At 35.9% G+C, this 72,089-nt stretch overlaps 1 long non-coding RNA gene across 1 annotated transcript; it reads left to right on the top strand.

Moving 5' to 3' along the window:
• The first annotated feature begins 23,005 nt into the window (after positions 1-23,005).
• On the top strand, positions 23,006-58,054 carry LOC140498298 (uncharacterized). Its single transcript, XR_011965060.1, has 4 exons — positions 23,006-23,122; positions 44,451-44,538; positions 48,805-48,850; positions 57,422-58,054. It is a non-coding gene; the product is annotated as an uncharacterized lncRNA (long non-coding RNA).
• The last annotated feature ends 14,035 nt before the right edge of the window (positions 58,055-72,089 follow it).

Genomic DNA, 72,089 nt, shown 5'->3' with positions numbered 1-72,089 from the left:
CACTACTCTCCTGTGTGTGTTTTCCCTCTATTAGAATGTAAGCTCCTTGAGGGCACAAACTATCATTTTTTCATTTGTGACACCAGTACTTAACACAGTAACAGTGGCACACAGAATATGATTAATACATATATATTTAAATTTATTGTATTTTTAATTTTTGATTAAAACAAGCATTTCCAAAACATAGAGTAATGATTGCATATGAAACTGTAAATCTATTTTGGTCAATTTACTTTTCCTTTGAAAGATATATATATATATATTAAAGTTATCATATAAATTTCTTTTTTCTTCCCTTCCCCCCACCCATCCTAGAGATGGCTACCAACACAAACAGACAGGTATATATAAATACATATATTTTTATTCATTCATATAGGAGAATGCTTTTCAAGTCAGTATCAAATCACTATTGTCTTTTTCAGACAATATTTTCTGGGTATGACTGAATTTTAAGTTTCCTTGTCTTTTTGATGATGTTTGCATCAGTCAAAATGTGCTAAGGATGGTAACAGTCATGTTAATCCTTTTTTTCTGATTTGTTATTGACTTTTACAGTGGTTCAGTTTTAATCATCTAATTTCACATGGGCAGCTGATTATGAAATTAGTTCTATATTGATAACCAATAATTTCTTTTACTTTGTTAAAAGAATAAATTTCATTTTTTCATGATATTTAATATTTACAGGATCATGAATCTTCCAGCTTTATTCTTGAAGTAAATATACATAGTACACCATAAATATTCACACACCATATATATATATACACATATATATGTGTATACATATATACACACATGCATATATGTATTCAAATTTTATACATTTATTGTATTTAACTTTAAGCATTTACCTTTTTCATTCACTTCTAGATGCCAAGGCATATTTTTCTATATGATTTTCTACATTGCTCTCTGCTTATAATACCTTTGAGAGTGCTATTTATTAACAGAAAAATTGACTTAGTTTGGAGAATATTTTAAGTTTTTCATAGGATTTCTCTACTTTTTATCCTTTACAAGTTTTAGTGTATAAGCTGTAATTATCTTCATGATGATCTATTTGTTTATATTCACTGTGATCAACTAAGAGGTGAGCCCATCCAAAGGATTTTCTTTTTACATTTGCATGCACAACAAAACCAATCCTTTCCTTCCTCTCTTCAAGGAGATTCCATGGGTCATCCATCCATTTGCTGTGATTCCTTTATCTTATTTGGTTTGATTTATAGTAAAAGTGTCAATATAGATTGGTTCACTTTTCCTATTAGTGTTTTCACTCATTTGTTGCGGCATAGAGTACCAAGAACTAAACAACTTTCAGATCATTTAATGTTGGTTATTGTTAATATCTTCATCCTCCTTTTCTGCCAATCTGCTATTATCATTGTGAAAGATGACCATAAACAGCTGAGGTCATTTTCATTTTGTAATTGTATCAGTTTTATGTATTGTTAGAGTACAAAAAAAGAGGAAGAGTTGGTAGGAGATGAGAAGTAGGAGGAAGAAGAAGAAAAGAAGGAAGAGGAGGAGGAATAGAAAATGAGAAAGGGAGGAAGGAAAATGGTAGGATGGAAGGGAAGAAGAAAGAAAGAAAATCATCAACTTGTAAGAAGGAAGGAAGGAAGGAAGGAAGGAAGGAAGGAAGGAAGGAAGGAAGGAAGGAAGGAAGGAAGGAAGGAAGGAAGGAAGGAAAGCATTAACTTGTAGTCACCTTTGTTGACCATTTCACATTCACCCAAGTTGGCTTTCAGACAGTAGACAGCTTCTGCTATCATTGAACATTACATCTTTTATAATTAAGATCCAGAAATAATCCCCAAACTCATTATTATAGTAAACAACTTTAACTCTTTGTCTCTTTCTTTAAGACAAATCCCAATTGTCGATCAAATAATTACAAAGAAATATGTTATTGCAACAAATATGTTATTAAGATGAGCAGGATGAACACATTTAGATTTCCTTTCCTACTTCTCCATGGACTTTGCATTATATATAAAAATAAACCAAAAGTCACACAGGAAAATAGAAGTGGAGAGGGAATGGATGATGGTAACCAAGAATTTATGTCCGTAATCCATAGTTTCAATAATCAATTTCAGAAGTTCTATATGGAGCCCACATTAAGCCTGGTGTCAGTTCAATTGGTTAGGAGGTCCTAATGGAACAGAGACAATCTACTATTGTGCAGTCATTTTTGGAAGATGTGGTTCATTCCCCAGAGTCCCTAAACAGAGGCTGTATATGCCTCAAGTGACAAGAAGAAGGTGGTCATCATAGAAGCTAATTTGCTTTTATGATTCTTTACTTCTATGAAGCAAAATTGCTTTACTGTGTTTAAGTATTCTGAGTCAAAGAACCTTTCGAAGTGTGTTTGGTATACCTCTACATTACAGAAAAATCCAGAGCTGACAACTCAAAAAACACACATACTAGCAACACTACTTTTAGAAAATCAAAGTCCCTTCCCTTTTTTTTATTTCCAGATCAACCATAGCTCAGTATGAACATTAGCAAAAAAGTGTTCAAGTGGGAGCCAAGCAAGCTGACTTTAATAACCTATATAATATTTTAGGTACAGTTTATATTCCACTTCTATTTTGAGATCTACATGTAATAGTGAAAAAAGACAATAAATTCTTGTCTCTCATTTATAAAATGTGGTTCTTGATACCTTCTATTTACCTGAAAGATATATTGAAAGGACACATAACATTATTTCTGTGAAATATATTCAGCTTCTCTGAATAAAGGAGCTACTTAATTTTTAAAAAACCATTATTTTTATTGCCAAGAATAATTAATAAGTGGCCTCATTCAGCACATCCAGTGCCTGTTGTAAAACACACACACACACACACACACACACACACACACACACACACACTAATTTTGCTTTATTAAAGTCCTCCAAACAATTTAATTTCTTAAGAGTAAAATCATATTTCTTAAGAATACATTTTTTTAAAAAGAATAAAATGTCTAAGCTGATGATGGAGACATTTATATGACTGATGGCTTGCTGAGCAAGGTTAGCTAGGAATTCAATAGGTACTTTCTGTGCCTTATCAGCTAGATTCAAACTCATGTCAATTCTTGAGTCATCTTTCATTTAGAAAACAGCATGTTATCCAGATGAATTCTTTACATTGCTAAGACAAGCAGGAGATTGGTTTGTGGGCTTAAAAACTCTTGGAAATTTAGAGGTGATAGATAATCACAGAACCCCATGCTTGAATATGGTCCACTTACCAAAAAGAGCTCTGATTCTGCCACTGCTTTGTTTGTTGCCTGTGGTCATCAATAATAAACCTCACAAAGTAGAAAAATGCTAAACATGGAAGGATCAGTAAACAGGTTGTTAAAAAGTAATTGAACCTTCCACTTATATTGCCCATTCAGTGACTTTGTTTCAATCTAATTAATCCTTTCAGAATACCTTTGAGGCAAGGAGAGGGCAAGTATTATCATCCCAATTTCACAGATGACTAAAGGAAGCCCCTGAAAGGAAAAACCACTTGAAGTAAAGAAGCAGAAAGTCCAGCCAGAGGCAATCCTGAAACCCTATCTCAGGATTCCTTGGCTAGTGTTGGTCACCTATTAAATCTCACTACTCAGTAACTTAGTAGTATACTAAATACTCTTTCCCACATCTGCAGATGGTGAGTGCATTGTCTACCATGAGTACTATTTTCTTCCAAACTAACAAAATGATTAATTTTCTACTTGTCCTGAAGACTGAATACTTCTCCCTATGGAACCAGCTATAAGAGACTGGTCTAGGAATTTTCTTGTATAGAATCACAGAATTTTTGAACCAGAATCTGTCTTAGAGATTAATGTAGTCCCCAAAATAAATATACTTAAATGCAAAAAAATAATTCACTTTATTAGAGACAGTGCCCACATCAATGTTCTCTGTGATCCACTGAAACACTGAGGCATAATGTCAAAAGCTCAGGAAAAGTGACAACATGTGTCCTTCACAAAGCCCATACAACTCTTTGCTTCAGGTATCTTTCTTTTCTTGTTTAGATTATGAGATCCTTAAGATTGGTTTCCTCCATGTTCTAACTCTTCTCAAAAGTGCTTCTACAGTTCAAATGTCACAGCACATAGCAAATACTGACAGGATATAGTGATATGAGGTAGTGATAGTTTGATGCCCTCTGATTATTAGTTAGGGCATATAGGGAACAGCAGGTGGAGGAAATAAGAGATGTTAAAATTGCTACATACTAAATGCTAAAGGATCACTAAACAGATTCCAATAAATTGGTCTTTACATGGGAAACACCCCTAGGATGATCAGGGACTTGGCACCTTGAAGTAGGGAAGTGATTAGTTCTTGTATTCCAAAACAATCCAAAATTTTAAATATTCTTTACCCTAGTTTGTATCTGTCACTTCAACTTGATCTATGTGTGGAGAGCTAGGGCAGAGCCACTGGGGTAGTAAATTGAAAAAAAACTAAATTTAGTCTGGGAAAAGTTATATTATGAGCCACAAAGAAATATCCAGGTCCATGGTTTCTGTAATATAGGTGGAAGATATAATTTCACCATCATGGTCTAACTTAAGTAAGGTCGTGGAAAGTCTGGCCAGAAGTAACTTCAAGTAAATAAATCAGAGTGACTTTTAAGGACTAAGGTGAAAGAAGCCTAGAGACCAGCTAGGAAGTTAATTTTGTTGCCCAGAGAGGGAACTACATAGACCTTAAGTGACCTTCTAATGGGAAGAGCAGAAGCATTTCCTTAGGCTATGCATAATGGGTAAAGGAGAGAGGCCCATAAAATTGCTATGTTTGTCCTTAGTTCTCAAAGAGGATCATGACATCAAGATGATGACATGATTTGCAGTAGAACTTGATTTGAGCGAGGGAGCGCTGTCCCAGGTCACCTACCTCACTTTCTTCTCCTGAGCGGTCTGGGTCCAGTGGCTTGATATTCATCAGGATGACTGAAGATGACCCAAGATGCAATGGGAGACCCTGGCCCTTTTAGGCTAAGATCTTATCACATTCTCACTTTGGGTGAGGTACACCCATTCAATGAATAAGCTTAAGTTACTCAAGGGATGGTCCTTTTAATCGAAAAAAAAAAAATCAAACTGGGAGGGGAAGACCCTCAAAGTTTCTGGGTAAAAGAGAAATAACTACTATTTAGTTATTATAGACTCAAAGTGGGGGATAGGGGAGCAGAGTGGAGGTACTAGTTCTAAACCTAGACTCCCTTATAGATTAGAGTCCCAACTGAGTGATGAAGAAGCAGATTCCGAGGGATTGAGTTTTATCAACCTGGCCAACCAAATCCACAGTGAGGGAACTAAAACTGAGTTAATATCAAAGCTAAGTCTGGGTAGGACACTAGGCTAAATGCTCTATAGTTAGTGCCAAGAAACAGGATTAAATTATAAAAACCTTTATAATTTGTGAAAATGTTCTGGTTTTCATCTCTTACAGCATTCCATCCCCAATTGCTATTAGGTTTCCCTTCCATTGCTTCGTAGTAAATCCCCTTTAAAATATCTGAGAATGATAGGCCTTAGTAAATGTTTGCTGAATTGAATTGAATCAGAAAGCAGAGGAAAGGGGAAGACAAGCAGTCCTGTAACCCCCATATCAAGATTCTTGTGCCAGAAATCCAGGAAATCTAGGGAAAGTGATCTCAGTAAAAACTCAGCAAATGGATGTAGTTCTCTGGGACTTGGGTTACCTGGCTGGTGCACTGCAAGCCTATGTTGACGAGAATCCTGAACTGACCACTTTCTTTCCTAAGCAAAGGTCTCAGGAATCTAAATTTGAATAAACAGATATGTTGAAACTGTTTCATGGATACTACACAAGTTGATAGAAAACATGAATTAAAGATGTTAAAGGCCCTTCTTCTTCCCATCAATACACCCACCAGGTAGATCTAATGCTTAGAACTGTTCAAAATTTACTTTCTAAAACTGGAGTCCTGTGGTATTTCTGAAAACTGTGACTGAAATTCACCATAGTTAATTTGATTTGGTTCAAATCTCACCTCCTCCATAAAGCCTTTCCAAATGATTCCAGCTCACGCTGAACTCTACCTACCAGTTTCCTATAGTTCCACCTATTCAGGTAAGGATCCTGTATGGCATCCTGGATTTTGAATTTGAGGACATGAATTCAATCCTGCCTCTCCTTCTTACTACAGTGGCAGACTTAAGCAATTCATAACGTTTCTGGATCTCAGTCTTCCTAATTTTCAAAATGAGATTTGAATAGGTGATCTCTAAAGTCTCCTTTAACCCAAAGTCTGCGATTCAATGCAGTTTGCAGAGTCTTCTCAACAGAAGATAATAACCACTCCTCATTGTTACTTCAAGAACCCAACTCTAAAAAATTCTACTAAAATGTGATTGCTACAGCATAGCTAGACATCTCTCCAGGTATTTCTTTAGGACTCTGGCTGTTTTTCAAGACTAGTTAAATTGCAAATTGGTGGGCAGTCACAAATCATTTCTAAAGAAAATAAGAGCAAACATATGGGAAATGAAGGGCAATTGGTAGAAATTCAGAACTGTAGCAATATGTTTGAAATAGTGGTAACATAAAATATATTGAAATGAATGAGAAGGCTTATATGATATTGAAGATGGAAGGTAATTGATTTTTTTTTCTTTTTTCTTTGTCTTTCCAAAGAGTATCTGATCTGAGAGTACCTGTTTTAATAAGGGCAAATGGATTGGCTATTTTGAGAGAAAGCAAGTTAGCTGAATGAAGTTATCTGAACATCTAAGACTTTTGGTTTTCCATCTGAATTCAAATCTCACTTCAGACACTAAACACCTGTTGGGCAGGTCATTAACCTCCCTAGACCCAAATTTCTTCAACTGGAAATCAGGCACTTGGACCAAAAGGATTTCTGATAATCTTCTCAGTTCTAGATTCATGATTCTATGATTTGCTTATCTGATTTTCAATGACAATATTGAGGGAGCACCCCAAAATTCCTCTTCTAAGGTCTCCCATCATAACTTTTAAACCATCTAGTCTACGTAACTAAAAACATAAGCAATCAATTGATACATTTTCTTCAGTGGCTCTAGCCTATTTTTTTTTTTGTTTTATTTTTAATTGATGGAATGACAAAGCTTTTCCACTCATAGATCAAGACCCTTGGAAAAAAGTAATCTCCCTCTCCAATCCAGAATCTTTGTTAGAACACAGAGGTTTTTAATATCCTGGCTAAATATTAACATTTTTCGTTTGTATCTTAAATTATTAGCAGGTGATCTCAGACTTACTTGGTTTGACTGACTGTCAATTTATTTCTACTTTCTTGATCTGTGGTTTTGAGTATTTGGAAGTTGGAATAGTTGAGGTTCACCAAATAAGCCCTGGAAATAATGCTGCAGGGAACCATTTCTGCAATCAACCAAGCTTTCTTCCTCAGCTCCCTCTCTATGTTTGTCCTCCCCAGCTTCTGATGACTTTGGCAAAGGAGACTTGTACAAGCAGTATGCCTCTCTATTTTCTAATCACTTGTGCTTAATTTTGACCCCAAATGAAAGGTACTTCTCTACCTACTCCTCAAAGCATGGAAGCATTCAGATTTCCCTATTTGAAGGGTATTTGGAATATGTCACTAATGGCTGGAAACAGTCTCCTGTATTATCCTTTTAAAAAAATATTTTGAGATTTCAGCAAATCCCCAATCCTTTTTGTTTCCATAGCATGTGTTCTTTCAGCCCTCAAACCCATCTGGATTTGCAGGGACACGATAGCTGCTTTATGTATGACCATGCAAACCCTAGACACAAGCTTCCTTTTTCTTTCTATTTATCTTGTTTACTGAAAATATTATGAAACATAACAGCATGCTCAGAGCTGAATACATGTTTTTGTTATTCTTTCTTTTCATCTTGTTTTTGGGACCCTCTTTCAAGGTATTGGAAATGAAAATGTAATAAAAAAATATACAAAAGTCAATGTAGATTTCCTGGAAAATTTAATCTGTATGTTATGATTCATTTATATTTAAATCATCAAAATGTTACTTTATAAGAGCTATTTAAAATCTAAGCAGACTCCTGAGCCTTTTAAGTTTCTCTTTATTTTATTAGAAAGCATACTCTGTGCTTCTTAACGTAAATAAATCTGAAACGTTTCTGTTGGGTTCCCCATTGCCATACAAATGGGTTCAGAACACTCAGAAAAGCAGGCTCTCTGACCCATTCCCAGAAAATCTCAAGAGCCATAGTCTTAACTCCCTGCTAGCACCAACTTCCCATGGTGTAGTGTCCTCACACTTGGCAGGTAAATGACTCTTTCCCATCCAGGGGACTAATAGCTAATTTTTAACTCATTCTTTTGTCTTCGTTTCCCTAGACACGTTAACACAGATACATCCTTCACTCTTTGATAAACACCCAGTGTCTTTCACTCCCTCTTGGGAGTGAGACTGTGTGGTTGCTGCTCCAGTAAGTTACTAAAGCACTTCCTGAAGAGACCTGCAGGGATGCCTTGGCACAGTGAATGCTAAAGAACCCATTATCTCTGCCAAGATCCAACCCTCCGTACCTCAGGGCTAGGATCTTAGAATGCTGAACTACTGCTGCCTCTTACTCCTTTCACAACCCAGAGGCTCAAAGAGTGAATTGTTTATCTAAAGTGATTTGGATATATAGCAAAAGCAGTAATCACATGCACTCCAGTGTTCTCACTGATCTTACCTGTGGATAAGATGCTGCGGAAGGCTTGCATGAGAATGGGAGCATGGCTCAGCCCTCAGAGGCGGAGACTGCTAACGTTTGGATTCAGAGCCACTATGGTCTGAAGGGTTCTTTTAACAGCTATGTGCCTCAGCTTTCCCGTCATTTAAATGTCATCTATGTCATCCCTGCTTACCTTATTTGCTTTGGAGAGAACTTACAAGACCTTCTTATGAACTGTAATAATATTAGTAATAATAGCTTACATTTGTGTAACTTTTACCATTTATATATGTATATAATGTTTATACACATGTGTATCTATGCGTGTATATATCTCATCATCATCATCATCATCATCATCATCTAGTGTTTTCAATTCATATGAAACTAAAACAAAGAAGTACTGAGCAAAATAGATTTCTCTGATATTATATCAACCGGGATTCTATATAATGAACATATGCTCAGCTTAATTCAATTGTTTTTATATACAAAGACAAAATGAAAGATGTTCTTGTCCTCAAGAAACTTTCATTTTACTGGATGATGATGCTGATATGGAAAATTTTGAAGTATCTTTTGAACCATTAAAGTGGCATATCATTTTTCATTAAGTATATTTGTATTCTAATTTGAATTGAATTGATAATATGCTGTCTGTTAACTAGAATATATGATTGATTGGAATGTTTCATTCCCCAACTATATGAGGACCAACAGTTGGAGATGATTCTAACTGGTTTATTGGGGTAAAAAAATCCTTTATTAAAATGCTTTTTTTCTAGAGCAAATCAAGTTCCACCCATACAAACCCACAACATATCACAGAACACCTTCAGAGTTGGTACATTCCTCCCCCATCACCACCCCTGCAGGATTTTACTAAATCCAAAGCTGAAGACAAACCTCCACTGTCAATTTACAGTCTCTCCAACTGTCTCTGTGTCTATCTCTGTGTTTCTCTCATATGTATATATGTGTATGTGTGTGCATATCTATACACACATATGTGTATAAGTATACATACATATAAAACTTAGCTTGCTCTCTTGGCTATATTATCTGGGCTTACATCAGACTCATTAAAGACTAGCTAGTCTATCTGAAACTTCTTTTACTCAATCAATGACCTTGTTGCCATGGCAGGCTAACACAAGGTGCCATTGATGATGGCTTGATTTCCTTTCGCATCTGAAGTGGAAAGGGAGAAGACAGACTAAATGAAATCCCATCCATCTTAATGAAATACAATTATATTCTCCTTATTAATCATTTAAGAATCAATATGTCTCTTCTTGGTGAACCTCACCAGAATTTGTCATTCTGTGCCAAGTCTCAATACATCTTGTCTTGTAGTGATTTTTATAAGTTCAGTCACCTGTGTCCCAGGGTAAATAACTGTGTTTTCTTGTACTGCAGAGTGAGGGTAGGAATGGCAATGGCAGGGTAGATCACAGAAATCCCCTATGAATTAGAAGCAGTTTTGCTTGTATAATTTTAAAATGCACTGTATTTTATTTTCAAATGGGATAAGAGAGAATGGTTTAAAGAAGGAACAGGCTTAATCATGGATGTGCATTAAATGTGTCCAACCTCTCCCATGAATTTGTGCATTGCGCAGTACAATCTTTGATATGGTTCACAGCATATGGATATAGTCTCTTGCCTGTAATTAATATTGCTTGCCCCACTGAGCTTTACATATAATGGATCAATTTAACATCATAGATTATGGTAGCTACTTTTAAAACAATATCACTCTATTCACCTTAATTATGTTTCCTATTGCCCATGGATACTAATAGCCAATTCTTTGATAAGAAGGAGGGGGGAAGAATGAATTAAACATGGGGAAAGAGGGAAAAGGAAAGAATAAAGGAAAGAGAGAGAAGGAAAGAGGGAAGGAGAGAAAGAAAGAGGAAAAGGGAATAAAAAAGGAAAGGGAAGCAAAGAGAAGGTAGGAAAATGGAGTTTTAAAGATTAGATTGGAATACTTTATGTTTCTAAATGGAAGATATGAGTAGTATGCAAGATTTCCATTAACTTTTTGACTTATGTTTAAATATGTAATACTATCCTCCTTTGGGGGTAACATGACATTTAAAATAAACTCACACCTGAGTATTCATTTTATGTTTGCATATTTACATATGTGTATTTGTATATCTGTAATATGCATGTACAGATGAACATAAATTATAGGTCTAAACAGTTGAAAATATCTCAACAAAAGACTAACTTTCAATTTAATTCCTGATTCAGACTGGGAGCTGTGAGCAAGAAGGTATTGGCCTAAAAGCAAATGAACACCTCTCTAGAGCAATCCCTTTGTGTTGATGAGCACCTCCTCAGCCTCACCCTCCTTGAGCAACATACATGCAGTCACTGAAGCATGACTTCATACAGCCCCCTAAGTCAATAGACCTCAAGGTCAGGGATTTCAAAGAGTGGCTGTTAGATCCAAAGAGATTGGTATGGATAGTCTGCCACTGCTCTGGGTATGTTACAGAACCATTCCTATAGTTGTTAAGGGCTCAGGGCAGCAAATAACCCTTCACTCTCCTTATCTAACCTTTCCAGGCTGCACTGGATGAACGAGTTAAAATAAACGAGAGAAAATTTATGGTAATAACTTGTTCCAATTACTTATGTGATTGATTATTATATATTATTAGGTTATTAGGACAGCCAAGAGCATTCAAATAACAAATGAAATAAGGAATATGAGATTTTTTCTTCCTAATTATTTTCTTAAGTTTACACACACACACACACACACACACACACACACACACACACACACACACACACACACACACACACACACACACACCTCACAGCACTACTGCAGATATCTCAACCAAAGAGCTTTCTTTGAATACAGAAGTATCTGTTAAAATTGTGTTACATTAATGTCACAGAATACTATTGTGTCATAAGAAATGAAGAAAAAGGTCTCAAATACACATGGAAACACTTGTTTGAAATGACAGAATGAAATGAGTAGACTCAACAAGAACAATTAATATTATAATAGAAATATTTTAGCAATGAACAATTTTGAAAGACTTAAGAATTCAGATAAAATAAATGATCAGATATGACTCCAGAAGACTGAAAAGAAAAGTAATATGCATCTCACCACAGAAATATTATAAACCAATATGCAGAATAAGAAATGAATTTTTAAACATAACCAGTGTGGGAATTTGTTTTACTTGGTAGTTCCAAAATAAACCTTCCTTTTTTTTTCTTCCTTCCTTTTTTCCTTCTTTCCTTCCTTTTTCCTTTCTTTCATTCTTTCTCTCTTTCCTTCTTTTCTTCCTTCCTTCTTGTGGATGGGAGAAATGGAAGACAGAGGGAAACTGAATACTTGATCATTGAAAAATAATAAAGTTTATAAAAGAGAAATATTTCCTAAGAAAATACTAACTCTTGAAATCATCACAAATTTCCCATTGGAAACAAACAGAAGGTTTTAGGGAGGACATTTTGAAAAAGACATAAATGACAAGAGGTTTTTCGCCTGTAGCACAAGTGAAAAAGGCAAGTTGGAAAGAACTTTGAATAGTGGATTTTAGGGGGCATTCTGAAATTGAAGGCCAATAACCAAATGGCTAGATGAAGTACTGCAGTTATGCCTCTATGTTAAGCGCACAGTGATCATCAGCCCAGGTGTACATTATTGAAGAGGGTTATTGAAATGATGTTGGAAAGAGAAAATTGCCCTTTCCACTATGCTTCCCTTAGTGAGTTATTCGTCTTAGTAACATATCATAGATTATCAATCTATCAAATGTATAGTGGTATAGGGAGAGTACAAACCCCTCTGGGAAACAATGCACTTGGCCAAAATGTAGCAAATTGCCCCCTCTGGGATGATGATGCCTGCAGGATTTATCATTTTCGTAGTTGTTGACAGACTCCCCAGATTCCGGACCAGCCAGAATTGTCCCACATTGCCTCTCCACAATCTCCTATTACTGGAGCCTATACTCACAGCTCTCTCTATAGAGTGTCAAAAGCAATGTAGATCACTCAGCTCATTAAAAAGTGAATGGAGCTTCCAGGCTCCAGTTTACATAAGTATGGCAAGAGAGCTGGTTTCTATTTCTCAAAGCCCTAAATCTTTGAACGACTATATTTTCTAGAACATAGGCCTACAGTTGGGAACAGTTTACCCTGTATACCACACCTGTGTACACAGCTGAAAAGCATGAGTTTAATCCACTAACAAATGTGGTGCTATTTTCTGACTGTCCCAAACAATGAAAGAGATTTTACAATTGCAAATGTCTTAATTTGTTCAAACTGTGCTGTTGTTCATTCTCCTGTTTCCTTACTCTCATGTTTCAGTTCACATGCAATTCTTCTTAATCCAGCACTCCAAAATCAAGATTGGTGGAAAGAAAATCCAATTGTTTGGGGTCAAAATAAAGACGTTTTTCAAATGCCAAGGAAAGAGAACAGGGTTATTGTACTTTGATGTTAATACCATGTCTTTTGTAGTTTTCCTGTTTGTTTGTTTTCATCTTCCATTGTCAACAGTGCACCAGATTTTATAGGCAGCTTAACACAGAGCAGATGCTGATTAAAAGAAATGTGGTTTCTAGTGTGACATGAAAAAAATATCATTCACTCCAGTTTAAATGCTATATTCCTAATGAGTTTAATTTTTTATTAACTGGTGTATAAAAGAACAATAAGCGTACGTTTTATCTTAACCGGACCAACGTAGTTACCCAGCCAGACCATGACCAGGACAAAAAAAAAATGTTTACACGTTAAAAATGCAAAGAAGGAACTTATATTTCATGAAAACACTGTGCATCTTCTGGATACAAACATTTAATATTTTCATTAACTTAAATTCATACAGTTTTGCCTCATCCCTTGATGTATTCTTGTAATAGTGTCCCTTCTTTTGTAATGAACTGAGAATTTATGAAATCTCCTTTTTCTTTCACTATATTGGATCACAGTTCAAAAATGAGTTTTGAAGTACATTAAGGACTTCAACTGAGTTGGGACAAACATAAAAGAGATGAACAGGCTGATTGTGGACCTAGAAAGTAACAACAAAGAATTCCTAGGGATCTTGCATACTCCTTTATAGTGCAGTTAAGCATATATTTGGCACCTTTGACCATTCTCTTCCTAGAGGCATTCATGTCTAAACGAGTCAAGAAAGTAATGGTTTTCTTTATTTGTTTTGGATAAATATAGACTTATAAGGGTGTACGTGTTCATCCTTCATTGCTGAAGAAGACCATGCCATCAGAGAAATGATGACATGACTTGCACTTGACTTTTGAGTGAGGGAGGGCTGTGCCAGTCACCAGTCTCACTTCTCCTCCAGAACCATCTGAATCCAGTGACCAGATACTCATCAGGATGACTGCAGATGACCCAGGATGAGGCAATTGGGGTAAGTGACTTGCCCAAGGTCACACAGCTAATGAGTGTCAAATGTCTAAGGTGAGATTTGAACTCAGGTCCTCCTGACTCCTGCACTGATGCTCTATCCACTGCACCACCTAGCTGCCCCACTTATAAGGGGTATGATGAGCTAAGATGAGCCAAGACGCTTGCCTCCAACAGTCAAAGATTCAGAAGAAATATATATGAACATCAGTTTGTTTTGTTTTTTTCTCTCAAAGACTGAAGCCTCATGACATCTGTGACTAAGCTACTTTGAAATACCAATGAAGTATCCTTTTGGAAAACGTATAGTGGGGGGAAAGAAAGAAAGGAGGACAGGATTCGACATAAAGTATTTCAAGCCATAGAACTGACTTGCCTATATATAAGTGAGAAAGCATTTTAGTGGCAGAGTTTGCCACATCATTTACCAGAAGTTATATATGCAGTCAAGTGGACTGGGCATTGGAATATCTGAAATCCAGTGTTGTTCAAGCCCCTAATTAGCTGTATGGCTTGGGACAAGTTAATTCATCTTTCTGAACCTTAATTCCCTCAACTGAAAAAGTGAAGGGGATTGGATTGAATGTTCTCTACAGTCACTTCCACCTCTCCTTTCTACAACCTCATGCCAAGTTAACATTTGGAACTTTGCTAATCACAAAGATTCACATCATCATATTTTGTTAGGCCAAATGAACTGACACACATCTGGTTGCTTTCGGTACAAAGCAAATTAGTGTAACCATTTCTCATTTTCAATAATATAATGATCATCTCTTGCTTGATCACTTTAAAACTAAATAAATCACCCCCTAAAACATAGCATCATTAACCTAGAGCTGCAAGGGGCTTTTTAACCCAATTCATTCAATTTATAGATGAAGAAACTGAGGTCCATAGAATGACTTGTCAACATGGGTTACGCAGGTATTAAATGACAGCAGTGAGATTCAAACTCTCATTCTCTAACTCTGAGTACTCTTTCCTCTTTTCCACACAACCTCCAAGGAGTTAGTAGCTGATCTAAGTCTAATCTTCTGGCAGCTTCATTTAAGTTCTTGCCTCCTGGTTACTTGCTCTAAGTATAAAAATTTACAGTGACCTATTAAGGTAAAATCCAAATCTATTTATTACTTGTCTCATATCTAAATAGCTTTCATTCCTAAAAAAGCGGTTGTGTTCCTTCTCCAACAGCAGTGAATTGTGGCAAGTGGGCGGAGCATCTCAGAAACTGAGAATTAAAGGAACCCTAGAGGTCATCTAATCTAACTATCCCTAAATGAGAATTATCTCTAGAATATCCATGATATGTCATCGCACAGCTTCTGGTTGAAGATCTCCATAGTCTGGAAGCTCACTTCTGTCTAAGGAAGCTCATTCCTCTTTGGAATAGTGCTAGCTGGGATCACAAGTTCTCTTCCCTTTCTTTAACCACTAGCCAAGAGAACTGTATACTCTCTTTAACAAGAGTCCCTGAGAGAATGCAAAATTACAGTTAGTCTGAATTTCAAAGGGCTCTGATAAAGCTGTAAATATTAAAGGATTTTACACATATATATATCCATACATATATATATATACACACACACAAACATGTACATACATACACATGTATGTACATATATACATTCTTTTTAGATAGATAATTCTTTTTTGATAGAAAGTTAAGAAATTAAAAGATCACCTTCTACTCTGATAGATGGTTTGTAACTTTTTAGTTACTCGCTCAGACATATCAGAAAGAGCTAGGATTTTTTTTCTATTTTTATTTTTATTCCTACAGGAGAAAAAAAAAAAAGAGAGAAAACCATATCCCTTCTAGGTATCAGCAAAAGCACAAAGGAACCCCCCCATCTGTCTCTGTGCCTTAAAATAAACCCCAGAGTAAAACACAGGAAAAATGCTTCTAATGTAACATTGTCATGAATTAAAATGGTATCCAGCCAACAGAAAAAAACTCTGTATCTCAAATATTGCAAGGTGGACATGCAATTTTTTGGACCTGCAAATACAACAGGAATACTCAATAAAGGCTTCATACAAATGGGCAACCACTGCCAGAATTTGTAATGTAGAAGTCTAAAGATCCTACCTTGAGGTTTCAACCACTAGTCTTAGCAAACCTTCAGAGGTTACAGGACTGGTGCTGTTGGTGACAACAGGCTGCCAGAGGGAAAATTATACAGAGAAAAGAAATCTTTTATTTGTCTCTCAAAGTTAAGCATGAAGAGAGGAACAGGAAAGGAGAGTTCCTGAGGGGAAAAAATGTAAGCATGGCACATAGAATCTGTAAAACTGAAAGAGGAGAAATCTTAGAAATAGAATGTTAGAGCTAGATATGACCTTGGAGATCATCTGATCTTGCTTCCTCATTTTACAGTGAGGAAAACTGAGGCTTAGAGAGGGAAAGTGACTTAAACAAGGTCATATACCTAATTAAGACTACCAATAATGCCAAAGTCTCCTGTCACTTCTTTTCTATGTCTTTTAATGCTGTAAAATAATGGACAATTATAATAACTGTTATGGGAGCAACTTGCAGTGCATAAAAGCAACTCAGTGGGATTTTTAAAAATCCAAATTAAAAAAACAAATGTCAAAGGTGATATAGCGCATTTAGCTGCTCATGCCACCATTTAAGACTCAATTATAAGGTAAAGAATCCATTGTATTAAAATCCAGATGAACCTCAATGAAATCCTCATTTCATTAGTAAAAAGCATACTTTGGGACATTCTTTTTAGAGGGAACTTTAGATGTGAATTGTGGAGAGGATTCTATACAGTGCAAAGTCCATGGTACCTCTTTCCAATATAATTTCCACAATCTCCATCCCAATTTTATAAATTCTCATGCCTTCTTCAGAGTTTAACCATACTTAGGAACTTCATATCCACCTACTATATTTTGTTGCATTCTGTTTATTTGTCTATGTGTCCCATTCCTATTCTAAATTGTGATCTACATTACAGTAAGAACTGCAGCCTATTTAATGTTTGCACCCCCTTTAAGTGCTTGATAGTATTTCTATAACATAGTACCGTGCACATTGTATGTGCTTAATTTAAAAAAAAAATACTCACATGATGCTTTACTGTTCTGACTACATGATTTTTCTTTCATTTACTGTTTCACTTAGGACAAATTATACACAATTTTCTGACCACAACTGTACTATAAAGCTTCACAGCATAATGAATTTTATTCTTTTTATCCATTTAAGGCTGTAATGATTGCTAAAATCATTCCAATTACTTGGAAGTCGATCATCATGGTCATCTATATAGTGACACTATTGTTGTTAAAATTATCTACTGGGTGTTGCTTATTATTCTGGAAGCAGAAGTGAATTGATTGGTTTATCCAAAAAGTGATGGTACTAAGTGTAGACTATGTCATTGCCTGATAACAAGGTACTTCATAATGTCTATGCTCCCATCTAGTCATCAAAACGAGATTAAGAATGAAGGATAAAGAATTGTAATTCAATGTCATCACAAACAACAGTTGCCCCCTCTTTTCCGCAAAACAAACCTTATATAGATGGTTTACTTAGCTATGTTTTGAAAAACTAAGTTAAAAGTAAGACTGTATGTAGAATTTTACCAGAAGGATTCCAGAAATACTTGGGGAACACATAAAGTAAAATAATTTATGGGGAGTGCGGTAGAAGGGAAGAATGAGTATGACCTGCACATGAGATTTGCATAATCCTTTACGTGAAATATGCTACCACAGTAATTATGATTTTGAATAAAGGTTATAGATGGCATTTATTTCAAACAATACTATAGCATGTTTCAGTAGAAAGAACACCACCAACCATAGCATGAAACCTAATAATCAAAAAATTATGTTTGCACAATAATATAAGTAAATTATGAATGGTTTACTAGAATTTGGTGGGAAAATTGTATACAAGCAATTTTAATAGAGATGAATAGAAAGCAAAGGGCCAGAATAAAAAGGTAATCTATTTGTAAAATATTCAAATTCAACTAAGACAGGTATATATGTGTCATTCATTGTTTGATTCTGTTTAGTATTTTCATAAAAATCCCAATAAGTACATTAAATGTATTGGGCTCTAGTCTTATCATTACCCAATTAATTTTATCAGAAATTTGCTAAATGCTAACAGGTGAGCAAGAATAAAAAGTAAGCAATATAAAATTATATCACTCATGGACCTTTATATTTAGTATATAAGGTATCTAGGCAGCACAGTGGATAGAACTTTGGACATGGGCTCAGAAAGATGTGAATTCAAGTCCAACCTCAGACATTTACTAACTCTGGAACTCTGGACAAGTCATTTAATCTGTCTGATTCAATTTCCTTATCTGTAAAAATGGGAAAAATCATAATTCCTGCCTTCTAGGGTTGGTCTGAGACTGAAATTAGATAATATTCATAAAGATAATATTTTATACACATTAAAATAGTACATAAAAACTAGTAATTATTGTTATTACAATAATATATGACAAGCCCACAAAACAACAAGGTCAAGAGTAGGGGTGGGGGTTGGGATAGGATTTATGACATGATAGTTGCTTTTAAAGTATGAATAGAAATTCTAAAGATAAATGAGAAAATGGACAGTGGCGAACTCAGGCATCAGAAACAACTTAAGGCTTAATTAAGCCAAGACGATTACACTTAGAATCAGGAGCTCTGAACAGTTATGTGATTACTAGCACCTGACTTTCAAAATATCCTTTCAAGAAGAGGGTTCTGGAAAGATAGTGGAGTGAGAAAATTCCAAGCTCACCAGATTTCCCCCACAAACAAAACAATATAGCACCTCAGGGTGTACACAGAGGAGTAAAAATAAAGAAGTATTGGGGCAGAACAGTGTTCCTCAAGAAACAAGAGGAGAACAGAAGAAAAATCCCAGGACTATTTTTTGGTCTCAGTGAAAAGTAAACACCTCCAGGCTAGTTCTGCTGAAAGAACAAGCTGTGACCCCTGGGGCTAACTGGGTTGGAAGGTAGCCTCTGTCACAGTCACAGGAATTTTCACCTCTCGGACAGTGTGAGGAATCAGGCATCTGAATGGGGGAAATTGAGGGAACCTCTGCTGATAGGGATGCCAGGTCCAGCTATGCTGCCAAGATGCAACCCTGGTTGAGAAGGACCCAGCACATGCCTTGTGAGTGCTGAAGCAGTGGGGGGCAGGGATGTGTTGGCTGTGAACACTTACAGAGCAGGCAAAGGAGAAAGAACCCAACCACAGAAAGTTACTATGGGAATAGAGAAGACCTGGGTTCATCATCAGAAGAGGATACTGAAGCAAAAAAAGCCTTTCCTACCCGAAAGAGTAATGTCAAGTGGTTACCTGCCCCAAAAGAATTCATAGAAGAACTACTTGTAAAATCGAATGAGAAGGATTGAGGTAAAATTCTTAAAAAATGCAACAATTCAAGAAAAACAAGAAAGAAAGTTAAGCAATTGGAAAAGGAGATCCAGAATCTTAAGGAAGAAAACAATTGCTTGAAAATTAGAACTGGTTGGCCAGAAGTGCAGGGACGGGGAGTCGCTGCGGTTTCCTGTTTCAACAGTGCTTGAACAGAACCCACTGCTGGATTGCAAGTAAGAGCCAACCTTAGCCACCTTTCCCTCCACTAACCAACATTTCTACCATCCTACCATTCAAGCAGCAGCCACCAGCTCAGTCATCACCGTAACCTCAGCCTCAGCCTCAACTGCTGCGCTGCTGCCTCCTCAATCGCTGCCACCACCACGCCCACCTGGTCCCCCTCTCAGGTGCAGCAGGACTACTACCAGGACTGGGAGGCAAGCATCAACTGCCAGATCCACCTGGAGCTCTATGCCTCCTATGTCTACTAGTCCATATCTTACCACTTTCACCGAGATGATGTGGCATTGAAGAACTTTGCCAAGTACTTCCAACACTAATCCCAACAGGAGAGGGAACATGCTGAGAAGCTAATGAAAAAACTCCAAAACCAGTGAGGTGGCCAGATCTTCCTGCTTCAAGAAACCTGACCTACATGACTGGAAGAGTGGGCTGAATACAATGGAGTGTGGTCTGCACTTGGAAAAAAATGTCAGTCATTACTAGAATTGCACAAGCTAGCAACTGACAAGAATGACCCTCATTTATGTGATCTCATTGAAACCCACTACCTGAATGAACAGGTAAAATCCATCAAACAACTGGGTGACCAGGTAACCAACCTGCGTAAAATGGTGGGGCCCTGATTCTGGTATGGCAGAATATCTTTTTGACAAGCACACCCTTGGAAACAGTGATAGTGAGAGGTAAGCCACACTTGGCTTCCCCTACACCAGGGAACTGTGGGCGTGACTCCTACTGCCTTTCAGTACATGCATATTTTGTTTATCTGACCTTTTCATAATCTGCACCAAAAAACTACCACCATTTACATCCCAATAAAGTGACTTGGTACTGATAAAAAAAAAATGAGAATTGGTCAAGGGGAAGCCTTGGAAGTCATGAGACCAAAAAATAATAAAGCAAAATATCAAGAAAATATTTAACTGCTCTGGATTTGTTTCCTTATTTATAAAATAAGGAGATTGAAGCCACATGTGAACTTGTAGGTCCTTGAAGTGTGGCCTTTTGACTGAGTCCAAGTTTATAGAATAAATCCTTTTATTAAGGGGATTTGTTCTGTGAAGTTTGGATTCAGCCAAAGGACCTAGAGGGCCCCATGTGGCCATGAGGTTCCCCTCAGGTTCCCCACCCCTGAACTCAATGGTCACTAAACACCTTTTTGTGTCTAACTTTCCATCACATCATATAGAATTAGGAAGTACAGAGTAGACATGCAGAGGGGATGGCAAGGTATTCAATTTGACTAGAAAGATATGCAAGGTAGAAGGAAGAAATAATACTGGGGAGGTGGAGTCCTGCTAGATTACTTATGGCTTTAAATTTTATCATCAGGTAAAAGGGAATCACTGAAATTTTCTGAGTAGAGGAGCTAAGTGACTAGAGCTTTATATGAAGAAGGCAACTCTGTCTTGAGGACAGAGGCTGGCTTGGAGGCAAGGATAGAGTAGAATTGGAGGGATCTGCTAGGAAGCTACTCCACTATCTCAGGTGAGTGACAGTGATGGCCTTATACACACATACATCAGTATAAATATAATGTGTGTATGCATACATGTATGTCACACAGTCAAATCCAAAGTTCTTGAGAGAGACCTTGAGAATGTCCTTGTATCATTTTTTCTGACCACCATGTGATCACACATGGCGTGCCCACATCAGAAAAGGTTCTGTGCTCTGTGAGCAAAGCAAAATTGAGAGCACAAAGGAAACGGAGGATGTACAAATTTGGAGTAACCACCCCAAATATTCACATGGACTATCTGGACCCAAACTGTGGTAGAGCATTCTGAGCTCATATTGGTCTGATCAGTCACAGTCAGACACACTGAAACTTCACTTTATCATGGTGATGTCATTTTGGTCCTTTTCGAGAAGGCAGGACAACCACCAACCATCCAACTAACCAACCAACCAGACTACGTGTATATATGTATATATGTGTGTATGTGTATAGGCCAAAGTAGATGAAGAAGATCTGGATTTATTCTGTTCTGTGGGGTCAGGAAAGACTTACTTGTAGACTTGTGGGCTCTCTGGGGTGCAGAAGAGAGACAAGTTACTCAGCCCCTCCCTTCTTTTTCTTTCTCCAAACTTCCTCATGAACTCCTTCAGATAGCACATGTTAATTTTAACTGGAAGCTTCTAGCATGTGCATACATAAATATATCCATATACTATATATAGATATATATCTATCTGTCTATATATGTATAAAATCACAGTGACTCAGTGACTAAAATGTTACTTATTGCCTTTGACTTAAAAGCTAAAAGTTCCCTGTTAAAAGTAACATACACTGTCTGAAAGGGTTCACAATTATTATCATTATCATTAACAGTTGGAGGAAGGTTGGAGAAAGAGGACAAAGCAAAAGAAGGAAGAGGCTAAGAGTAGATTGTGTCTGCTCCACACTCAGGAGAGCACACAACCAGGGCTTGCCTGACCCCACAGGAGAAAATAAATCCAGATCTTCCTTATTTCCTTTGGTCTCTCTTGCTCCTGTTCCATTGTCTCAGCTCATATTAATTCATCGTTCTGTCATGGATTATCATTGCCAAGGTGATACAAAAGCCCCTACGTGAAACCAGTTTATTGTTTCCAATATTTTCATTTAAGCACTTTGTTCAATACCTGACAAGTCAATTAAAGCAGACAAACATTTTCTCTGAAGGTCCCACAGGAGTTTTTGAGTCATTTTTTTAAAAGCTTATTTTATTCTTATTTTTTTTTAAAGTAACACAACTTTCCCAAATGTGTGCACCCTTCTGATTCTTGGTTTATAACGGAAATGAAGTTTGTCATGCTGCCATACATCATCCCCACTGCAGTACTATGTCCCATCTGTGTGTCAAGTACAAAAGAAAAGCATTTTGTGAAAAATTGCTAAAGAAGTAATGATTTTTGTCCTCAACTCTTTGTTTTGCCTTTCAATAAAGAAGGCGACATGTGCCACAAATGATGTATTATTGTTTAGGTACGGCCCTAGTAACACAGTGCATGACCAAAACCATGTTTCACAGCAGAGAAACTATAGTTTACTGCCCCTATGGCTATGATGAGAATATAATGTTCTACAGTTTATAAATGCTTTGAGGTCAATATATGATTTGCTTCAGCTTGTTCATCCAATGAGCAGGAGATCCAAAAATATATCAAGCTATTAGACAGCCCAGTGGAAGCTTGGCTGAGGCTTCCAGTGATGGAAAGGGTTCTATGGAACCCTCTCTGTTGCCTGGAGATGAGATAATTAGATCCAGGTAATACATTGAAGCCCCATCAGGGAGCAGGCAAGCAAACATGTCATCTTTATGGGTCTTTCTTGTCCTCTCCAGAAACACTGGCCTAAGACGGTAAAAATGGCCAAGGATTCATTAGTGCCCTGGAAGAACCACACAGTAGGGTAATCAACCTATCATTACTCAATCACATTCATTACCTAGAGACTCAGCATTCTCGGGGGGGAGGGGGGGGGGGAGGGGTGAGGAATAGAGAGGAGTGAGGAGAGTTTATTTTCTCTTTCTTTTTCCTTCCCTAAACTTCCTTCTTTTTTATAATGCCCAGCTGCTCATACACTTGGATTTGAAACCTTGAATTAATGTTTGTGCCCTTTGAGATTATTACTGACCCTTCTAAATATATTCCTTTTGTGTCCACTGTCTAGGGTGCCCTCAGTCTCCCAACCTGAGGATTCAGGTGTTCATTTTTATTCTTCCATCTCTCACTTCTCTCATATTCAGTTAATGGCCAAGATCTCTTCATTTTATTTGTGCCTGTAATATTTCCTGTAGCTACCCTGCTATTTCTATCCCTACTGCCATCACTCTGGTAAAGATTCTCATTATCCACTCCCCTATCTGTGCTGTTGTAATTGTTTATTTACAGAAGCACTTGCAATTTCTTTCACTTCCTGTATATTCCTTCATCTAACTGTTGATAAATTATTCTTCTTTCTGAATGGGTCTGTGCATCTCCCTTCCTCTTTTCAAAATTCTGTAGTGGTTTGCTATTGTCTAGTAAATGAGATTTAATCTCCATTGGCATTCAAGGCCTCCTACAATTTGGTACTACTATACTTTTCCTTCTATAGTGTGTTATTTACTTTTAGATACTAAGATCTAGTAAAACCATATCACTTGCTGCCCGTAATAACATGCAAAAATTTCTCATCTCCATGGCTTACCTTACACTATTCTCTTGTGTCCCAATTCTCCCTATCCCTTTTTTTGCCTATTGAATATGACTAATATTAAGGACTAATTTAAGTGATTCCTCTTTCATGAAATCTTTTTGATATCATCAATCAGGAATGACTTTTTCTCTCTCAAAATGTACCATGTGACTTGCCTTCTACTAGTCTGCTGCCTTTATGAGTATACAAATATGGTGTTACATGGGTCCTAATTTCTGTCTGTTGTCGAAGGATGAACTTAGTTACATTGCAAGAGTCTTATCTGCAGGGTGGCTGCAAGACAATATTATGTTTATTTGTTTTTCACAGCATTTCTTGAAGGCTTTGTCCTGTGCCTCTTTGTGGTGTGAGGTGACTAGGGGTTAACCAAGAATAACACTTGGCAGAAACCTCTGGATTGTCATAGCAAGGTGGAGAGACTTGAAGTATGGGTGCAACAAACTTGTTTATCTCATGAGTATCAAGCTATTTAAGTTCAGAGAGGCTCATTGAGTAGAAGGCTACATCATCTAACAAGTTGTAAAGGAGCTGAAATTTTAAGTATTAGAATGCAAGTATATACCTTCCTCCTTACTGAATTGTAAGCTCCTTGAGGGCAGGCACATGACTTGTCTAAATCTTATACTCTTCTCCCAATGCTATAGGAGCTTAAGAAGTATATGCTACATTTAGAAAGCTTGAGGATAATTTTAAATGGCTTACTTTGAGGCAACCAAGGAAATCATTTCTGACACCCATAAATAGAGCATAGAAAATTTACCCATATATTTCTTCTATGACAGCCTCCCTAGGGTATAAATAAGAAACATTTTGGAAATTAGGACAAAATATGTAACTCCCTCCAACCCAAGCTATTATAAACACCAAGTTAATATAATACAAATATTTCAGGCATTCCCTTTGAGTGGGTATTTTTTTGACTATTTTTCCTTTACATTTTATGCAACACTTTATTACCATTATTGCAAGCACCAAATGTTAATACTGACTCTGTTAATACTGACTCTTATAAACAATAGTCAATATACGTTTATTGACTTTCCTCATAATTACATACTATTATCAATTGCCTTAAAAATATCATTAAGAATTTCTTCAAGGAAGAGATAAATAAGAGTTTGATTCTGTTGTCTCATGCTGAAGTTTGTTGCATTGGAAAATACTGTAATATACAAGAAGTAAAAGTACAGTCACAAGTAATAACAAAAAGAAGGGAAATTATACATTTCTTTATTGATGGAAAACTCTTAGAAGAAACTGAGGAAAAGAAACTGATTATTCCCACTGCTTCTAAATGGGATAGGGGGCAACAGATATGAATAACAAACCATTAAAAATTTAGATTTGGATTTTCTAGACTCTATTTACGTACTATGCTGTTATAATGAAAGTTTGTTAATCAACATTTTTGTCATTCATAATAACTTTTTTGGGGGGGGAATCAAAGTTACCATATAAAAGAGATAAAAACAGGACAATTTGCAAGGATTAAATTGTGAAATAGCAAATAAGCCAAAAGAGAAAATACAAGGGCTTCATTCAAAGTATCTCCTACAAAATCTTTTTTTTTTTATCATTTGAGTGGACTTTCTCTTTCTCCTGTCAAAAAACCATTGGAACAAAGCACATATGTTAGAAAATAAGGGCCAGAAATTTGGACATTGACAGAAAAATCTTGTTAAGAACTTGAGAGCAGGGTTGGCCTGAGGAAACCACGTACAAGGAGTAAATGTTCTTGTTGCCCTCTCATCTCTCTTTCAATGAATGTCCCTTCCTTTCCTTCTAGTGTCATCCTTCTCCCTTTTCCTTTCTTTTTTTTTCTAATTCTTCCTTATTTCTGATAATGCTCATTAACATATAAATGGGTAACTAGGACCTTAGGTAGAAAAATATTATTCCTCCCTTGAATTTTTGTTTTAATAGGGGATTCCTGAAAACTTGAGGAAACACTGGCACTGAAGCTTAATAGTGTGTCATCTTAGGCAAGTGATTTCTCTCTTAACCTCATTTTCCTCATTTGTACATCATAGATAGCAATTTATCAACTACTACTTCTATCACTGGGAAATTGGAAGGAAAATTCTTCAGTGGGCATACCATGGCCAGCTCAACACAGGAAGATAGGAGATCTCATCAAAGATCAGCACTGTGCTTTCTTTTTGATGCTTAGAAAATTAAGATCAGTGATACTAGAGGAAAAAGATCTATTCCCTTAAATTTCCTGGAAAAATGCATTACATTTTTCATTCAATATCCATGATAAAAAATGATAGAGTTCAATTTGCAAGATCAAATTGTGAGAAAAAATTATCATAACCCAAGAAAATTTGGAAACTGAAAGAGAATGTGACAAATGAGAAGGGAAGGGAGAGGAACAAGCATTTATTTATTTATTAAGTGTCTACTATATTCTAGATCAGGGCTTCTTCATTTTTTTCCACTAGCAATCCCTTTTCAATTGAGAATTTTTTAAGCAACTCTTTGTATATAGGTGTGTAAAATAGGTATACAAATCAAACATTTGCTGATAATAAATCATAAAGAAATTTATTTTAAAATAATTATTTGGTATACATATAATTTTACAACTTATTAAAGATGAAAGCAAATTCACATACTAATGAGATAAATGTGCTTGCTAATTTTTACATAGAGAATTAAATTTTGACAGAATATTGATACTATGAGAAATAGAGTATTTTTAACATTTTTCAGAGTTGATTGATATTTTGATTTTATAATCATCAGTGTTGAGAATGTCACTTCACAGAAATACATACTACAAAATGACAAAAGTATGTTTAGGGCCATTTCAAAATTGTCAGAAATTCTGTCCTAATCCCAAACCAAAACTCACTTAATGATTTTTTAGGAAACTCAAGTTTTAAACCTGAATTGCTTGATAACTTGGCAAATTTTTCTTGAATTCTTAATGACAGATGTCTGACATTTTTCGTTTCAATTGAGTTTGGTTTATGAATCCAGCTTTAGTTTTTAGAATTAGAATTTGAAGGGAAGTATTTCTGAAACTATCTCCAGACACTTCAGATGATCAATCATAACTCTACAATTAAATCTTTGGGAATGCTGTTTTCAATTATAAAATCATCTGTAGTTGTAAAAGAACAATTTTCTACCCCATTCAATATATTAACTTTTTAAGTAAAGTTTTTCATTTTATCTTTTAATATAAGTGTTACAATTTTCCTAAGCAACATGTTTAAATTATTCTTTTTCAAAAATATCTAACAAATAACACAGTTTTGAAATCCATGTCATTATGAAAAAATTAACAAGATCAGATTTCTACTCAGTCAAAAATATAACTTTTTCTTTCAATTTCAATAATCTGTTTAAACTTTGCCCTCTTGAGATCTACCTTACCTCTGCATGCAGTAATAGGCTTTTGTAATTGGAGTCCATATCTTTGAAAAGGTTTCAAAATAAATGATTGTTAAGGGCACAGTTTTAATGATTTTGATAGTATCCTGAAACACATCTAACTGGTGATTTTTGTTTTTTGGCTATGAGTGCCTCCCAATGAATCCTGTAGTGAGTAAAAGCAACGTGTTAATTGCCACCAGTTTTAACTTTTCCTACAAGTTCAACATCCTCACCCATTATTGTTCCAGCACCATTTATACTGACTCTAATGCAATTTTCCACTGTAAAACTTCATTTATGAAAAATTTATCAACTTTAAGATCTACATCTTTTCATCTTGTGTGCCCTTCCAAAGGACAACAAAACAGTATTCCCTCATGTATGCTTCCTCTATAAGCATATCTTATATAAAGGAACAACTGTGCCATATTAGAATTATCAGTCTTTTCATCTAACTGAATTGCAATCTTTGGGCTACCTGTAAGCCTAGTAATAAGTTGCTAGAATTGGTCATTGCTGATTTCAGAAATTCTTTTGGAAACAGTATGACTGGATAACAGAATTTTAAGAATTTCATTCCCATATTATTTTCCCATGAACTATTTCTGACATTTTAATAGCAGCAGGTAACACAAGATCTTCTGTTGTGTAGGGCTTTTTAGTTTTTGCAATTAAATAATTTTAGTAAGATTGAGGTAAATACTTTTCTTCTACAGTAACAAAGTTCTCAAAATATGGCTATTCTTTATTTGAAGATTTTTTAAAAGTCATTCAAAATACACCTTTGCTTTGCTGCAGTATGCTGCATACTTGGTATTGAAATGTCTGATATGGAGACATAGAACAGAAAGAATATCATGTGAAGAGTCAGATAAACTGGGCTCATTTATTGACTCTGCTACTTGTTACCAGGGTGACCTCAGGCAAGTCATCCTACATCCCTTGGATTCAGTTAACTCACCTGTGAATCTATGCATGCCTAAATGACTGAGAAAATGTCTACTATTTCACACAAAAGAGACATACCTACTGTACTAGGCACATAACATTCACTCTATAATCTCTTGTTGAATCGAAATAAACAAGAACTCAAATATGACTCATGCCCTCAAGAAATTTGCACCCTCATTTATAAATACATACAGGCTCACACACACACACATACACCCACATACATGTGTGTATTTCCCACCCATTTTAAGTTCTCAGTGTTGGTAAAATAAGTTAATTCCTAAGTATAAAAATGTTATTAAATATATGTGTGTGTATATATACACATACACACACATATCTATCTATCTATCTATCTATCTATATATATATATATATGTTTTGGCTTCTAAATGCAGCTAAAGAGCATAGACAACAGTATAAGATAGATGAAATCTCTGGCTAAATTTTCAAATTCTTGTTCTTTGCATAATAGGTTAAAATATATATATATATACACACACATATACATACTGGTGATGTTCAGTGCCTAAAGGAGAAATATCACAAAAAATCATAGATTTATTAATTACATTAATTACAGTGACTTAATCAAACAGTCTCACTCCTGAAAAGGAAGAGTGTCATTGAATTCCCAAGATGAACCTTGATGGTCTCAAAAGAAATGGTTCTGAGTAGAGAAGGGTCACAAAATTATGAGACCTAACTCAACTCTGTCTAGAGCATAAAGAAAGGGGTTGGTTGTCAGAAAGAAGGTAGCATAATAGGCTAAGTATAAACCTCACTTCCACAGAGCTGATCATTATTTCTAAATGTTCTCCTTTGGAATGAAGCCAGCAAGATATATCATATATCCTTTAACAGGAAAAGTGATGAAGCTTATTGAGTTTTCACATTCCTAAAGTTCTGTATGGCATAAACAAAGTGGCTATGATGGAAAAGGGAGATGGTCCAAATCATGACAAGGCCTGATTCAACATTTTTTAAAATAGTAATGAATATGCTCCTGACAAGATTAAAAGAGAAGTAACATATAAGTCCAACTCTCTTTCCATACCTCAGAGCAGAAAAAACATAAAACATTTCAAAGAAATATTAAAATATGAATTAAGGAAATTGGTGAAGAATGTCCAGTTCTCATAGAAGAAGTTAATATGATAAAGAAAAAGTAGATTATTTTGACTATGTGACTATATGGTAATCACTTAAAAATAGTGAATGTATCCAAAAATGAATAGTAAATTTGGGAAAAGGCAAAGGTGAAAAAAAATTTGATAATTCTAACTAAATTTATTAGAGAAATATTTGAGATCAGCTTAGGTGACTGATCTTGAAGATAAAAGGTGCAAACATAATGCAAAGTTCATATATCTTAAAAAAAACCTTACAATATAAAGTCTGAATACCAAACTTAAGAAAAAACCTCAAACACACTGTGCAGATTAATTAGAAACAGGGAGAAAGAAAGATAAAATAAAAATGATATCAACAAAGAGAAAATATCAGTATAGCTCATCAAGAAATATAGTGGCCAAGTTGGAAATGACATAAGTACATGTGTAGATATATTCATATACATATATATGATATATTTGTATATGTATATATGAATATCACAAAATAGAACTAGACTCAGTTAGACTCTATCTAGAGTTGGATAAGTAATGTAAATATAAAAGATAAAAATAATTAATGCAATTAGCATGAAGGAGGCACCTTTCAAAACTTTAGTTACTGAGAGAATTCATAATGAATCAATGAATAAGGAAATAATATATAGAATGAGAGGTAGCAGAGATGTCATAATCCTCGAAATAGAAGGGACCTTAGAGACCATCTCTTTCTACTCTTTCATCTTATTGTTAAAGACCCTATGGGACCAATGTTAACATGACCAGTTTTACTTGTGTGTGTGTGTGTGTGTGTGTGTGTGTGTGTGAATGTGTGCTCGGACAAGGTAAAAGATGCTAAGTGCTTCATAAGTCTACAAGTACAGACAACTAGGTCTACAGGAATTCACTGAAGAATGCCCTACTAGTTTTTCACTAAAACCTAACCATGAAGTCTGGTATGACCACAGCCCAAGTTGCTCTAATGATATGACAAGTATACTTGGTGCCTAGGTGGCACAGCAGCTAGAGTGCTGGGCCTGGAGTCAGAAAGATTTTTCGTCCTAAATTCAAATAGCGAAGAAAACTTCAAATGGGATCATGAAGAGTCAGACACAACTGAAAATAACTGAAACTACCACCATCACAACAACAATTTTTTTTTAAATTTATCAAACTAACCTTTAAATTGGTCTTGTTATACTCATATTAAAATCAGATGGACAGAGTCTTAGTTCATAAGATGAATTGCAAACCCAATACTTTGGACTACAACCATTCCATTCCCCCTTGCCCCTGCAAAAAAAAAAAATCCACATCATTCATGCCTGTCAACAACTTCTTCCTTCTCCTCTTCATTAAGTAAAAATGTATAAGAAGGGGGGCAGAGCCAAGATAGCAGAGTAGGAGCAGGGACCTGCTTGAGCTTTCCCCAAAAACCCTCAAAAAACATGTAAAAAATTACCCTAAGCAAATTCTAGTGCAACATAAGCCACAAAATGACAGAATGAAGCAAATTTCCAACCCAAGGCTATCTGGAAGATCAACAGGAAGTGCCTACCACACCTGGCTGGATCCTAAGCATAGTCCTGTATGGGCCATGCCAGCATGAATAGGGCTGGACCAGGACTTAGGGGACTGATTCACTGGCAGCTGCAGTATTTTTCAAACTTCTCAACCCACAAATGTCAAAGATAGCTTCCAAGGTCAGTGAGAAAGGTCTCTTATCTGGGTGAAAGGGGAGTGTGGTTGGGCCCCAGCCCTAGGGTGGCAGCAATTACTGCCACAGCAGTAGCTGCTTCTGGAGCCCTCCACTGAACAAAGAGCTCAGAAGTCAAGCAATTAACTGGAAAAGTGAGCAAATGTGGGACAAGGAGGGGGGATATCAGACTATAGAATCATACTTTCTCAGTAAATATGTATTTTCTTACATCCTTGATGACAAGAAAGATCAAAACATACAACCAGAAGAAGACAACTAAGTCAAAACTCCTATATCTAAAACCTCTAAGAAAAATATGAATTAGTCACAGGCCACGGGAGAACTCAAAAATGATTATGAAAATCAAGTAAGAGAAATAGAGGAAAAGTTGGGAAGAGAAATACAAGCAATATAAGAAAATCATGAAAAACGAGTCAACAGCTTGCTTAAGGAGACCCCAAAAAATGCTGAAGAAAATGACACCTTTAAAATTAGACTAACCCAAATGGAAAAGAAGTCCAAAAAGGCAATGAGGAGAAGAAGGCATTAAAAAGCAGAATTAGCCAAATGGAAAAGGCAGTCCAAAAGCTCATTAAAGAAAATGATTTCTTAAAAAATTAGAATGGAGCAAATGGAAGATAATGACTTTAAGAGAAATCAAGAAAATATTTTTTAAAAATCCAAAAGAATGAAAAAAAAACATGAAATATCCCTTTGGAAAAATCATTGACCTAGAAAAAGGATCTAGGAGAGATAATTTGAAAATTATTTGAATACATAAAAGCCATGATCATAAAAGGATCCTAGACATCATTTTTCAAGAAATTATCAAGGATAACTCCCCTGACAATGTAGAACCAGAGGGGAAAATAGAATTTGAAAGAACCCACCAATAGCCTCTTGAAAGAGATCCCAAAAGGAAAACTCCCAGCGATATTATAGCCAAATTCCAGGGTTCCCAGTTCAAGGAGAAAATATTGCAAGCAGCCAGAAAGAAACAATTCAAGCATTGTGGAAACACAATCAGGATAACACAAGAACTAGCAGCTTTTACTTTATGGGATTGAAGGGCTTGGAATATGATATTCCAGAGGTCAGAGGAGATAGGATCAAAACCAAGAATCATTTAGCCAGCAAAACTGAGCATAATCCTTCAGGGAATAAAAAGGAATTTCAGTGAAATAGAGGACTTCCAAGCATTCTTGTTAAAAAGACAAGAGCTGAATAGAAAATTTTACTTTCAAATATAAGAATCAAGAGAAATATGTAAAGGTAAATAAGAAAGAGAAACCATAAGAGATTTATTAAAGTTGAACTGTTTGCATTCCTACATAGATATTTTTAACTCATGAAACCTTTTTCAGTATTAGGGTAGTTGGAGGGAATATGTGTGTGTGTGTCTATATATATGTATATTGTGTGGGTGTGTATGTATTTGTATATACAAATACATACACACATATATACATATACATACACAAACACAAAGGGCACAGGATGAGTGGATTATGGAAAGATATCTAAAAAAAATTAAGTGTTAAGAAGAATGTACTGGAAAATAAAGGGAGAGGTAGAATGTAGTAAATCATTTCACATTAAAGAAGCAAGGAGTAGTTTTCACAATGGAGGGGAAAGTAAGAGGGAATAAGTGAGTCTTCCTTTCATTGAATTTGGCTTCAGGAGGGAATAACATACACACTCAATTGGGTATGAAAGTCTTTCTTACCCCACAGGAAAGCAGGAAAGAAGGGTACATGACAAGGGGGAGAGTAGAAGGGATAGAAGATTGGGAGAAGGGGTAATCAGAAGAAAACATTTTTGTGGAGGGACAGGTCAAAGGAGAGAATACCATAACTGGAGGACAGGACAGTATAGAGGGAAATATAGTTAGTTTTTCACAACATGACTGTTATGGAAATGTTTTGCATTACTGCACATGTATAACCTGTATTGAATTGCTTTCATTCTCAATGAGGGTGGGTAGGGAGGGGGAAGGGAGAGAATTTGGAATTCAAAGCTTTAAAAATGAATGCTAAAAATTGTTTTTACATGCAACTAGGAAATAAGATATATAGGCAATGGGGTATAGAAATCTATCTTGCCCTACAGGAAAATAGAAAGGAAGGGGATGAGAGAGGGAAGCATTGATAGAAGGGGGGACAGATTGGAGGAAGGGATAATCATGATGTCCTGGGGTATGGGGAGGGGAGAGATGGGGAGAAAATTTGAAATTCAAAATTTTGTGAAAGTGAATGTTGAAAACTGAAAATAAATTTAATTAAAAAATAAAAACATAAAATTGATTAAGAAGATAGTACATTATACAATACATACAGTATTGTGTACTCAGGGTCACACCTGCCTTGAGTATACAGTTACATTAATAAGGTTATGGGGAAAGAAAAAAGGTTACATTGCTTACATCGCTTCACAGAAATTGTGCTCTCATTTCTATGGGCAACAATATTTGAAAAGTCATAAGACATAATAAATATCCACCTGATAATTTTGTCTGGAATTATTAAGATCTGACTTCTAAAGCAATATTTCTTAGGGAAAAGAATACTGGATTACCTTCAACTTTACAAAGTACCATTTGGAAATATGAAAAATATATTATTTTCTTGGAATGGAAAAAATAATTGATCATGAGAAAAATGGAAGTGATTATCAAATGACAGAAAAAGAATAGGGATACAACATTTTCATCCTAATGTATTTTGTTTTGACAAGTCTTTTTCCAATCAATTCCACTGTAGTATATAAAAATGTTAAGCAAATTAGTGTAGTGATTACAACTGACAACAATGCAACTTTCCACTCTCAGTTTACTATTTTTCATTTAAAAATTATTTTTATTTTGCTAAATATTTCCCACTGAAAATTAAATGTAAAAAGAATTAGCACTGTAAAAAAAATTGAGTTCCAAATTCTGTCCCTTCCTTCCTCTCTTTCCCCTTGCCTAAGGAAGGCAAGAAATTTGATTTTGACCATACATGTGATGGCATGCAAAACACATTTCCATCTTAGCTATGTTATAAATGAAAATACAAACAAAATAGAAGTAAAGAAAGTTTAAAAGGGGGGTGCAAGGTGTTTCACTTTACATTTAGAGTGTATAAGTTCTCTCTGGAGGGGGTAACATTTTTTACCATGGGTCCTTTGAAACTGTCTTGGATGATTGATCAGAGTAGCTAAGTCTTTCACAGTTCTTTCTTTTAGCACAGTTGTATTCCATCAAAATCACATACCACAACTTATTTAGCCATTGCCAATTGATAAACATCCCCTCAGTTTTCAATTGTTTGCCACCACAAATGGAGCTGCTGTAAATATTTTTGTACAAATAGTTCCTTTTTTCTTCTCCTTGATGTTTTTGGGGTACAGACCTAGTAGTGAAATTGCTGGATCAAAAGTTACGCAGTTTGATAGTTCTTTGGGTATAGTTCCAAATTGTTCTCCAGAATGATTAGTGTCCCAATTTTGCCACAACCCTTCCAGAATTTGCGATTTTCCTTTTTTTGCTTCTTGGTCAAGTATGAAATGGTATCTCAAAGTTGTTTTAAATTGTGTTTCTCTAATCAGTAGTGATTTAGAGCATTTTTGTTTGATGATTGATAGCTTTGATTTATTCTTCTGTAAATTACTTGTTCATATCCTTCCACCATTTTCAAGTGGGGAATAGTTCTTTTTTTTAATAAATTTTTCTCAATTATCTATCTATTTGAGAAATGAGACTTTTATGAATGAAACTTTTTATAAATTTCTTCCCATTTCTTATTATGCCAATTTGGCTGCATTGCTTTTGTGTGTGCAAAAGCTTTTCAATTCTATATAATCAAAATTAACCATTTTACTTTTTATGATCCTATTTCTTTTTTGCTCATAAACTCTTCATTTATCCATAGATGCAACAGGTACATTTTCCCATTCTCCCTTAATTTACTTATGATATCCTATATATCTAAATCATTTTGCATCAATATTCATTAAGAAAATTGGTCTAACAGTAACAGCAACATCGTGTGGTGACTGACTTTGATAGGCTTAGATGTTCTCAACATTGTAATGATCTAAGAAAATTCCAAGACTCATTATGGAAAATGCTATCCACAACCAGAGAAAGAACTATGGAGTCTCAGTGCAGATTGAAGCATACCATTTTCTCTCTTTTTGTTATTAAGTGTAATTTTTATTGAATTATGGTGTGAAAGGGGTGTATTCAGTATTTCTGCTTTTGTTCATTTAATTCTGAGGCTTTTAATGTCCTAATTCGTGGTCAATTTTTGTGAAGGTGCAATGTATAGCTGAGAGAAAGGTGTACTCCTCTGTTCTCATTCACTTTTCTCTAGAGCCCTATTATATCTAAATTTTGTAAGATTTTATTCATCTCCTTGACTTTTTAAAAATAAATTATTAATGTATTTATTTTAGTCAACATTCATTTTCACAAGATTGTAAGTTCCAAATTTTCTCCTCATCTCTCCCCTCTCCCCCACCCCAAGATGGTTTGGATTCTAATTGCCTTTTCCCACAGTCTGCCTTGCCCTCTATCACCCCAACCTTTCTCCAGTTCCCCTCCCCTTCACTTTCATGTAGGGCAAGAAAGATTTCTATGCATATCTTACTTTCCAGTTGCATGCAAAAACAATTATTAACATTTGTTCTTAAAACTTTGGGTTCAAAATTCTCTCCCTTCTACCCTCCCAACCCATCCTCATTGACAATGCAAGCAATTCAATATAGGTTATACATATATAGTTGTGCCAAACACTTCCATAACAGTCATGCACTGAAAGACTATATTTTCCTCCATCCTTTCTTGCCCCCACCATTTATTGTATTCTCTCCTTTGACCCAGTTCTTTTTGAACAGTATTTGCTTCTGACTACCCCCTCCCCCAATCTATCCTCCCTTCTATCATTTCCCCCCTCATCCCCTTCCATCTACTTTCCTGTAGGGTAAGATACCCGAATGAGTAGGTATATTCCCTCCTTGAGTCAAATCCAGTGAGAGTAAGGTTCACTCATCCCCTCTCACCTCCCCCCTCTTTCCCTCCATTGTAAAATCTTTTTCTTGCCACCTTTATGTGAGATAATTCATCCCATTCTATTTCTCCCTTTCTCCTCCTTCAATATATTCCTTTCTTATCCCTTAATTTTATTTTTTAGATTTCTTCCCTTCATATTCAACCCACCTTGTGCTCTCTCTCTCTCTCTCTCTCTCTCTCTCTATATATATATATATATATATATATATATGTATATATATAGATACACATGTATATCTCTGTATATATATATATGTGTGTGTGTGTGTGTGTGTGTGTGTGTGTGTGTGTGTGTGTGTATGTATGTATGTATATTCCCTCCAACTACCCTAATACTGAGAAAACTCTCAAGGGTTACAAATATTCTCTTCATGTAGGAATACAAACAGTTCAACTTTAGTGAGTCCCTTATGACTTCTCTTTTCTGTTTACCTTTTCATGCTTCTCTTGGTTCTTGTATTTGAAAGTCATATTTTCTATTCATCTCTAGTCTTTTAATCAAGAATGCTTGAAAGTTCTCTATTTCATTGAAGTTCCATTTTTTCCCCTGAAGGATTATGCTCAGTTTTGATGAGTAGGTAATTCTTGGGTTTAATCCTAGCTCCTTTGACCTCTGGAATATCATATTCCCAGTCCTTCAGTCCCTTAATGTAGAAGCTACTAGTTCTTGCGTTATGCTGATTGTGTTTCCACAGTGCTTGAATTGTTTCTTTTTGGCTGCTTGCAATATTTTCTCTTTGAACTGGGAACTCTGGAATTTGACTACAATATTCCTGGGAGTTTTTCTTTTGGGATCTCTTTCAAGAGCTTATTGGTGAATTCTTTCAAATTCTATTTTGGCATCTGGTTTTAGAATATCAGGGAAGGGCAGTTTTTCTTGATAATTTCTTGAAAGATGATATCTAGACTGTTTTTTGTTTATCATGGCTTTCAGGTTGTCTAATGAATTTCATATTATCACTCCTGGATTCATTTTCCAGGTCAGTGGTTTTTCTCATGAGATATTTCATGTTGTCTTCTATCTTTTTCATTCTTTTTCCTTTATTCTTGATTTTTCGTGAAGTTATTATCTTCCATTTGCTCCATTCTAATTTTTAAGGAATCATTTTCTTCAGTGATATTTTGGACCTCCTTAATCACTTGGCCAATTCTGCTTTTTAAGGTCTCTTTCTCTTCATTGGCTTTTTGGACCTCTTTTGCATTTGGCTGAGTCTAATTTTAAAGGTGTTATTTTCTTCAGCATTTTTGGGTCTCTTTTAGCAAGCTGTTCACTTGTTTTTCATGATTTTCTTGCATTGCTCTCATTTCTCTTTCCATTTTTTCCCTCTATTTCTCTTATTTGATTTTTCAAAATCTTTTTTGGAACTCTTCCATGGCCTGTGACCAATTCATATTTTTCCTGGAGACTTTAGATGTTGGATCTTTGACTTGGTTGTCTTCTTCTGGTTGTATGTTTTGATGTTCTTTGTCACCAAAGTAAGACTCTATAATCTGAGGGTTTTTTTACACTATCTGCTCATTTTCCCAACCATACACTTGACTTTCTAACTCTTTGTCAAGGTAGTACTCTACTTCCCATGGAGGAGGGGAGGTGTACTGTCTCAAACTCTGGGGGTTTTGTTCAGTTCTTTTCAGAGCTACTTCTAGAGGCCTGTAAATTTTCAGTTCTTCCAAGGTTGGTATGATCAAAGGAGAGGTGTTTCCTCATTTCCTGACCTGTACTCTGGTCTGTGAGTGTCTGCAAGCACTCTTTTCTGTCTCAGAATGGTCAGGAAGATTCCCTCTCCACTGTACCCCAAGCTCCACCACACCAGCACTCCTCCTTGCCCCAGTACTGCCATGTAGGACTGTGATCTAGGTCCAAGCAGGACAAAATTAGGGAATCATGCCTCAGTTCCAGCAAAGAGATCCCTGTAATTGCCTTCTGATCAACTGCTTGATCACCACACCATCTGTGGCCTGTGAGCTCCAGAAGGAACTGCTGCTGCTGCTGCCATCATCACATCTGCTGCTCTGGGGATGAGACTGGACCATGTCCCTTTGGTACTCAGGTCTGAAAGAGTTTTCTCACTGACCTTTTATGGTGTCTTTGGCATTTGTGAGCCAAAAATACTGGAAACCGCCACAGCTGCCAGTTATTCAGTCTTTTAAGGCCTGCCCTGCCCCATCTGTGTTGGTGCAACCCATGCTTGACTGCACTCTACTTCCAGCCCAAGGAAATAGACCCTTCCTGTCTACCTTTCAGGCTGTTTTGGTCTGGAGAATTGTTTCATTCCACCATTTTGTGGGTTCTACAGCTCAATAATTTGTTTAGAGTCATTTTTTACAAATTTTGGATGAGGTTTGGGAGAGAGTTCAAGCAAGTCCCTCCTTTTACTCCACCATCTTGTTTCCATCCCTTGATTTCTTTCTTATATATGAATGTTATAGAGGGATCTTATATAGATGAATCTAACTTTGAGAGAAGAGAGTTGAGGTCACCCACAAGGATGGTTTTACTATGTTTCTTCTTGTAATTCAATAAATTTTTCCTTTAAGAAATTGGATCTTAGGCAGTTTAGTTTATAATTAATGTTTATAATTAATATAATTAATGTTACTTTATTTTCTATGGAGCTTTTGAGCAAAATGTTGTTTGCCTGCTTATCTTGTTTTTAACTATGTCTATTTTTGATTTTACTTTGTCAGAGATGATGATTGCTAACCCTGCCTTCTTTACTTCACCTGGAGCGTAATAGATTCTGCTCCAGCCCTTTGTTTTACAGTTTTTGTTTCAGCTGTGTTTCTTATATATAAAATATTTGGATTTTGGTTTCTAACCCTTTATGCTATCCACTCGTGTTTTATGTGTGAGTTTTTCATATTCACAGTTATGATTCCTAACTGTGCATTTCCTTCCATTCTATTTTCTTCTATCTATCCTTCTCTCTCTTTTTTTATCCCACCCCTCCTCTAGTGTCTGCTTTGCTTGTAACCACTGCCTTCTTTTAGCCCTCCCTTTTATCACCCACCCTTTTTCTTATCCCCACCTCTCCTACTTTCCTAAAGGGTAAGAAAGATTTGTATTACCAAATGACTGTGTGTGTGTGCCAATTAAGATGTGAGTAATTTGTTCAAACATTGGGCAATTCTGTCCCCACCATTTTGTCCTCCACTATAAAACCTCTCCCTTCTGTGCCTCTTTTATATAAGATAATATCCTCCATTTTTTCTCTCCTTTCTTCCAGATCATCTTTCTTTCTTTTCTATAAACTTTTTTTCATCATTCCAAAAGAATTGACTCACTCCTGCACCCTCTTTCTTTGTAGAATCCTTCTAACTGCCCTAATAATGAAAATGATCTTAGAAAATTAATGTATCATCTTCCCATATAGAAAGGTAAGCAGTTTAACTGTGTTGGGTCTCTTATGATTTCTGTCTCATCTTTGCCTTTTTAGGTTTCTCATGAGTCTTGTATTTGAAAGTCACATTTTCTACTTAGCTTGGGCCTTTTCATCAGGAATGCTTGATATTCCTCTATTTCATGAAATATCCATTTTTCCCCTTGAAGGATTACACTCTATTTTACTGAGTAGATTATTTTTGGTTTTAATCCAAATCTTTTTTTTTCCTCCTGAAATATTATATTTGAAGCCCTCCGTTGCTTCAATGTAGTAAATGCTAAATATTGTGGCTCTGGACTGTGGTCTCACTGTGTTTCAATGGTTTCTTTTCTAGCCATTTGGAAGTATTTTATTTTTGACTTTGACTTGGGTGTTTTGGAATTTGACTATAAAATTCCTGGGAGTCTTCATTTAGAGATCTCTTTCAGGTTGTGCTTGGTGAATTCTTTCAATTTCTATTTTACCCTTGGTTCCAGGACATTGGGGCAGTTTTTCCCAATTTCTTGACATATGATGTTGAGGATCATTCTTTGATCATGGCTTTCAGGTAATCAAATAATTCTTATATTATATCTACTCATCCTATTTTCCAGGTCAGTTGTCTTTTTTTTCTGATGAGATATTTCACATTTTCATTTTTTTTTCATTTTTCTGAGTTTTTTCTTTTTCTTTCTTTCTTTTTTTTTTTTTTTTTTTTTACTATTTATTCAACTCAGGGAGCCATTAGTTTTCATTTACCCAATCCTACTTTTTAAGGAGCTATTTTCTTCATTGAATTTTTGTACCTCTTTTCCCATTTGGTCAGTTATGATTTTTAAGAAATCCATCAATAAATTTCTTTACCTCTTTTTACATTTTTCTAATTCTGTTTTCTAACAAGGTGCTACTGTTTTTAGGAATTTTTGTACCTCTTTTAACAAGCCATTAATGGTTTTTTCATAATTTTCTTTCTTTGCTTTCATTTTTTCACCTAATTTTTCCTCTACCACTTTTACTTGACTTTGAAAATCAATTTTTAATTCTTCCAGGAATATTTGTCGGACTTATATCCAGTTGACATTTCTCCTTTAAGGCTTTGCTTATAGCTATTTTAACTTCACTGCTTCTGAATTTGTAGCTTCATTTTCCTTGTTACCATAGTGGCTTTTTATGATCAGGTTCTTTTTCTTTAGCTGTTTGCTTATTTTTCCACCCTATTTCTTGATTTGAAACTATGTTAATGTTAGATTCTATTCCTAATGTGGGGGTGGGTGGAGCTCTTTATCAAATTTCAGATTGTTTTACACTGTTGTTTTCAAAACAAGATCTGGGGGTTTAGAAGTTTTCAGTACTTTCAGGTGGTATGATCTGAGTAGAGATTTGATCACTACTCATTTTCCCCCACTTAATAATATTAAATTTTTTTTCAGTTACATGTAAAGATAGATTTAACATTCACTTTTATGAGATTTTGAGTTCCAAATATTTTTTTCCTCCCTAAAATGGCATGTAATCTCATATAGGCTATACGTGTACAATCATATTAAATGTATTTCCACATTAGACATTCTGTTAAAGAAGAAGCAGAACAAAAGAGAAAAACCACAAGAAAGGAAAAAATGAAAATACAATGCTTCTACCTGCATTCAGACTTCACAGTTTTTTCTTTCAATATGAATAGAATTTTCCATCATAAGTCTTTTGGAATTGACTTAGATCCTTGTATTGCTGAGAAAAGGTAAATCTAACCAAGTTGGTTACTGCACAATGTTGCTATTACCATATACAATGTTCTCCTGGTTCTGTTCACTTCACTTTGCATCAGTTCATGTAAGTCTTTTCAGGTTTTTCTGAAATCTGCCTACTCATCATTTCTTTTTTTATTGTCAATTTATTTATTTTTAGTTGTCAACATTTACTTCTATAAGTTTTAAATTTTTCTCCCTCTTACCCCTTCCCTCCCCAAGATGGCCTGCAAACTGATACAATTTCATATGTATGCATTGCTATTAAACATATTTTCACATTTGTCATGTTGTATAGTAGAATTATAATGAGTGGGAGAAACCATGAGAAAGAAAAAACAAGACAAAACAAAAAGAATAGAGTCTATTTCAGTCTGCATTCAGACTCCATAGTTCTTCCTCTGGATGTGGATGCATTTTCCATTATAAGTCCTTTGGAATTGTTTTAGATCCTTGCATTGATGAGAAGGGCTGTCTATCAAAATCAGTCATCACAGACTATGGCTATTACTATGTATAGTTTTCCTGGTTCTTCTCACTTCACTCAGCATTTGTTCATGTAAATCTTTCCAGGTTCTTTCTGAAGTCAACCTTTTCATCATTTCTTATAGCACAATAGTATTCCATTACATTCATACACCACAACCTGTTTAGCCATTCCTCAACTGATGGGCATCCGTTCAATTTCCATTTCTTGACCACCACAAAGAAAGCTGCTATAAACACAAAATTTTGTACATGTGGAGCCTTTTCCCATTTATATAATCTCTTAGGATACAACCCTAAACCTGGTATTGCTGGGTAAAAGCGTATGTAATATTTTTATAGCCCTTTAAGCATAGTTTCAAATTGTTCTCCAGAATGATTGGATTAGCTAACAGATCCACCACCAATGAAGTAGTGTGCCAACTTTCCCACATCTTCCCCAACATTTATCATTTTCCTGTTTAGTCATATTCTGCTCATCATTTCTTTAAAAAAAAGCAATAATATTCCATTGCATTCATCTACCACATCTTGTTTAGCCATTTCTCAAATGATGGGCATCTCCTCAATTTCCAGTTCTTTGTCACCACATAAAGATTTGCTATAAAGAGATTTGTACATGTGGTCCCTTTTCCCTTTTATGATCTCTTTGGGATACAGACCTAATAGTGACATTGCTGGGTCAAAGGGTATGCACAGTTTGATTGCCTTTTGGGCATAGTTCCAAATTGTTCTACAGAATGGTTGGATTAGTTCACAACTCCACCAGCAAAGCATTGGTGATCCAATTTTCCCACATCTTCTTCAACACTTGTCATTTTCCTGTTCTGTCATGTTACCCAATCTGATACGTGTTATGTGGTACCTCAGAGTTGTTTTGATTTGTATTTCTCTAATCAAGGGTGATTTAGAGAGTTTCTCCATATGACTATAGAAACTTTAATTTCTTTATCTGAAAACTGCTTGTTCATATCTTTTGACCATTTTGATCATAAGTCTTCTTGGTCTACTCTACTATCCTTACCCAAGAAGGACCCTTGATGCCAAGGGATTACAACTCATACTGTTCCTCAGGAAGTTTTGTCTCTTGGGGTCAGAAATGATACTTCCCCTCTGGGATCCCACTCTGTCCATGCTGAAAGTGCTCTTCTTATATTCCCTTGAATTATGACCAAGAAGTGAGTATAGACAAAGGAGTTGCCAAACAGAATCTGGTCCTCCATCCAGTGTTAGCCCAGCAGTACCCAGTAATGTCTTTCTGACCATTTGCCAGGTTTCTATACCATCTCTGGCTTGAGAGTTCCTGAAGCTGCTGCTACTTTTGTTGCCACCTTATTCCCACCATTGGATTTTCATCCTTGTATGCTCTGGCCCAACCTGCACCTTATGATACAGATCTCTCTTTCCAATCTACTATGTTGTCTTGAACTGGAAGAATGTCTCATGCAGAACTTTTGTTGGCTCTACCACTCCAGAATTTGACTTGAGGCATTATTTTTAAGTTACTTGGAGAGGATTGTTGGGAGAGCTCTGCTAAGTGTTTCTCTACTCTGCCATCCTGGCTCCACCCCGAGAAGTTTTACTATTTTTTTTTAACAGAAAGGAATTAATTGTTTTAACCTCAGTCATCTGGAACTTGTATTGGCCCAAGTGTTTGACCTGAATTCTACACAACCACTTTCAAAGAGATAGATTTTTCTGTTACTTTAAATAAATTCAGATGACTCTGGAGGAGAAGTGAGGCTGGTGACCTGCCCAGCCCTCCCTCATTCAAAACAAAGTCAAGTGCAAGTCATGTCATTCTCTGATGGCATGGTCTTCTTCGGCAATGAAGGACAAACACACACACAAAATCTACCACAGTATTCCCAGTCCTATAAAGTAAATCATAACATTGAAGAAGAAGAATATTTATTTATGATCATTTATCTCTTTCAAATGTACATTCTCACTGGGAGAAGCTGAAAATCTAAATATAGTACTTCCTAACAATGCCAAGTAAACAACATGAAACACAATGTTGAATCCCCTGGTAATTCCTAAATATTATATATTCTGGACCAAATATGGTGACAAAAGTTTCTTACTTTTATACAAATAATTGGCATTTTCTAAAACTAAATTCAAAGAGGAGCATAAAGCAGATGAAATATATTGCATTCTCTGGCTGCCCCATTACTAGTAAAGCTTATGATTTATACTTGGGTAAATTCTAAAGGTCTATAAGTAACATGCCTTTAGCTCTGGAAGCATTAGTTGAGTACCTTTTCAGTTCTTATCATTATAGGATATGTGCCAGTCTTTAAGGAGAAATGATGTTGAAATATATAGCCATGAGTGGCAGTGTGGTATATGGATGAAAGCATTGAATTAAGACCCAGAAAAACCTTAGTTGAACTACTCACTGCAGATCTTGGGCAAGTAACCTTATTTCCCTGGGCTTCCATTTCATCATCTATAAATTATGATGGTTCATATATGTCTTTTATTTGAGTCTAATGTTAGCCATCTCTAGGGAGGGGAGGAAGGAAGAAAAAAATAAATTTCCATGATAATTTTGTTGTATATTTGAAACCAATAGCAGGTTTGTACATTATAGATTTGCAGCTTTATGTGCAATCATATTTTTATTGTACTATATTATTTAAATATTTGTTTTATTCCATTAATTTAAAATAATTTTTTAAATGTATGAACATTTACCACATGAACTCTAAGAACCTTTCAAAATTCTAAATCCTACTCAACAGAAAGAGCACTATATTTGGTACCAGAAGACCTGAGTTAGATTCCCAGCTCATCTATGTCCTGTCTACCTATATCCCTGAAGAATATTAGGTAATTCACTTAACCTTTCTGGGCCTCCGTTTCTCTCATATCTGAAATAAAGTTTTGATTAGATAATCTTATTTAGTCTTTCTAAGAAACTTTAATAAACTATATATGCCACAGTTCTACATGAAAAAATTGTACAAAATCGCACTAACATTTTTAGCCCCCATCGTTCACGTACCAAACATCATAATAGACACATTAGATAAACATTCTGACTTTTTAGGAAAGTAGTGTTCAGTGACGCTAAGTGGTATGTTAGGATGAGATAGTTATTTTTCCATTTCATCAGCATCATCCATAATTACTGACATTAATGAAGCACTCTCAGATACGTGAAATTTCATGATGCTCACAGCAATCCTATGAGGTAAACATTATATTTTATACTGTCTTGATTTTACAAATGAGGAAACTGAAGTTGAAATTAAGTGACTTGGTCAAGTTTGCACAGCTCTAGTAAGGATTTGAGGGCAACTAGGTGGCACAGTAGATAGAATGCCAGGCCTGAAGTAAGGAAGACTCATCTTCCTGAGTTCAAATCTGGCTTCAGGCACTTAGTAGCTCTGTGACCCTGGACAAACAACTTGATCCTGCTTGTCTCAGTTTCCTCATCTATAAAATGAGCTAGAGAAGGAAATAGCCAACCACTTTAGCATCTTTGCCAAGAAAATCCCAAGTCAGATCATGAGGAGTTGATATGACTGAAAAATGACTGAACACAAACATGTATACACATACATATATATATAAAGCACACACGTGTATGTATATATACATGTGTACATACATCTATACATAAAGCACACATGTGTATGTATATATACATGTGTACATACATCTGTATATATACACATTCCTACATTATGATAGCATCTATGTAAATTTTCTATTTACATTTCCATTATCAATATCTTTTTAAATTATAAAAATATAAACAAACAAAGGAATGAATAAAAATGCTGATTTAGGTATATCTCTTCTATAGCCTGGAAAGAAGGAAGGAGAAATGCTTAACACTTTAGAGTCATGTTTTCTATTAAAATAAAAGCACAGCAAAAGAGGCCAGTTCAAAGCCATCTAATCTAGATCTAATCTAGTACAGATAAAGCACTGGGCCTTTAGTCAGGAAGAATTGAGTTTAATAGCCTCAGTCACTTACTAGTTGAGTGGCCCTGGAAAAGTCATTTAAGCTATTGTTTATCTTAATTTCCAAAACTGTAAAATGGGGGTGATAATACTATCTACCTCCTGGGGTTATTATAAAGATCAAATTAGATAATGTTTATAAGACATTTAGTGTAATTCCTGGCACATAGGCAATTAATAAATGCTTAGTACCTTCCCCTATGTGATTGAAGCCTATTTCTGTGAACTAGATAAAGCTTTTCTTTCTCTGATCTTCATTAGCCTTTATTTTCTGTATTCCAGTTTTTATACTTCATCACTTTCTATCGTATCACTTCATGTAGTAAGTCCTCTAAGGCAGCACAAAGTCTTTGAAGGCAAAAACCACATTTATGGTCCTTCTGTATCCTTCACAATGCTAGTCATTCGTATTTTGCACCACATCTATGATTTCATCCAAACAGATAGCTCCAAGTGTGGAAACTCTCTCCACTGATACAGAATGGCACCTGCTCTGCTTGAATTGCCTGAAGTATTGAGATGTTAAATGACTTTCCCAAGGTAATATAATATTTATCAAAGGCAGAAATTCAACTCAGGCCTTTCTGACTCAAAAGTCAGCTCTCCTTCCACCATGTCATGGCCATTTATTTCTTCTATAGGCACTTACTATGAATGAATGTTAAACCAATCTCTCTCTTTTTTTTTTTTTTTTAACAAACACCAAACATAACCCCATTCAACACTTAGTTGACAATCTTTAAGCTTTAGATTAGACAAAAAGAACATCTTTCAAGTGGCTGCCAGACCTTCTCTGAACTTAGCGAGGTTCATGCTAATGCAACAGACAGGCAGACCACAGGTTAGTCTTCACCCAAATCTTTCCAGTTTTATCAAATTGAAGATTGCATTTTACTAGTATAGCCTTTGAGAACTCCACGTCCACTCTCTGTGATGTGCTGGTATAGTGAGGGATTTGAATAGAACTTTATTCTGCAAAATTGGGACAATGATATTCATAAAGAAAGAACTTTTTAAGTCCTAAAGTAGAATATCAATGTGATTTATTTTTGGTGTAACTGCTGAGATTTGTGCGAACTGTTCAAATATAGAATTTAGAAGAATATATTTCTATCTCTCTTTAATAATGATAATGTACCAATGAACCTTTAAAAGTCAGAACCTGCCTGGCCTATACTTCCAGCTTATTACTAAGGATAATAAGAGGAAGATAATGACTTGGGGCCCTAGAGGACCAATGGGTAGAAGCCACAAAAAGGTCAGTTTAGGTTAAATGTATAAAAAATTTCCAACCCATGAATGTTGTCCAAAAGTGGAATGAATTCAGCAGTAGTGGTCTCCTGGACACTGGAGGTCTTCAAGCAGCAACTGGGTGAGCACTGGTCAGGAGTAACATAGAGGACAAATCTGATTCAAGTATGTATTGGGCTAGAGAGTCTTTGAAGTGTCTTCCAAAGTCCTGAGATGCTGTGATTCTATGAATCTGGAGATGCGTAGCTACTCAGTGAAGTAATGGAACTAGCCTTTAATCTTTTCACCAAGGCAATCTGCTTCTATCTTTGTCTGAAAGTGACAGTAACCCTGCTGTTGTTTAACTAAAAACCTGACCTTCTAGAGGTTTGCTCAGCTCTTATGAAGGCATCTCTCATTGACAACCACTCATAAATAACACTGGTTTTTCACGATGATCAAAAGAGTTCAAAAGGTGAAGTCTGCTGCCTCCCCCCACCACACACGCACACCTAGTCACTTCTCTATTTTCTGATCTTAGACTATATGGAGGTGACACTTTCTGCGTACCTGCTTTGTTTCATGTTTGAGACTTTCAGAGTTTTATATTTATATATGTTATATATCTCAATATGTAAATGTGTAAAATGTGTGTGTGTGTGTGAGAGAGAGAGAGAGAGAGAGAGAGAGAGAGAGAGAGAGAGAGAGAGAGAAGAAAAGAGAAAGAAAGGAAAACTAAAGGGGGGGGGGATCCTTGTTTCAAATAATGAGCATGTGCACCTTTTTGCCTCAGGCCTTCATACACAATTTAGCCAGGAAGCCAGGGCAGATCATGATTTAGCTTTTGACATCTCCTGCCTTCGGGCCAGGAGAGACTAATACAGATTTCTGACTCTGAGCACACCACAGGAAAAAAAAGTGAGAGAGAGAAAGAGAGGCCTTTTATTGACTAAATGATAAAGAGGTTTGTAATGATAAATAACAGTCATTTTATTGTGGAATTCCCCAGAAAAGATGCATTCTGCAGTGTCGGAAGGAGCCTAAAAGCTGAGTTTGGTTCCCCATGGATCAGAACCTGTTAAACTCCAATTTTTACGGACAGGGATAGAAGTCACAAAATGCAGGGGACCTCGTCTATTAAAACTCTGCACCCACAGTACATAATCATTGTTGTATACTGGCTTCTTAACTCTGGAATTACCTGAGTGATGCTTCAGTGGTGGTTCAATGTGTATCTCTGTGTGTGAGTGTGTGAGTGTGTGTGTGTGTGTGTGTGTGTGTGTGTGTGTGTGTGTATGACTGTGTGTGCCCATGCCATTCCCCTCTCCCCCAAATCCTGTTTCTGATACAGGGTGACTGTAGTTGAATTCAGGCTGCTTTCAAAACTGCCAGCTTTGATCGATAGTTTAATTGTAAATCTTAGGAGCAATAATGGATAATTTGACTTGAACTGTCCATTATGAACAGTTTTGTTGAGGAGGGAGCCTTCAAATTAAACATGAGTTGAGTCCCATTATTACATTTGTACATCTCACCTAGAGTTAAATAAATTCCCTTTTACAGATACTGCCTCCTTGACATTGTGTGGTGTTCAATGAACAGGCCCAGGCAGAGAAATAAAGAGGAGGAAAAAACAAAATATATATGTATATACAATAAAAATATATGTAACACATATACATATATACATACACATGCTTTATGCACATGTATACATATATACTCACATTTATGTTTGGTGTAAATATGTACGTGTATATATATATATCTTTATATATTGTATATATATGTATATTTGTAAATATACATATATATATATACACATATAACTTATAACTATTTACCTGTCCACATGTTCTGAAAGTTTTTTTTTTTCCTTTTACTATAACCTAGAGAATTCCTCCAAGTATTCTATTTGAAGAATGAAGAATCCAAAGAAGTAGGTGAATTGCTTCCCATGGGAAGATTTTTAAGAGTACTGAAATTGGATGAAATTAAGAAAAGTAGAATTTAGGCTCAATATAGGAGACAGTCCTTAAAACAGCAGTGAAATTGGCTAACTGTGGAATAGTCATCTCACGGAAGTATAGGAAAGCATTTGGGGACCATTTAAAAAATTGGACTAGTTGTTACACTACTGGGAAGAATACACTATAAGGAGTAATCAGAAATTGGCAAGGGAGTTATTTTATGGGATAATTAGGTTTTTAAAGCATGAGCCCCAAACCACAGTTTTCCTGCACCTTTAAGTAACTTTGGCACACTGGAACAGACAGGCTGTGTGTTTGCAGAACCTACCACCCAATTCTGAATGATTTTCCTAGGAAAACTTTTCACTTTTGGCCAGGAAAAAATACCTGGACAAAATAGTGCCCTAGTGAAACAAGTAGGGAACTCCAGACCCTGGCAAACTATATGTCTTAAAGTATTTTCCTAAAAAAAAATATTCCCAAGATGTGATTCAAATGCACTACTTGTGTGCCCCTTGTGTTCTGGTATTGCTCTCACACACACATACACACACACACACACACACACACACACACACACACACACAAAACATCCTCTGTGTATGTGTGTGGGGGGGAGACTAATATTCCTATATTTTATTTTTAACAGTATGATGTGCATGCTTTACTTTCACCTTCCAGAATCTATCATGCACACAAAGGACATAGCACTATAGTGTTCTGCAATGTCAGGTTAATTGCTTATACAGCACTTCTTATAGGGTTACTCCCCTTAAGAGAGCATTCACACTTATACTTTGGGGTCGCCAGAGAGTATAGTTGACTACTTCTTCTCACTAGGCTTCTAGAGATAATCCTGAGGTGTTTCTGGCACACTACTTTATATGCCTGTATTGATATGTTTCCCATTAGCAGCTGACCAATTAAGTTCCATCAGCTATTAGAAAAGAGTTTACTAAGAAAGCATGCTAAGAACAGTTAGTACTAAACATTACACCCAAACTGGTGACATACTATCCCCTTGTATTCAAGGTACTTGTACTCTGGGTAAAGTGGGTTCAAACTTAAAGTGCAATCAAAGTGAGGTGCCTGTGTAGAGAATACATATATGGCAAAGATACACCCCAACTCCTGGACCTAGAAGTCCATTTCTCCCTTTGTAGAGTCCTCATGAAATTCCATTTAGGTATCCAGGGCAAACAACCCAGTCGACCCCTGAGGATCCATGAGTGCAGTGTCAGCATTTCTCTCTACCATAAAAGATCTCATTTCCTAAATGTGTTGCCATTCTCAAGTGATTATCTTTTCTTATTTGTCTATAGATCTTTACTCTTTCTTTGGCCACTACTCCTCCAATGGCCATGGCTACAACCTCTAATCACTCATGAGACCTTTGGCGCTTCAGTTGCCTGAGCATTCCCATGTTAAAATAACAACTTACCAAAGATTAGGGAAGGATAAACACAAAAAAACCCAGAAACATGGTATTTGGGCACAGAATGTAACCAGCTGTCTTTCTTGCATCTGGCAGTTCAAAGTAGTGCTGCTTCACTTTCCACCAAGTATGAATGTGACCAAGAGATGACCAAATTGCGTCATTTATATTCAAACTTGGTTTCAAAACAGCAACTCCTCAATTATCAGTTCTTTTGACTCTGCAGCCAATTAGAAGCCTTTTTTTCATCATACACTGTCATTCTCTCAGGCATGACTAGAAACAGGCTCTAAAATTCTTCATATAGGTTTGAAAATAGGCTAGAAATATCTACACATGTAAATGGTGGTTGATTAATAGATATTCTGTATAACCAGAAAGAAGGGTAAATTTGAGTATGTTAATGCTATGTTATGCTTAAATGGCACATCAAATAGACCTGGCCATCCAAGTATTTCATGTGATTAAGATGCTAATAAATCACCATTAGTTGGTGCTTTAGCCCCATGCACTGCACTTGATGAGTAATGAAACTGACTACCATAGTCAAAGTAGACCAGTAAGCTTGGCTATGAGTTCATGATTTTGCTGAACTCACAGACCATAACCAAAAAGGGTGAGCTGGCTAGGCCACAGAAACTGAGGCAGAAACAGAAGGTCAACAAAAGTGCATGCAAAAGCTCTTTTTGAAAGCTTAAGATGTCTAACAATTTATCCCTGGAGAGGCATGTAAGCATCCTTCCATCCAGCTCTTCCTCTTGCCAACCCTTCCTGCTCAGCCTTGCGACAATTCAAGAAAAATCTCCCCTAACACATATGTACATTCAAGGCTAAATTTTGCCAATGAACTTCATTCTCTGAAGTTGTCTTAGTGTTCTATAGGAACATGACCAGTTTAAGCCTGCACCTATCGAACTACCAATGTTCGTTCAATATCACTCTGTCTCCCACCACTGGGCCTGTGCACTAAAAACAAAACAAATGCCATACAATCTCTACCTTCAGAACACCAGTATGGCTAGCATATAAAATGTCCTTGGGGAAAATCTAAAGGCTTTTTGTGCAAGTCTTATTTTGTCAATTGCTTTCATCACAATGAAAAAAGAGAAGTCAGCAGTTTCCCCATCCAATCATTTTGGCTTTGGGGGCTACAAGTATGATCAGTGCTAAGAAAGACCTTCTTTATAATCTTATTGAAGTTCTGTGACTTTTTCTTCCTTTACTGACTTTAGACTAGGATGAATTATTATAATAACATTTTTATTCATTCATTCTGAATGAATATCAGAAAATAGAATCAATATAGAACATAAAAATTGTGCCTCAAGACGCCACATAGAGTAATAATAGGAGACATCCACTATTTAAACATTTGCTGGAAGTCTATCTTTCTAAATAGAAGAGTATTTGATAAATTTTTGACTGACCTTAGTAGTTTCATCACCGTGACTGAAACTAATTTTCTGGACTTAATTCTGACCAAGAAAAAAGAATTAAAGGGCAATGTGGACTAATAACATTAATAACTTCATCAGTGACAACTGTTTCAATTCCCACAGTTGTTTACAAAAGCAATTTTCCAAGTTTTTTCACATCTATCATCTCATTCAGACCCTACGATCCCCAACACTGCGGAATAGGAAAGGAACCATGGAAGTATACGAACATGTCTCCGTGGAGTTTTCTGTAGTGAAGGAGAGGAACACTAGTTATGGTAAAAACATGTGTCCTAATCTTGAAGAAATTATGGACAGAGACTCTAAAGGAGAGGAGGGGGATTGGGGGCATGCCTCTAAAGCTTGAAGACTGAGAGGTTAAGTGACTTAGCCTTGTCATACAGCTAGCAAGCATCTGAGAGAAAATTCAAATTCAGGTCTCCTTGATTCCATTCCAACGTGCAAACTGTCTCTCATGCTAAAGATAATGATAAGGATTCTTTTAAAAAGTATGTTCAAAGCTAGAGATTAAAAGCGAAAGAACAGACCAAGTACTTAAAAAATTACACAAGTTAATAAATAACAAGACCAGAACCATTTTGCTTTCAACTTCTCCCCACAAGAAGTACAATATTCAGACTAGAAAAGAGAGACAAACATTGCTAAGACAAAAATTGGTTGCAAGATAGAAGAGATATAGTAAAAGAGCACCAGCCATTTTAATCGAATCCAGGTCTCCAGGTTCCAGAGATGAATTAGATCTCAGCACAATGAAAACACTTTAAGATACGATTGTAGAACCACTGTCAGTTGGCTTTGAAAAATCATGGAGAATAAGAGATGAGTAAATGGATGTTTTACACAAAGAGAGAAAGAATAAATGCCAGAAATTGCAGACTGGTAAGCTTAGCATTAGTCCCTGGAAAAATTCTAAAAGAGATTATTAAACAGATGGCTTGTGAACCCATGGAAAAGGAAGCAGTGATAACTAGGAGCCAGCACTCAGAATAAATCAAGCCAAACTAATCTCATTTCCTTTTTTTTTCTGTTAGGGTTACTAGACTGATAGAAGAGAGGAATTCCATAGATAGAGTATCTTAATTTCATCAAGGCATTTGACAAAGTCTCTCAATATCCTTGTGAACAAGATGAAAGGCATGTGGGCTGGATTCAGTACAGTGAGATGAATTTGCAGCTGTTTGAACAATCCTACTGAAAACACTGGGAGATTTCTTCTGGCATGCTGTAAGGTCCTGTCCTTAGCCCTGCTCAGTTTGCCACTGTGCAAATGATTCAGATGAAAACATGGATGGCATGCTTATGAAATCTGCAGATGACCCAAAGCTAGAAGGGATAGTTAATACTGGATGACAGACAGGTTTCCAAATGATCTTGATAAGCAAGAATGATGGACCTAAATAGAGAAAAAATCAAATGAAGCCAGTATAAGTATAATGTCCTACATTTAGACTAAGACAAATCAAATACATAATTTTGGGGTGTAATACCCTTTGCTTAAAAACATTCTGGAGATGGAATTCAACATTCTGTTGATCATAAACTTAAATGAGTAAAGAGAAGGATATAGCTGTTAGTTTTTTTAAGCAAATAAGTCCTCCTCTTTTCAGCTGGGTTTGATTATATCTGGAATATTTTGTCCAGTGTTAGGCATTGCAGAAATATCAAGAGAGATATAAAAATTCTTGAATACATCTAGAAGACGATACCTAAGATTCTGAAGAGTCTGAAACCCAAGCTATGTGAAGAACAGGAATATTTGGCCTGAACCAAGAGAATCTTGGTAAATGAGGTATGATTACTATCTTGGAAAGGCCATACTATTTCAGAGATCAAAATAGCAATAGTGGATGAAAGCTAATAATGATATTAGCTAGCATTTGCATAATGCTTTAGAGTTGGCAAGGTGCTTAAAGTTTTTTTACTGCAACCTCGTCAATAATTTGCATTATTATCACCGTTTTACAGGTTAGGACACTGAAACTGAAAGGTTAAAAATCCAGGGCAACCTTGTAAATAATGTGTATTATTATCACCATTTTACAGATTGTTTTTACTGCAACCTTGTGAATAATTTGTTTACAGATTAGGACACTGGAACTGAAAGGTTAAACATCCAGGCTTTTAAATCTGAGGCAAGATTTGAACTTTAAGATAGCCCAAGTGCTGCCTTCCTCATAAAACCTTTCTGTATCCCATCACTTGCTAGTTAAACTCTTCCTAAATCAACTTCATATTCATTGTTTGTATTATTCACTCATGAAAGGATGGGTCATCTCTTTTAGAATACAAGCTTCTTGAAAACAAGGATCATTCCTCTTTTTTCCCTTCATATTTTCCAGATTTTAGCATAGTGCTTGTGCATCATTAAATGCTTGTTGATTGAATGATAGATTGAAGCTAATCTTTGAATAATTGTGTTCTTCTCTAGATCTCATCTATTTTCCTGATTGCAATGAATGTAAAATCCTTAGTAATATAATATATGTGCAAATCAATCAAGACAGAAAACAATTTCTTTATACAAAAACATTGATTGTCTTGATAAAATAATGTAGCATGGGAGGTAGCATATGATCTAGGAGATAGATTATTGGACTTGGATACAAGAACTTGAGTTTAATTCCCATCTCTGATGCTTACCAAGTCTTACTGATTCTACTTCTATATTTCTTCCATCTCTCTACTTCTTTACACTCACATAACAACCACTCTATTTCACATTCTCTTTATTTGTCACCTGGATCATTGAAATAGCTTCCTAACATGCCCAGAGCAAGTCCCTTCTCTCTCTCTCTCCACTACTCCAAACTTTTCAGTTTCCTTTTCATGTGCATTGCTATTTCCCCATTGAAATTTAAGCTCCTTGAGGGCAAAGGTTGTCTTTGCTACCAATGGTACTCCTAGAATTTAGCATAGTGCTTAGCACATAGTAAGCACTTAATGAGGGGAGGGGAGGGGAGGGAAAGGAAAGGAAAAAAAAGTTACATGATAACTTTATCATATATTTAAAAGGATTAGCAAGTTGTACATAACAGATTTGCAGTTTTGTGTACAATGATCTTTTTCTGTTCTGTTATGGAAATGCTTGTTTTATTAAGATCAGAATAAAATAAATATTTTTTTTAAAGTCAGCACTTAATCTATGCTTGCTGAATCACTCTCTACCAATCTTTCCATTGTATAAATGAATATATTTAAAAGTATGTACTACTTAGCTACCCCTATACATAGCTATAAAGAGTAATATTTGAGTTCTAGAAAGCAATCATTGCTAACAATTGGAGCAATCAATGTTGGTAACATTCACAAGATTTTCATGTTACATACGTGAGTCCTGTGTGTGACGAGAGGTTGGACAAGACAAATTCTGAAATCCCTTCCACCACTCAAATTCTGTGACCAGTTAGGCTTTGAGATTTGAAGTTCAGGCCTAGGTGACATACAATGGATTGGTACCGAACCTGGTCATAGGAATGATATTCTTATCTTAATGGCTGTAACTTACGTTATACCTTCTTATAATAATGGAGAATATCACTGCCAAACCTGGTCATAATGTATACCCTTTTGTCTAGTTCGTTAATAGAAACTATCAGGTCCCAGTGCCAAGTACTGGTGCCCAAGACAGTTTGATAAGCCAACTTCAGTATGAACACAGAAAGACTGGAGTTTTATCCCTTCCTAAATAGCACAGCTGCCTCTAGCAATAGTGTATGAAAGCAAAGCTATAGTTAGGATGGAAGAAGGTAAAAGGATTAAAATAAGCCAGTTTTACACAGTTTATATGCAGATACTGTATGTAATACAGCATACTGTATTACTGAATACTGTAAATGTATTCTCTATTTATCAGATAAAGGTCTGCTCCTAGCTCTGGGATAGTAACCAGAATGAACCCAATCCCTCTTCTATATTGGACCCTTCCAGTACTTAGAGATAGAAACTGTTAACCTTTAATCTTTTCTTTTCCAAGTCAAACACCACTAATTCTTTGAATTAGCTGTCAAAGAACATGGTTTGAACTGCCCTAGCCATTCTAATCACTCTTCTTAGACATATTCCACTTTGTTTATACCTCTCTTGAAGTACGGCAACCGACCTTGAGGCTCTCCCCTTGATCCTCATAGCCCACTTTGTCTTCCTGTCATAAGAACTTGTCTATTCTTGCCTATTATAAATACTTGTCTTATCCCTTACTAGACTGTCAGTTCCATGAGGGTAGAGAGTATGGCTTAGCTTTATCCTGTACCTCCCCAAGTACATACAAAAAAGTTCTCTGCACATAGCAGACACTTGATAAATGCTTGCACAATTCAAACACTAGAATTAATCCTAGAATAGCCTTTGCTCTCCCTCTTCTTGATAGGCATGTGATTTGTCTGTAACAGAAATTCAAAGTGGATGAGTAGTTCTATACATTGTTATTGACAAATACTTACTTGTTATTGCAATACACTATGACAATAAGTTATTTGTTATTGACTAAATTTTGACAGTGCTAGAGAAATTTTTAACTTGAAATGACACAGAGGCAAGATGATCATACAGTTCTTTTTCCTAAAAATTACCCAGGAGCGCAGGACCACTCTCTTCCCTGAATAAAGAACCCCCTGAGAATTTGAGATGAAGGACCATTACTGACAAGATGTAACCATTTTGTTGGGATTTTATGAAACATATTGTATTGAAAATGTATGTGAAATTCGTATGTTCCAAAGCATTTCCCTGTCCTTGTTGATCCCTAACATGACAACAAATTAAGGTGCTTACCACAGAGATGCCTATTAAAACAAAAGCAAACAAAAGCAACCTCTTGCATGGCCCACTTACTGTGCTGACTGACAGGCAGTTCAATCTATTAAATTGTGTCTTTTGGTCATAAGTCCTCAACGTGTACCCAGCAAATAGGGAGAAGTGAATAGTGCCCTCTCAGAAACCAAGCCAGAGAGCTTTGTGGGTAAGGATGTAATCTCTATTTGTTTCTTATTTTTCTACTTCCTTCTCAGAAAACAAAATCACAAAACTCTGTTACCCTTGAACAACAACCAAATAAGTAAAAAACAAAATTGGAATAGAAAACAGTTATCACAAACCAGGATTTTATATTTACAAGTTTCTGAGTACTGTCTATATTTTTGTATTCTGTTTATTTTTCGCTCACAGATGTAAATGACTGATCATGGTATTAAGAACTTATATAGAGACATTAGATATCATATAATTTTATTCTTTAATTTTGCAGTTGAGATTAAGTAACTTCAATGTGGACTCCTTGAAACACTCCCCCAGTTTTTAGTCAAGGGTCTTCTCCCTTTTTTTGTTTTGTATTTACTATATAGCTGTCATGGAAAGTCTAAAATCTCAATTAGCTGTGGGTTCCTGACATATGTATATTGCATAAAGAGAATCCTTCAGTGTTCCCTGAACTGAAATATTTGCTGTTCCTTGAAAAAGGGCAGCTTTCTTCCCACTAGATATCTTATTACTATCTCTATCACGGTAAGTTAGATTCAATATGGGCTACATTCAGTAAAGGTTTTTTTGCTTAATTTTCTGACACACATAACATCAGCTTCTTTTAAATTTTTCTCAATTAACAATCATTTATTTTCTTTCCCTCCCATCACCTCTCACTCCTACCAAGAAAGAAAGAAAAGAAAAGAAGGAAAGATGGAAGGAACATGTAAAGTCAACCAAAACAAATATCCACATGGATCAAGTCCAAAAAATAGTATGCCTCATTCTGCACCTTGAATCCATCACTTCTCTGCCAGGAATCATTGCTGGTCTCTTTACTGATCAAAGTTTTTTGTTTGTCTTTTTACCAGACCATTAATTTTTCACATCAGATAACATCTGGGTGAACATGAGGCCAGCCATGATGCGCTACTACAGGCATTTTCTGGTTTAAGCAGATATGCTTTTCCAACATTCATTATGGATAAGAGATATAGGGATAAAATATATACTTGGAAATAGCTCTATTTCTCCCAATCTGCTGGTACAATTAATAATGCAATTTTTGGTTTTTTTTTCCTTTTTAGACATGTAAGTTTATTCTGTTAAGGAATTCCTGGTATGGAAACTTCTTCCACCAAGTCTTTTATGAAATATTAATTGAAGGGTTTATGGTCCCAAAGCTGGTACATGTTAGAAGTAGGGCATGTCTAGTCTTCCTGACCTTAAGACAGGTTCTTGATACAATATAACAGGTTGTCTTTTGTTTTATTTTGTTGGAAATATAGCTTTTACATAATAATAGCAAGTCATTCAGATCAGAAAACGGATATTCAAAAAGATGATAATAAAATAAAATGTAAATCATAATGAATTCTGAATCTCTTTTTCTTCTGTTCACAAGTCCTTAGCCATTACTTTCTGGCTGAATCATTTTTAATGATAAGAAATTATATCTCAAATAATGGCTTTTTTTAGTTGATACTTAATCCTAGAAAGAAACCCATCCAATCTACTTCCATCCCAAGAATTACATTTCCAAAACTAAATTTGGATTTGCTCACAACAACAGTTAAATGAAGGAATGTGCTCAGATATAGGAGACGACAAAGCTATAGGACATGAGTATTATCCTTGTTTCCAAACGCTAATCACATACCACCAAAAAAAAGGTTCACTCTGATTAACTAAAACTTAAGGTAAAATATCTTTTTTTTTTTTGCAGATATGCAAAATTGAAAGTATGCTAGCTCAATTTTTTAAAAAATCTATCCAGCAAATATGTATTAAGGACTTACTATGTTCAAGACAATGATTTGTGCCATGGATGTAGAGTTGATAAATGATTAAAAATAAAAACTGTGCCCTCAACGAACTTCCAATCTACCGTGGGTATGGGCGGGGCTTACATATAATGTATACAAACAAGCATAGTGCTAACTACAAAGTGCAGTTATAGAAGCAAAGGAGAAAGCTTAAAAAACACAAAGAAATTTGAGGAAGACAGAACTTCAGTTTGGGGAATTAGGAAAGACACCTTGGATGACCCGAGCCTTGGAAAGAAGCAAGGATTTCAATAAAGGGGAAATTAGATTTGAATACAGCCATACCTTGGAGACATTGTGGGGTAGGGTCCAGATCACCTCAATAAAGTGGATGTCACAATAAAGTGAGTCACCCAATTCTTTTGGTTTCCAAGCGCATATAAAAGTTATGTTTATACATATTGTAGTCTTTTAAGTGTGCAATAGTATTAGGTCTAAAAAATAATACATGCATTAATTAAAAAATACTTTAGTGCTAAAAAATGCTAAACTTCCTCTGAGCCTTCAATGAGGCATAATCTTTTTACTGATGGAGAGTCTTGCCTCAGAGTTCATGTCTGCCTACTGGTCAGGGTGGTAGTTGCTGAAGGTTGGCATGGGTGTGGCAATTTCTTAAAATAAGACAAAATGAAGCCTGCTTCATAGATTGACTTTTTCTTTCACCCCAATACTTAGGAGATGTTGTAGGGTTATTAATTGGCCTAATTTCAATATTGTTTAATCTCAGGGAATAGGGAAGACCAAGGAGAGAGAGACTGGGAATAACTGGTGGTGAAGCACTCAGAATGCACATAACATTTATCAGTCAAGTTTGCCATCTTATATGGGTACGGTTTGTGGTGCTCCAAGACAATTATAATAGTAACATCAAAGATCACTGGTCACAGATCACCAAACAGATAATAATAATGAAAAAGGTTGAAATATTGCAAGTATTATCAAAATGTGACACAGAGACAAAATGTGAGCACATGCTGGTAGAAAAATGCTGCCAATAGACTTGCTGGATTCAGGGTTGCCACAAAAATTCAATTTGTAAAAAATGCTTTATCTGTGAAGCATAATAAAATAAGGTATGTCTGTACTTTTCAGGCATGGAGGATGTATTACACAAATATAAGGAGGTAGGCTGTAGCAGGGTAAGATCAGAGACTGGCAAGGAGATCAATTGGGCAGGACTCTAGAGCACATGAAGAAAAGTAACACGAAATATGTCTGAAAAGGGAGGTTGAAACCATAAAGTGGAGGCTTTTAGATATGTCAAAAATAACTATCTGAAATCCCAACAAAGATTCTAACATCTTAAACTAACTATGACGTGATTGCTATTAACAGACAAGGATAAAAATAAACCTCCTCCAAGTAGAGACAAGAGATATTGCTTTTATATATTATCACAAAAAAAAAAAAAGTTTTCTGAACTGGAATGTCTCAAAAGTGCTCTGTGGCTTCACCATACTGGAGGATAAGGATAAGAATTCCAGAGGATGAGAAGCCCTGGTTAGGCTATGACATACAGCCTGAGAGACAGTACCTGCAAAATGTAGCAATGGGATTCATTGTAGATAATAATGGTAACAAAAGTTGGGTGCAAGGGTATTTAAATCACTTCTATTCCTCTTTCAACAACAAAGTAACACCAGTGGTTAATTTTAAATGCATATAAATAATTCCCGACATTTGACTAAAATTGATCTTGGATAGTTGTTCTGGGCCTTATCTGTAAAATAAAAGGGCTGGACTCATTGATAATAGCTAACATTCATAGGATGCTACCTTTCAGTCGTTTTTCAGGTGTCTGATTCTTTTTTTATCTCATTTGGAGTTTTTTTGGCAAAGATACTGCAGTGGTTTTCCATTTCCTTCTCCAGCTTATTTTATAAATGAGAAAAGTGAGCCAAGCAAAGTTAAGTGACTTGTCCAGGGTCACATAGCTATTAAAGTCTGAGGCCAGATTTGTACTCAGGAAGATGTGTCTTCCTGTCTCCAGGCTGTGCTCTCTATCTACTTTACCATCTAGTTGCCCAGCATTAATACAGCATCTACTGTGTACCAGGATTTGATCCTCACAGCAACCTTTAGAGATAGTCTTATTATTATCCCTATTTTACAGAAGAGGAAACTGAGATAGACAGAGGTCAAGTGACTTGCCTGGGATCACACAGCTAATAAGTGCCTGTGGCCAAATTTGAGCTCTTATCTTCCTGACTCCTGGCTCAGTGCTCTATCCACTGTGCCATTTAGATACTATTTCTAAGTTCCCTTCACGCTTTAGCTCTAAATCTTATATACTTATTAAGAGGCTCACGGCATACTGGAAAGATCAGTGGAACTGAACACATAGGGGCAGATGTGGATTCCAGTCCTACCTCAGATACTTTGCTATGTGTCCTTCATCCATTTTCACTTCTTTGATCCTTAATTTTCTGAGCTGTAAAAAGGTGCTACTTATATTGCTGACTTTGCAGGCTTGTTTGTGAAGAAAAAAACACATATTCCAAAAAGCACTATAATATTTAGACATAAACTGTAGGTGAGATATATTAAAATAAGTCAATATTACATTAGAAAAATCTATGATTTCCTTGGCCTGAGTGCTTCCCCCAAAGGCACTGAATACTGACATCCTGCTAATTTTGATGTCTTAAATTCCTAGATTTATCCCTAATGGAAAGTTAGCCAAGAATTACACCTGGGGTCAAAAGAATCTGAAGTGGGTTGTGGGAGAATCTGAAGTAGGTATTTTAAAATAATGAATATTATTTAATTCTTCTGAAAAGGACAAAATTTCTTGTATCTTCAGCTTAGCAGGAAATGCACCAAAATGTGCACCAAAAGTAAAAATAATAATAATAATAAAAGAAAAAAGTTACTAGTGAATCTATTAAGCACAACTACCAAAAAAAATTATACCACTACTATTCTGCATTGTTGCTTTTTCTCATTTAGGTATGCGTTAGATAGATGATAGATAGATAGATAGATAGATAGATGATAGATGACACTGCTACTCATCTTTCATTTTCAAAGAGGACCAATGACATCATGGGGTGATGTCTTCACTTGGATGTGAATTGGATTTGAGTGAGGCAGAGTTGGATGAAGTCCTCAGTCTCACTCACTTCTAGAGTCATCAAAGTCCAAGATGACTACTGATGGCCTGGGATGCAGCAGATGACTTTGGTGACTTCAGCATCTGACCAAGCTCTAAGCACCCCAAGACACTTAACTTAGCTACCATCATGGTCATTGGCTCAAATTTTCTATTCCACCAGGGAAAGTCTTCGTGTGTTTGATTTAGACGTCCCCTAACACACCAACAAGTTTTAGGGCTATAGATTACCCTCAACTTGGTTTAGCTTTCTGCCAATATGATTTCGCTGGAGTGTGGCCATTCTGCATGTCACAGCTTTCTGAAGCCACAGGTGAGAGTTGGGTGACAGGAAAATACCAAAGGTGGATGAACAGTCCTAAAAAATAGTTTAGCAAGTCCTCACATCAGAGGTACGAGTCTTCCCTGAACACCCCACACACCTCAATAAATGCATATACCAATCATATGTGTGTGTGTGTGTTGGGGGTGGGAGTGGGAAGGTTCTTACTTTAGTTGGAATGGTTTTATATAGCAAATGGCATGGCATTTTCTTTGAGACAGAATAGAATTTACTTGAAAGTACAATGGGAGTTACTTTTCCATCCTTTCCTCATGATTCCTTCAGTTGAAAACTAGTTCTCATATTTAAAAAAAAAAAGAAAGCAACAAAAGCATCCTTGACAGAAACTGCTTTGATGTGTAATGTGCCATGATTTAAATAAAGGCTTTCTCCCACATATATACAGAACTATATAGTGAAGCACCAATTACAGGATTATCTACCACTTCAAACATGAATTCTTTGAACATAGCTCTGGCCTTCCTTTGTTAAGCTAATAATTATGGTTTTTAAAAGTGACTTTACTTTTTTTTTTTTAATAAAGGGCATTGAGGGTTGCCCACACTCCCACCCTTTCATATTTTGAATATGAAGTTAAAGGTACTCCATCATGAAAATCTTGACCTTCCCTACCCCATCCCGAAAAGAACAAGTAAAGATCATATTTTGGTCCTATTGGAAAAAATGTACAAGTTGACATAACTGATATTTGTGGTGGGAGAATTATGATCTCTTGGCATTTTTGATTGATCTGTGATTTCTGTTCTCCAGAGAGGATCATAGATTTAAGAAGAATCTTAGAGATTATTTATTCCCATCAAATCATATGAAAGATACCTAACCAGAATCAAAAGAAAAATAAGAGGATTTTGAAGTCTATTTCATAGACTATGATAGTATACATGATGTGTTATGTTTTTCTGTGTTTATATGTATAATTAGAAATATATTTACAGATGCTTATGCATATGTACACATATATTTTGTGTATATATATATATATATATAACATGCACCCACATACTATACACATATGAGCATGTATGCTCATGCACATGCACACATTAATATACACCTCTCAGATTCAAAGATCCTTTTATCTCTGTGGCCACATCTGATTGGCTGGAGAAACAGGAGAGTACTCATACACTATTGAATGTAATTTTGCATTTTTGTCTCTTGCAGGAATCACTGTGACCCCCAAAAAATGACCACATCATTGTTTTTGATGCTATCTAATTTTAACTTGGTTGACTAGAACTTGGGCAGCCAATAAGAGTCTTATGACTTGACGTATAATGTCTGTTCATTCACAACTGACACATATGAAAGTTGTTACAGCTTCGTAGAAACTAATTCAGATTTCATTCTATTGGTATGGCCTTCAAGAATGCAGGGAATTTCCACATCAAGATTAAGTACTGTATCTGAGTAGTATTTCTGTAAAGATCCCCAAAAAGAAGATGAAATTGGATTTGAACCATAACTTGCATCCAAGTATTCAATATAAAATCATTCCAATAAATGAACAAAAAATTCTACTGAAAACCTAATTCATATACCTAAAGGGACTGCAGTGGTCCCCTGGAGCACCTATACTTGGTCAATATTAGAGGAGTATATTTACCCAATTTAGGAATTCTTGATTTAACTTTTAAGGAAATTGCCCCTTGTTTAGTTTCTGATAAGATGATAATAGGGCACCAGGAAAAGCATTACTATTTATTTCACAAAGATTCTTTTCCTTTTTTCTTTTCTTCCCTTTCCTTTCCCTTTCTTCCTTCCTTTTTCCCTTTCTTCCTTTCTTTCCTGCATTTACCTTTCCCACTATGGAGCCAAGGACAATCATTATTTATATATGGAAATGCTTCAGAAAGGAGGTATAAACAACTGCTTAAAAGTAATACCTTCTTTACAAATAAATAAATGACAAATGATTGCTGATAGGTCTCATTCAAAAACATTGTGAAAAGTGTTGGATTGGAAATGAGGACATTTGCGATCTAGACTAGTCTTCAATGAACTAACTGGCAGACCTTGAGTAAGTCCTACCACTCCTCTGGGCCCCAGTGTCTTTAAAAGTAAAATGAATGGTCTAGAATTAAGATGATCTTTGAAGTCTCTGTCTACTCTTGACATTCTAGGACACAAAGCTGATATATAGATAGATAGATAGATAGATAGATAGATAGATAGATAGATAGATAGATAGATAGATATAGATAGATATAGATATAGATATATATACGTATATATATATACACTTAACTCTCTTGAAAACCCTGATGCCAAAACAAGGGTGTGTTTAGAATGTTAAAGACCATGAATAGGAGTTTTTGGGTTTTTGGAGCTAGATCTTTAGATCCAAGGGACCTTAAAGTTTATCTAGTTCCACCCCCTACTTTTACTTTGAGAAAAGAAATGAGGCTAGAGTGGTGAAATAATTTACACAAAGTCACCCAATAAGGGACAATGCCAGGTTAAATGCCATTTACACTAGTGCACACTGATATTTTCTAAAGTAAGGAAAAGAGCTGGAGTAAACGGTTTTTCTAATACATTCCTCTTTCCACATTCTTAAGCCTCATTTAAATAGAATATGTCAGTTAGCTTGGTTATTTTATTAAGGTAGGAATGTAAGCAAATATGATAGCCAACTCTCCAGATTCCTAGTCTTTGTTTACATAAAACCAAAGGAAAAAACCTTGCACCCTAAACTGCTCATTTTCCTCACAACACTACTAATAAGGTAGCGAAAGTATTATGGACATTTTACAGATGGGGAAAATTTAAGAATTTGAGAGGATCAGTGCCTTTCCCAGCTAAAGAGGTCATTTGCCATAGTAGTAAAATATAGCTGTGATTTCAAATAGCTTTTTTCTTTCTTCCTCTCTCCCTCCTTCCCTCTTTCTCTCCCTCCCTCCCTCCCTCCCTCTCTCTCTCTCTCTCTCTCTCTCTCTCTCTCTCTCTCTCTCTCTCTCTCTCTCTCTCTCCCTCCCTCTCTCCCTCCCTCCCTCTATCTCTCTTCTCCTCTTCCCTCTTTCTTTGACTTTTCATTCTTCCTCCTTTTTTCTCTTTATTTTTTCTGTTTTCTTCCTTTCTCTCTCTTTGTTTATAAATATTTATTCTTTTCAAGTTTCAAGTATCCATTTTTTTTCTTCTCTTCTACTTCCCCCACCCACTGGAAAGAAAGAAAGATGGAAGAAAGGAGAGGGAGAAAGAGAGGAAGAGGGGAAGGGAGAGGGAGTAAAGAAGAGAGAGGGAGAGGGAGAGGACAGGAGAGAGGAAAGGAGGATGCTAGGAAGAGAGACCTCATCTACCTAGTTGTATATATTCCTTTGCAAGACTGTAATTGCCCTGCATCCAGGACCCTACACCCCAGGCAGCCAATATTCTACGGGCAGCTTGTAGTAACTGGAAATTAATCAAGAGCTATTAATTGTCCTCTTAAAAAGATATCAATGTGAATGTTTATTCTCTAAAGGTGGAGAATATGTTGAAATTGATGAGGGGCAGACACCCCACAATCAATCCCTTTTACAATGCCAATAATTGTATATTGCACATTTATGTTTTATGTCTTCAAACTGTCAACAGAAGTAAAACTGTCTAATCTAGACCCCATTTCATTTATATCCTAACTTTTGTCCTTTCTTTTGATATAGAAGTTTGGAGCAAATGAAAAGTAGAGAGGGGCATTGCATACCCAAAGGGCAAATAAGATGGAGAGGTTTTCTCAATTCCCATAAGATTAACTATCTCTATGCTTACACTGAAAAGCAATTTGAAACAATTAAACAAGAGATTGACCAAGCTTGAAAGTGAAACAATGGCCCAAATGAAAAAGGAAAAACGATAGGAAAAACAAGAGAAGAAAAAAAAAGTATATTCAGCAATGAACTTCAGATCAGAGAAGAGATTGAACACTGCCTTTAAAGTCAGTTTAAAAAAAAGATTCACTAGGATAGGAAAACCACAACTCTTGAGTCAACAACTTTGCAAGCATTCTTGAATTTCGAAATGCATTCAATTGTGGTCAACAACTGAGAACAGAATTACCCTTCCTGGACCATTTTTAAAAAATAAATTAACTCGTTTAAAAAACAAAGTGACTTAAGAACAAAGCTTAATCAAGTCTCTGAAAGTTATCAGAAGACAGGAAAAGAAGAATTAAACTGTATATCATTCTCTTCCACTCAAATTTATTTTTGTTTACTTATTTGTACACATTTTGGAACTCAACTCTATCTCCACTAGAGCTTGATCTTCTTGAGGGCAGGGGCAATTGCATTTTGCCTTTGAAACCATAGCAACTAGCACATAATGGGCATTTAATAAGTATCTGTTGAATTGAATCACAAGCTGCATCCTTTACTTGCCTAACTTTAATAAGCTTGTATGAACCTAAGCTCTTTTAAGGATCCCTTTCTCAGCCACATATTGTTAATTGTATTAATATCTTTCCTGTTTTCTATGCTAGAAAGCCTGGAGTCGTCTTTGAGTCTCCCTTCTCTTTTGTGTCTATATCTCATTATGTATTTTCTCATTATAAATCTTCATAACCAAAATGGGAACAGGGAACTGGGAAAACCATGGAGGAATGAAAGCATATTTAAATAGTTTACAATTTGTCAACTGACACATCATTCTTTGGCAAATTCTTAATCGTATGCAATCCTTTGTAAGGCAATGGAAAAGTTTAAAGTAGGCTATGCCTTCTCTGGGCATGGTGCCATGAATACTAAGAAAACTGGGACATTGTTCACAAAATGAAATAATCCAAATTATTTTACAGTTAGCTTGAAATCCCAATAGACTTAGCTCCCTGGTAGCACAAATCACACCCAATGTACCAGTTCTCCCAAATATTAATGCTCTCTTCCGTGATAATTTTGTAAGCTCTTTGAGAAATTTCATTAAATCTTGAATGCTACTTAGAAAACTCTAGTTAAATGAAGGTCTCAGTGCCAGGCCCAACAAACTCTAGGCAAAACTGGTAAGTAGACAACTAATAATGATCACTTTGGAAACTTCTCCATTTTTTCTTCAGTCATTTCAGCTCCATTCATTGGTTTTGTTTTTTTTTTTCAAATCTCTTCCTCTCCTTCATAAATCAAGACCTGCCAGTACAGCATTTGGTTTTCCAGGCATGCCTTATGATCTTGGCTATTGTACATTCCTTCTCTTCCTTCCATCTTTGCCCAAAGGAAGAATTGTGTGATGGAGTTTTTAGGCACATTGATGTGACAAAGAAAGACCTATTTCCTTTGTGGAAAAAGTCTCCCAGTCTTTTGGAACCCCTTAAAACGATTCAGGCAGGCAGCGTAGACTCCTACAGTCTACGCTGCCTGGAATACTAAAGCATAAAATGATATGATACATCTCCACTAGCTTTTTGTTTCTTTATTTTGCTTTTGATTTGCCAATCATAAGTTCATTTCAATATTTCAGAGTTTTGTAGATCAATTAGTAGGGGTAGGCCTTCCATATCAATCCATGCCCTCCTTTGCAATCTCAATGTAAATGGTGTTTTTTTTTTTAACTGCTATGACTAGGGAAATATTCCCTAGAATGTGCATGCATGAACACATTCACATTCGTACACATATACAAATTTAGGGTCAGGGTTAGGCTTAGCCCATTTGCATGTATGAGCACACATGCAAACACATACAAACACACACAAACACATATACACACTCACATACACAACACTGTGGGTAATATTCTGCTGATAAGCTTTTATATACTTAGCTAAGCTGGTACCCAGATAATAGACGCACAGTGTTTTATGAGACTTAGCCCAAATATTTTCTACTTGATAGCCCTTCTAGAACTTGCACTCAGGTAACATCATCTTTGAAAGCATAGGTTCCCCTCTAGGCCAAGAAAAGGTATGAGAAGAGAACTTCAGTGGAGGACTGCTGGTAACCATTCCCTAATTTGCTCTTTTTTTTTTTTTCTAAGTAAAGCCATATTTTTCTAAAGCAGGGCTTGGGCAATTTAAAGCAGGGCTTGGGCAATTTTTTTTCCAATTGAGCATGCATCTATCAAATGTTGTTTTAGAGAGACTATTAAACTTAGAGCCACGAATACTTAAGTTCAAATTCTGCATCCATCTCCTAACAGTTGATGGAGCCTCAGCTAAGCATATAAAGTTCTGAGCCTCCATCTTCTCCTGTAAAATGAGGAGAGTAATGCCTATAGTATATACACCAAAGAGTTTTTACAAGACTCTAAAGAAAATGAACATAAAGTACTGTATAGAAGTCAGTTAAGTACTCAATGGATACATAAACTCATCATTTTCAAATTTGCAGATCACAACCCACCTCACACTGTATTTAAGGTACAATACCAGACACTTTGGGAAATAAAGAGATGGACAACACAGGGATGCTATGCTCAAGGAGCCTATATTTTTGAAAATAAAATTTTGTTTCTATGAATGAAAGTATTTTGAAATTGGGCACCATGATCATTATTTGCATTTAGAATGACCATACTTATGAGCATTACATTGGAAAATAGGCAAAAGATTTCCTGAGAAAGAGCCAGGACTGAGTTCTTTTTTTTGCTTAACTAACTTACAGTGAATGTAAGCATGAGCTAACCTGAACTCAGCAATGGGTAGAGTGGACTGCTGATGTTATAAAAAAAACTTTTTTGTTCATTTCCACCCCTGATCATTCTAATTGTTTCTACAATTTCACCTTCAAATCAAGGACATGACAAAAGCTACTCAAAAAGCTGAGAAGGAAAATGAAAGTCAAAAGTGAGTAAACCATAGCTGACACTTCTCTCACTAACACTTATGTTCCAGGCCTACATCTTGCCTTCTTATTCTTATATCTTGACACCAGCCTCCCTTTCTGCTTTATTTTTTTTTTCCCATTTTCCACTTCTGGTACTCAGACTGAAAAAAGGTACTATGGGAGAAAGACATTGCAAGAAACTGAGCACAACTAAAATGGAATATTTGGAGCATGGACTAAAATTAAGCTAAGTCTGCAGGAGACTACTAAAAAGAGGACAGTGGAGGGGCTGAAATTTAATTGCCTTTTAAGATAGCTTTTTTGAGAAAGTAGACATAGTACTACTAAGACCAGATTTCTTCTTCTATCTAATTGCTTGCAAAGGACATCTTAAAGGTCAGTTTACTTTCTTGCAACAGTTTGATTCTTATATCTTTGGGACACTCACTGCCCCATGTCCACTGACCAGCATGCATTAAGCATCTTTTACATGAAAGAACATTATTACTTTAGGCACTAAGGTAACAACCACAATAATTGTCAAGGAATTTAGAAAATTCACTATAGAAAGTAATATTTGGAGGTCATCTAAAGTCCTTTATTTAATTTATTAGCATTTTTTTTCTGTTTCCTACAAGAGGTCAACAGCAAGAAACATTTTCTTTTTTTACAAATGGGGAAACTGAGTTGGAGAGCTCAGACTCCTAAGGTCCCACAATTAGCCAATGGACAAGACAATATTAGAACTGAGGTCTCCTGACTCTCCTCCATCCCCAACTCCAAGTGAGATTAAACTTTACCTTTGCTATGCTCCTCTCTGACACAAACAAAAATACCAATACACTGGATTAAACACGCAAGCAAAGATATTAAATGGATCAATACAGAAAAAGCTATAAGTAGAGAGTCTCTAGAGAATTTACTTTTCATTAACTAACTTACCTTGAAAAAGTATTGAACAAATAATCCATGGATATAAGTGATCTTCCTTGTTTAGAGGGAACTAAGAAAAAGGCTGATTATGCTTAGAGGCATTTCCAGATTAACCTTTCTTTCCAGTAACCCTCTAATGATACTGAAAGCACCAAAGGAAGAAAACCCACCCAGCTCTGATTAAAATAAATTGATGATTTATTGGACACATGTTCTAATCAAATTTTAATAATTTAGCTAAATGAAAGTTGCAAGAAGAACACTTCCACTGCATGATAATCAAAATGAATTCTTTTCATTCCTATACAATGATTGTCAATCCTCAGGACAAATAAGATGCAACAGTTGTATTTAGCAAAAGCCAACAGCTGCAAAGACCGAAAAGAGGAGATTTTATCAGCCCATACAGTCCATTCCTTCTTAAGAATTTGGGGCATCATTTATTTTCTGTAGTAGATCATCTTTATATTGCTATGTAGCAACAAAAAGTACTAAAAAGGAGAACATATCTATACAAAATGCAATAGCACTAGCAGGAAACATGCAACATTGAAATTACCAGAACATTGTATAACCAGGGACCGAAAGAAATCACTCATTCTTCCGGCTACTACTGGTATACCTGAAATGCTCCCTTCTGAAAGATTAGAGGCTTTCCTCATCCCCTTGTTTTTCTCTAAATGCAATAGGATCAAAGTATCCTTAAACTTCCACTGGGAAGAATTGTTTGTTCTTTTTCGTTTTTAAACATTCTTTGATTTGTCTAATTCTTTGTTATGTTATATTCTTAACATGTCCTCTATTTATACCCAGGAGTAGGTTAATAACAAGATAACAAGAGATTTTTTCTTTTTATTAGACTGATGCTAACTAACCTCGCCATCTCAAAGCATGGCTTGTTAAAAGGGAATTCAACTCATGTAAAATGGAGAATTGACAATCCTTAGCAGATGAAGTGTTCAAAATCAGTGGAGGTGAATTCTGATTCTCACAGGTCTTTGACACAGAGGATAGCTTGCTGAATTCTGCATTTTGAAATAGTATTTGAAGATGTGACCTCCAAAGAGTATCCTAGTACCAGTTGCGTTCATTTTTTTCTTTTCTTACTTGTTGAAAATAACGCGAGTTACTTTTTTTTTGGTGAGCATATTTCTGATGTGAAAAACTAGGGTGACATAAATGAAGTGAAGTGAATTGAGCACAACCAGGAGAACATTGTACACAGCAACAGCAACACTGTGTGATGATCAATCATGAATGACTTACCTCTTCTCAACACAATGATCCAAGACAAATCTAAAGGACTTGTGATAGAAAATGCTATCTACATCCAGAGAAAGAACTGATGGAGTCTGAATGCAGATGGAAGCATAGGATTTTCACTTTATTTTTTCCTTTTGCTGTTTTCTTCTTTCACAACATGACTAATGTGGAACTATGTTTTATATGATTGCACACATATAACATAAATTATTGATTTAGGGAGGAGAGGAGGGAAGGAAGGAGAAAAATTTGGAACTCAAAACATTTGTTAAATGAGTGTTAAAAATTGTCTTTACCAGTAATTGAAAAAATAAATACTTTTAAAATCAATAATTATCCCCAAAATTATATTTGTGACATTGTAACATGGGTGAAAAGTTCATTCAGACAGCCGTTGAAATAAGTCCCCAAGTAGCCCTACTTGTGAATCTATCCTTAATCTCAAGTCCTCTAACATTTTCTAGCTCTATGTTACTTATTTTTCAGTAGGAAAGAACAACTTTGGTATAGGGATTTTAATAGTTCTTTTCTCTGAAATAGCCTTTGCGACTGGCTTTTTAAAGTATACCCCATATCTGTTGAAAACCTGTGCTATCACAGAACCTTACAGTTTCACAGGACCTCAGCAGCCATCTAGTCCAACACATATCTGAGAAGGATTCCACACTGTGATGTACCTGAGAAATGGTTGTCTGGCTTCCTTTTGAAGATATCTAAAGATGGGGAAACCCACCAGCTCTTGAGGCAGCCTATTGCACTTCTGGAAAGTTTCTAATAATCAGGAAGCTTTGTCTTTCATCATGCCCAATAGCCATCTCTTTCTAATCCACCCATAACTCAGAATGCAATCCACTAGGGTCAAAGAGAATAATTCTAATTCCTCTCCACATGACAGGCCTTCAAAGACTTAAATGTAGACATCATGTACTGTTGAATGTTCTTTTCTCCAGTTTATTTCTTCACATCCTCATATAACATGGACTGAGAGCCTTTCACCATCCTGGTGACTCTCCACTGAATATTCTCCAGTTCACTGGTATCTTTGAAACATCCAGAAATGAATATGATACTATTGATGTGGTCAGCTACAGACAAAATATGTCTTCTAATTCCTGTCATCAGTCTTTCTCTTAATGCCGCCCATGAGCT

This window comes from Notamacropus eugenii, chromosome 4 (genome assembly GCF_028372415.1).
Source record: "Notamacropus eugenii isolate mMacEug1 chromosome 4, mMacEug1.pri_v2, whole genome shotgun sequence".
In the NCBI taxonomy this organism is placed as follows: Eukaryota; Metazoa; Chordata; class Mammalia; order Diprotodontia; family Macropodidae; genus Notamacropus; species Notamacropus eugenii.
Note: the sequence above shows the minus strand (reverse complement) of the source record. Positions and strands in the feature narration are given on the sequence as shown.